Below are 72,089 nucleotides of genomic sequence, written 5' to 3' on the forward strand. Positions count from 1 at the left end.
GAGAGGAGGGGTGGAGGTGGGTTGGGGAGAGGGAGGAGATGAGGGGGAAGAGGAGGGAGGAGGGGGGAGAGGTGAGGGGGGAGGGGAGTGGGGAGGGGGAGAGAGGAGAGGGCAGGGGAGAGGAGGGGGTGAGGGGATGCGAGGTGGGGAGAGGCGTGGGGGGAGAGGAGAGTAGAGGGAGAAGGGGGAGAGGAGAGGGGACGAGGAAGGGGGAGAGTAGACGGGAAGAGGAGGTGGAGAGAGGAGGGGGCGAGGAGAGGTGGGGGGAGAGGGGGGTAGAGGAGGAGGGGGGAGAGTAAGGGTGAGAAGAGGGGGAGAGGAGAGGGGAGAAGAGAGGGGGGGAGAAGAGAGGGGGAAGAGGAGGGCTGAAGATGAGGGGGGAGAGGAGCGGTCAGAGGAGGGGGAGAGGAGGGGGGAAGAAAGGGGGTAGAGTAGAGGGACGACGAGGGGAAGAGGAGCGGAGGGGGAAGACGAGGGGGAGAGGAGGGGGAGAAGAGAGGGGGAGAGGAGTGGGGGGAGAAGAGAGGGGGTACTTTTGCTACATACCAATTTTAACTCATTATTCAACTTGCATCCTATGTCTAGGCTACTGTTTGGGGGCCTTTAGATTAGTCCCATTAGGGTATTTTTACCCTTACAATTCCTTAATTCTATCCATGCTGACTCCACATCTCCTGTTTCAATGTCACCCCTTGCAAGGGACTGAATTTCATTCCTCACCAACAGAGCAACCCCACCCCCTCTGCCCACCTGTCTGTCTTCTGTCTTTTCGATATACCCTTGAATATTCAGTTCCCAGCCCTGGCCCTCTTGCAGCCATGTCTCAGTAATTCCCACAACATCATACTTGCCAGTTTGTAACTGAGCCTCAAGCTCGTCCACTTTATTCCTTAAACTTCGAGCATTCATATACAGTAAGTTGACCTCCGTATTCACGTCCCCCCTCGCACCGCTCGCAATTGGCCCTGACATTACTCTGTTGTCCATTCTCAAGCTTTCCTTCCCATTAATTTGAGAATCTTTTGTAATTTTTCCTGTAGTCACTTCCTCTTCAACTCCATCTTTATACTCCCAATTTGTCAATCCCTCCCCCCCACTATTTAGTTTAAACCCACACGTGTAGCCCTAGCAAACCTGCCTGCCAGAACGCCGGTCCCCCTCCAGTTAAGGTGTAACCCGTCCCTTTTGTACAGGTCACCCCTACCCCAGAAGAGATCTAAATCCTTGCTCCCTGCACCAGCCCCTCAGGCACACATTCAGATCCCCTATCTCCCTGTTCCTGTCTTCACTAGCATGAGGTACTGGAAGCAATCCAGAGATAACCACCCTAGAAGTCCGGCATTTCAGTCTACTTCCCAACTCTCTTCTCCCCTCTCCTCTCCCCCCTCTTCTCACCCTTCCTCTCCCCCCTTCTCCTCTACCCCCCTCTCCCCCCACCTCTCCTCGCCCCCTCCTCTCCCCACCTCCTTCCTCTTCTTCCTGATGTCGTTTGTGCCTACGTGCGCAACTACTGCCGGCTGTTCACCTTCTATCTCGGGGATAGCTCGTGAAATCCTGAACCCTGGCACCAGGGAGGCAACAGACCATCCTCGCATCTCATCTGCCGCCACAGAATCTCCTGTCCGCTCCTCAGACAATGGAGTCACCCACCCAAATGTAACATAAAGTCCCAAATTCTATTCTTAATGTCATGACTGATGAAGGCCAGCGTGCCAAAAGCCACCTTCACCACGAACAGCCCCTGATGCCACTTTTTTGGGCAAATTAAGTATTTGCACTCCTGTAATCCACGGCTCCACACAACTTCTCCGGTGCTTCTGTTGAATGTGAAGTTCCTGCCCTGGTTTGAATTCCAAAACTTACATGTTCAAACATACTAATAATACCTTGTACATTCTCATTCAATTTATTTAGATGGCACATGGACTTGGAAAGGGGAGGGGGAGCTGGTTGGAGTGGGGGAGGGGAGGAGCAGAGACCAAAGAAGCGGGGGAGGAGGAAGTGGAACTATATTGCACACTTTTGTAACTTTGTCGGAGTCTTTTACGTGTCGACTCTTACATACTTGTACTGTATACAAAACAAGACTTCACTGTACCAGGTACACGTGACAATAAAGTATCACTCAGATAACACTGGGCCCAACACGGACACCAAGTGGTGCACCACTCACACGCCTCCAGTTAGAAAAGCAATCTTCCACCATCACTCTGCTGCCAGCCATCTCGCCAATTCTGCATACAGTTAGCTATCTCCCCGCAGACCCCATATGATCTAACCTATCACAAACTTACCAAAGGTCTGGCTGAAATCTATATAGACTATGTGTCTAACCCTGCCCTTATCAACCATCTTAGTTACTTGTCAAATAGTAACGAATCGAATTTGTGAAAGACGATCTCCAATGTCAAAACCATGCCAACTGCCCCGAAACAACCTCTGTCTTTTTCAAATACGTAGATATGGAAACATAGGTGCAGGAGGAAGCCATTCGGCCCTTCGAGCCAGCACCGCCATTCATTGTGATCATGGCTGATTGTCCCCAATCAATAACACGTGCCTGCCTTCTCCCCATATCCCTTGACCCCACTAGCCCCAAGAGCTCTATCTAACTCTCTCTTAAATCCATCCTGTGATTTGACCTCCACTGCCCTCTGTGGCAGGGAATTCCACAAATTCACAACTCTCTGGGTGAAAAAGTTTTTTCTCGCCTCAGTCTTAAATGGCCTCTCCTTGTGGGATGTATCACTGAAGGGGATGAGTGCGAGTATAGAAGTGAGATCGACCGACTGACCAAATGGTGCCAGCACAATAACCTGACTCTCAACACCAGCAAAAACAAGGAACTGATTGTGGACTTTGGAAGGGGTAGGATGGGGACCCACAGTCCCGTTTATATCAACGGGTCGATGGTGGAAAGGGTCAAGAGCTTCAAATTCCTGGGCGTGCATATTTCTGAAGATCTCTCCTGGTCTGATTACACTGATGCAATTATTAAGAAAGCACATCAGCGCCTCTACTTCCTGAGAAGATTACGGAGAGTCGGTATGTCAAGGAGGACTCTCTCTTTACTTCTACAGGTGCACAGTAGAGAGCATGGTGACCGGTTGCATCGTGGCTTGGTTCGGCAACTTGAGCGCCCAGGAGCAGAAAAGACTACAAAAAGTAGTAAACATTGCCCAGTCCATCATCGGTTCTGACCTCCCTACCATCGAGGGGATCCTGTGACCCTGTGCGCTCCTTTATACCATTTTACATAACATTTTACACTACAACTTGATTATTAAAACAAGGACAGCTTCAATTCTTGATTTAAAAAAATGTATACAACAATGACCCCAATCATCCCATTCCAACCACTCATTACTCTTGACTCAACCAAAATTATTTCTGAAATATTGGTCATAAATTTGGTGCAAAAATGCTCAAAAATAAGCCTCATAATGCACCAGAGAGCATCTAAAATCCCAGAGCTTCCAGGGGCCTTAAGCGGGCCCTGGACCTCGGCCGCAAGGGTCTTTCAGTTTCGCGCTTGTGATATGCGCTGCATGCACTTATTTCACACAAAACTTTTGTAATCCTGCCACGCCAACCCCCTTTTTGAAAAGCTTTGTATGGGCCTGGTGTATAATATTTTTGACACAGTCATAGGCCTTTCTTACATATGCTGTCACAACGCACTGTAGCCTCTAAACAACACCAGTCTGAAGAAGGGTTTCGGCCCGAAACGTTGCCTATTTCCTTCGCTCCATAGATGCTGCTGCACCCGCTGAGTTTCTCCAGCTTTTTTCTGTACCTTCGATTTTCCAGCATCTGCAGTTCCTTCTTAAACACCAGTAATTTTCCTTGCCCTCTATTTCAGAATAATTGTGTTTTAAGCCGATAACTCGACACTAGCACGGGCAATAAATAAAAAGCGAAGCTTTCCAGCCCTTATCTCATTAGCCACGCTCAGCTGCACATCGGTGTCAATCTGGTGGACTCTTCCATCTTCCTCTCGTCGTGGGGGTGGGGGATTGGGAGGGGCCTCACATGTGGAATAGCCCAGGGCCTCTCTTGTTCTAAATCCAGCCCTGGACACATCATGTGCACCATTGTTGCCCTCCTGATTTTGTTCATTAACTATGCTCCTCAATCCTCTCACACATTTATTGTGAAAGCGTCGATCCTAGCGGCCAGTACCTGACCCATGTATCTTTTTTTCCTGACTAGAGCCTCAATTTCTCTCATCGTATTGGAAACATTACTCCTGCCTGAATTGTTCTTCACAAACAACATGCATATCAGAAATCTACTTATCACATTTTTTTTAATGTTCCATTACAGCCGTCCCTTTGCTCGTATACAACTTACAACAATGCAAGTTCCTATATCATACTGTCAATGTTGGCCTTGCCCAATTTAGAATTTTATCTTGCGAACCAGAACTGTCCTTTCACATACGATTTCAAAGCTAATGGAACTGTGGTCACTGGTCACTATTAGATATCCTCTCATCCTTCTAAATTCCAATGTATACAAGCCCAGTCGCTCCATTCTGTGCACACAGAACAGTCTCACCATCCCGGAAATTAACTTTGTGAATCTTGCATGCTATCCAAACTGATCAGATATACCACACACAGTTCAAACTCAAGAAAACACTAATAGTAAAGGTGGAGATATATAGTACAGAATGTAGTTCTCAGCATTGTAGCACATCAAATCATTCCGCAGACAAAGTCCAAAGCCCTCTATGGGGTAACTGCGAATCTAACAGTACGCTAGCTTAGGAAAGGACTGCTGAAACATCTGATTACACGGAGGGAGGACACTGTTCCTGGGTATGATGGAGAGCACTTTCACGTTTCTGTACTTTCTGACGGATGGGAGCGGGGAGAAGAAGGAATGGCCAGAGTTGGATAATACTTTCTGTCCAATACAACAACATGCTTCTTGTTATTGGCTGCAGCATAGAAGGTAAGTGCAGGCTGGTTTTATTCCGACATTACAGGAAGTTTAAAGCGCGTGTACAATTCTTGTATCTATACAATGGGAATGATGCCATAACAATGGAGAGGGTGCAGAGGAGGTTAACCAGGATATTGCTTGGGACTGAATATTTTTTTTTCAATTCAATTCAATTTATTGTCATTGCACAGATACAAGTATGGGTACAACAAAATGCAGTTTAGCGTCAGTCCGTAGTAATAGTGCAATATAGAAATAAAAATACAGAATAAGCAAACAATGTGGACGGAGAGACTGGAGAAATCTATCGGCGGGACTCCGAGTTCAGCAATGTGATAGTGTTGTTGTAGAAGCTGTTACCCATCCTACTAGTACGAGACCTGAGGCTCCTGTACCGCCTCCCTGATGGGAGGAGGGCAAACAGTCCATGGTTGGGGTGGGAGGGGTCTTTGATGATCTTCCCGGCCCGTCTCAGACACTGTTTTCGGTGGAGGGCATCCATGGCAGGAAGCGGGGCACCGATGATGTACTGAGCGGTTTTCACATCGTCATCCTTGAAGGAGGGGCAAGCAAGTGGATATCTGATAGAGATGCAGAAAACTGAGAAATGTTAGGTTCAATGGCAAAAATACTTCCTCCATAGTAGATATGGCTAAGACCAGCATCATCGATTTAAGGTCGGGACCACTATGCTAAGAAGATGATCTCTCAGGAAGAATCTTTCAGAGGTTGGCTGCAGTCTGTGACACACTGCCTGAGCTGGTGTTGGAGGCTGGTACTCTCACAGCATTTTAGCAGCACCTGGATGAGCATTGGGATTGTAAGTGGATAGTAGGCGGCAGGTAACGTGCTGACAAATGGGATTGGTGTGGAGAGATTGACAGGTGGCAGACGTATTATGATTTAATCTTTGTGGAAACAGAAAACATTTGCTTCCACAAAGAGTGGTCATTGATGAGATGGTTAGTATTTGCACCAAATCCAGACCCACTGTCAGGGCAGTAATAATATTTCACTATTGCCTCCACAAACCTTTCTTATTGCTTGATGCAGAGGTTCCTGGATTCGCTCCCCGGTCGCCACTGTCAGCCATGATGATGACATGCGTTCACAAACTCTGAAGCTCTGGAATAAAAAATATTAACAAAAGTGTCAGGCATTCAAAGGAAAACATTGCCTTGTGATTTAACACAACCTCACTGTCTGATCCAATGTACCGGGCTTCACAGATCACAGACTGTCCTATCAGTTGTGTTTAAGAAGGAACTGCAGATGCTGGAAAATCGAAGGTACACAAAAATGCTGGAGAAACTCAGCGGGTGCAGCAGCATCTGTGGAGCGAAGGAAATAGGCAACATTTCGGGCCGAAACACTTCTCCAGACTGATGGGGGGTGGCGGGGAGAAGAAAGGACAAAGGAGGGGGAGGAGCCCGAGGGTTGAGGGATGGGAGGAGACAGCCCGAGGGCTAAGTAAGGGGAGGAGACAGCAAGGACTAACAAAATTGGCAGAATTCAATGTTCATGCCCGCAGGATGCAGACTCCGCAAGCGGAATATGAGGTGCTGTTCCTCCAATTTCCGGTGTTGCTCGCTCTGGCCATGGAGGAGAGGTCTCACTGATGTAGTCTCACCGATGTAGATAAGCTGACATCTAGAGCAGTGGATGCAATAGATGAGGTTGGAGGAGATGCAGGTGAATCTCTGTCGCACCTGGAATGACTGCTTGGGTCCTTGGATGGAGTCGAGGGGGGAGGCAAGAGCGAGCAACACCGGAAATTGGAGGAACAGCACCTCATATTCCGCTTGCGGAGTCTGCATCCTGCGGGCATGAACATTGAATTCTCCCAATTTTGTTAGCCCTTGCTGTCTCCTCCCCTTCCTCAGCCCTCGGGCTGTCTCCTTCCATCCCTCAGCCCTCGGGCTCCTCCTCCTCCTTTGTCCTTCCTTCTCCCCGCCACCCCCCATCAGTCTGAAGAAGGGTTTTGGCCCGAAACGTTGCCTATTTCCTTCGGTCCATAGATGCTGCTGCACCCGCTGAGTTTCTCCAGCACTTTTGTGTACTGTCCAATCAGTTGTTGTACAGGGTCTTGGTGAGACCACACCTGGAGTATTGCGTACAGTTTTGGTCTCCTAATCTGAGGAAGGACATTCTTGCCATAGAGGGAGTACAGAGAAGGTTCACCAGACTGATTCCTGGGATGTCAGGACTTTCATATGAAGAAAGACTGGATAGACTTGGCTTGTACTCGCTAGAATTTAGAAGATTGAGGGGGGATCTTATAGAAACTTACAAAATTCTTAAGGGGTTGGACAGGCTAGATGCAGGAAGATTGTTCCCGATGTTAGGGACGTCCAGAACTAGCGGTCACAGTTTAAGGATACGAGGGAAGTCTCTTAGGACCGAGATGAGAAAAACATTTTTCACACAGAGAGTGGTGAATCTGTGGAATTCTCTGCCACAGAATGTGGTTGAGGCCAGTTCATTGGCTATATTTAAGAGGGAGTTAGATGTGGCCCTTGTGGCTAAAGGGATCAGGGGGTATGGAGAGAAGGCAGGTACAGGATACTGAGTTGGGTGATCAGCCATGATCATATTGAATTGCGGTGCAGGCTCGAAGAGCCAAATGGCCTATTCCTGCACCTATTTTCTATGTTTCTATGTTTCAATCACACCCTTGCAGGATCGAAGAAGCCTCACGCTCACTCCTTCTTGGAAAACAAAACCGACCATAACACTTGGGGTCAACACGACCCTTGTCCAGATGGCCTGAGGGAGATTGCAGTGGCTTCAACTGTTCAGCCGCTTCAAGTCAAGTCAAGTCAAGTTTATTCGTCACATACACATACGAGATGTGCAGTGAAATGAAAAGTGGCAATGCTCGCGGACTTTGTGCAAAAAGACAAACAAACAACCAAACAAACTATAAACACAATCATAAACACACACATATTCTTTTACATATTAAATATTGGAAGGAAAAAGGTTCAGTAAAGTTAGTCCCTGGTGAGATAGGCGTTTACAGTCCGAATGGCCTCTGGGAAGAAACTCCTTCTCAACCTCTCCGTTCTCACAGCATGGCAACGGAGGCGTTTGCCTGACCGTAGCAGCTGGAACAGTCCGTTGCAGGGGTGGAACGGGTCTCTCATGATTTTATTGGCTCTGGAGTTGCATCTCCTGATGTATAGTTCCTGCAGGGGGGCGAGTGAAGTTCCCATAGTGCGTTCGGCCGAACGCACTACTCTCTGCTGAGCCTTCTTGTCCTGGGCAGAGCAATTCCCAAACCAGATGGTAATGTTTCCGGACAAGATGCTTTCCACAGCCACTGCGTAGAAGCACTGGAGGATCCTCGGAGTCACTCTGAATTTCCTCAGTTGCCTGAGGTGGTAAAGGCGCTGCCTTGCCTTACTCACGAGTACTGAGGCGTGTGATGACCATGTCATATCCTCAGAGATGTGGACTCCCAGATATTTAAAACAGCTCACCCTATCCACAGGATCCCCATTTATCCTCAATGGTGTTTACGTCCTCAGATGATGTGCCTTCCTAAAGTCCATGATCAGCTCCTTCGTTTTTTTGATGTTCAAGAGGAGGCTGTTATCCTGATACCAGAGTGCTAGATCAGCCACCTCCTCCCGGTAGGCCTTCTCATCGTTGTCTGAGATCAGGCCCACCACCACAGTGTCATCAGCAAACTTAATTATTGAGTTGGAGCTGAACCTAGCCACACAGTCATGTGTGTACAGGGAGTACAATAGGGAGCTGAGGACGCAACCCTGGGGCGATCCTGTGCTCAGGGTGAGGGACTTCGATGTATTCCCTCCCATCTTGACTACCTGGGATCAATGGGACACACTAACCTCTTCCTAAACCCCATCTAACATACGCTTGAATTTTAATGGCTGTTAAACATTATTTCTCACAGCGACCAGCTGTCCCACTGATTCAACCACAACCGTAACGCCCATGTTCTAATTCTCAGAGCTATTAGTTTATTAATTTAACTGAATGAAAACCTTGCTTGCATTCATCATTTATTACTGTGCGGAAGATCTCCGATTTCATCCACAAATATCGAATTATGTGTTAAACAGTGGGACATCCCGACCGTAACCAATGCAACTATTCTCTCTCTCTCCACCTGTAAGCAGCATCTAGCCGTTAAATTGAGCACATTTGGCTGTCTTAAGGGCCTGTCCCACTTGGCAATTTTTTCGGCAACTGCCGGCATCATTGACTGACGTATCAGGTCACCGAAAAAGTCGCGGCGTAAAGCGGCGTGATGACGTATTGACACACGGCGTTTCCTCAAGTGTCGCAACATTTTTTTGGCGCCGCTGGAATTTGAAATGTGCAAAATCTTTTGCCGACCATGATATGACGCGGGCAGTCGCCGAAAAAAATGCCAAGCGGGACAGGCCTCTCTCTGTTATGTACGATTTTCCCAAGTTCAAATGACTTTTTTTTCTTTAATATAGACAAAGTGTATTCACGTTATTGGTAAAAATGAAAATAAGCTGAAAACAGTGGAAAGGGCAACTATGGAACATTCATTATCATAACTGGGACTGTATCAAATGCTGCCCATTCTGCTGAGTGTTTCAAACATTTTTGAATGTTCTTTTTTTCTACATTTTCTGTAACTGCAGTTTTAAAATTTTAAACAACAGTAATTGTTTGCAAACTTGTTACGAATTAAGTAATGGTCATATGGTTCAGATGACACAAAGCTGGGTGTGAACTGTGAGGAGGATGCAATGGGGATGCAGGGTGACTTGGACAGGTTGGGTGAGTGGGCAGATGCATGGCAGATGAAGTTTAATGTGGATACATGTGAGGTTATCCACTTTGGTGGCAAAAACAGGAAGGCAGATTACTATACAAACTGAAAATAGGCGTGCAGGTACAGCAGGCAGTGAAGAAAGCGAATGCCATGTTGGCCTTCATAACAAGAGGCGTTGAGTATGTGAGCAAAGAGGTCCTTCTGCAGTTGTACAGGACCCTAGTGAGACCACGCCTGGAGTATTGTGTGCAGTTTTGGACCCCTAATTTGGGGAAGGACATTCTTGCTATTGAGGGAGTGCAGCGTAGGTTTACAAGGTTAATTCCCGACATGGCGGGACTGTCATATGCTGATAGAATGGAGGGGCTGGCCTTGTATACTCTGGAATTTAGAAGGATGCGAGGCGATCTTATTGATACATATACGTTTTTAAGGGTTCGGACACGCTAGAGGCAGGAAACATGTTCCCGATGTCAGGGGAGTCCAGAACCAGGGGCCACAGTTTAAAAATAAGGGGTGAGCCATTTGGAACGGGAATGAGGAAATACTTTTTCACACAGAGTTGTGAGTGTCTGGAATGATCAGAGGGCGGTGGAAGCTGGTTCTCTGGGTGCTTTCAAGAGAGAGCTAGATAGGGCTCTTTAAGATGGCGGAGTCAGGGGATATGGGGAGAAGGCAGGAACGGGGTACTGATTGGGGATGATCAGCCATGAACACATTGAATGGCGGTGCTGGCTCGAGGGGCCGAATGGCCTACTCCTGAACCTATTGTCTATTATCTATTGGTACCAAGAGCTGCTTTATCCCACAAAGTTTCCCCCTGATGAGTCGAACTGTTTTTTTTTACGTTATTCTGTATCGTTCACTCACTTCATAAACTGATCTGGCTGATGGAACATTTTGTCCACTATTTTCGGGCTAAGTGCATTGACTAGAAAAGTCATCTCCACATTATATCCGATGTACGTTCTTATTACGAATAATAAAGGTGGACTATAACAGCTGTGAAGAATGGCAGATCGACTGGAATTATATGGATTAATGGAATGGATTATAACACTAATTGTTTATAGATGTTGTTATCATTCACGGGCTCTGTCCACATTAACCCACAGTTATTGATCACCGAAGGTAGACACAAATGCTGGAGAAACTCAGCGGGTGCAGCAGCATCTATGGAGCGAAGGAAATAGGCAACGTTTCGGGCCTAAACCCTTCTTCAGACTGATAGGGGGTGGCGGGGAGAAGAAAGGAAAAAGGAGGAGGAGGAGCCCGAGGGCAAATAAATTGGATAGTTATATGGACGGGAAAGGAATGGAGGGTTATGGTCTGAGCGCAGGTATATGGGACTAGGGGAGAATACGTGTTCGGCACGGACTAGAAGGGTCGAGATGGCCTGTTTCCGTGCTGTAATTGTTATATGGTTATATGGTTATATGGATGGGAGGAGACATCAGGAGGGCTGAGGAAGGGGAGGAGACAGCAAGGGCTAACAAAATTGGGAGAATTCAATGTTCATGCCCGCAGGATGCAGACTGCCCAAGCGGAATATGAGGTGCTGTTCCTCCAATTTCCGGTGTTGCTCACTCTGGCCATGGAGGAGACCCAGGACAGAGAGGTCGGATACGGAGTGGGAGGGGGAGTTGAAGTGCTGAGCCACCGGGAGGTCAGGTAGGTTCTTGCGGACCGAGCGGAGGTGTTTGGCGAAACGATCGCCAAGCCTCCGCTTAGTCTCACCGATATAGATCAGCTGACATCTAGAGCAGTGGATGCAGTAGATGAGATTGGAGGAGATACAGGTGAACCTCTGTCGCACCTGGAACGACTGCTTGGGTCCTTGAATGGAGTCGAGGGGGGAGGTAAAGGGACAGGTGTTGCATCTCTTGCGGTTGCAACGGAAAGTGCCCGGGGAGGGGGCGGTATGAGAGGGAAAGGAAGAATTGACAAGGCAGTTACGAGGGAGCGGTCTTTGAGGAAGGCACACATGGGGGGAGATGGGAAGATGTGGCGAGTGGTGGGGTCACGTTGGAGGTGGCGGAAATGGCGGAGGGTTACTTGTTGTATGTGACGGCTAGTGGGGTGAAAGGTGAGGACTAGGATTGATCACCGATATTGTCGACACCGACCCGTTGCCACAGTCACCAGGAAATGTTTAATACTTTAAAACTTGCTCATAACTGTAGATCAGTGCATGCTCCTTTAACATAGTGACCTCACCACTACTAACCACGCCCCATTGTCTCCTGTATAATTGTAGCTTCCCCGCCTCTAGCTCTCTCTCTAGTCCCAGTGATGACCACGGACAGCTAGGGCACAACGTATGTAATGAACAAATAAAGATACTTGGTAAGAGACTTTGAGTGTTGGATCAAGTCCTTTTTACATGGTGTCAGCGCGGTAGACTTGCGTCTCCTGTTTATCGGTTTTTATTTCATTATTCGTTTCTCCCAGTTGTTTCCCCACCTTTACATTTAATATGGCTAGCTCGTTCCGTCGTCCTGACAAGCTCATTTTTGACGCGGACATCGTGCACCGCTGGACTGTCTTCCAGCGCGACTATGAACATTATATCGCTATTGCTCATCCTGGTGTATCTCCTGCGGTACAGGCTCACATGCTCCTCAACCTGGCTGGTCCGGAGGCTATGGAACATTATGCAGCGTTCGACTTCGACCCTCCGGAAGACCGCAATGACCCGGTATGTCTCATGGCCAAATTCAATGCCCTATGTGACATTCCCACAAATAACATAATTGAGCGCTTTAAGTTTTTCTCAAGACGTCAGGTTCCCGGTGAGCACATTGACGCTTACATTGGCTCTTTGCGTCATTTGGCTCGGAGGTGCCGCCTCGAAGCTATTACAACTGACGAATTGATCAGGGACGTCCTGGTATACGGTCTCCTGAACTCAAAGCTGCGCGAGGATTTACTAATGAAACCCGACCTCACGCTAAAGGATGCCATGCATTCTGCTCGTATGGCCTCTGCTGTCGGCTCCGTTTCCCACCCACAGTCCCAGGACATCAACTTCACCGGTACCGTGGGCCGCCGGCGGATCAATAGCCCGCCTCGCCCGTTCTCGCCCGCTTCTCCCGCTAAGGTCACCCCTCGTCGTTGCCCGAATTGTAATTTCTCCTCGCACCAGTACAACGTTTGCCCGGCGCTGGGTAAAACTTGCAACTCTTGCGGGAAACTTAACCACTTTTCGTCAGCCTGCCGTTCTCGTGGGAAACCGGTCCCAGCTCCTAGAAGGAGTCTAAACATTCTAGCGGACACTGATAGCGCGCCTGGTTCCCAGTACCAACCAGAACTCCCTGATTCAGATACGATTTCCTCCCATGGTGATCCGACTGTGTTTTCGCTCCTGGGTGCACCTGGCCCGATAACGGATCCCTCAATACATGTTATTGTGAATGGACACTCCTTCTCGGCCAAGGTCGATACTGGTGCGTTTGCAAACATTATGTCTGTTCGCCTCTTCAAAAAGATACGTTTGGGTGAGATAGTGCTTCCCGATAGCTCCCGCCTTCATGCCTATGGGGGAGGTGTTCTGGTCGCAGTGGGGAGGGCCACTGTTATCTGCACTGTTCTCAAGACCTCTCGGCCCCTCACTTTTTTCCTGCTGGACTCTGATAACGTCACCCTGCTGGGCGCCCGTGCATGCCAGGACTTGGGTTTGGTCTCTTTTCACCGCGATGTCCACCTGGTGCAGGCCCCCATGGACCCCCTGATGGAGTATCCTGACCGTTTCGATGATGTTCTGGGCAAGCTGCCCTGTTCCTATAAAATCGTTGTTGACCCGGGGGTCAACCCGGTGGTTAGACCGGCCCACCGCGTGTCTTTTGCCATGAAGGGCCGCGTGGAGTCCACACTTCGTGATATGGTTTCCACTGGCATTCTCAAGGAGGTGAGCGCACCCACCCTGTGGGTCTCCACCATGGTCGTTGCTGCCAAGAAAGACGCCAGCGAGATCAGGATCTGCATCAACCCGAAGGACCTGAACCTTGCTATCCAGCGCCCGCACTACCCCATGCGGACGGTGGAGGACGTCGCTGCACAGGTCGGTCCTGCCACTGTCTTCTCGGTCTTAGATGCCAAGAGCTCCTTTTGGCAGATCCCTCTGGATGAACGTTCGTCTTATTTAACCACCTTCAGCACACCTTTCGGCAGGTTTCGTTTTCTTCGCATGCCCTTCGGGATCAACTCAGCGAGTGAGGTTTTCCAGCGGACCATGGAACAGCTGTTTGCCGGGTTGCCATGTGCTATTATTGTCGATGACATTCTGGTATACGGGAAGGACGTCGCTGAGCACGACCTGCACCTTCGCCAAGTCCTGGACCGGGCCCGTGAGATTAATCTCAAGCTCAACCCGAAGAAGTGTCGGTTCCGCGTTCAGGAGGTCACGTACGTGGGCCACGTTTTCACAGCAAGTGGACTAAAGCCAGACCCCCAGAAGACTGCTGCGGTCACCGAAATGCCCGCTCCCACCGACGTGCCCGGCCTGCAGCGATTTCTGGGCATGGTCAACTACCTGGGTAAGTTCATACCCGAGCTAAGCGAACTGAGTGCCCCTCTGAGGGAGCTAATCAAAAAGGACAATGCCTGGGTCTGGCTACCGCATCACCAGTCGGCATTCGTAGCCCTGAAGTCCAGGCTCGCTCGCACCCCGACTTTAACGTATTTTGACCTGAACAGACCAATCGTCCTCACCTGCGATGCTTCTCGGTTCGGACTCGGTGCTGCCTGCCTGCAGCTCGAGGACAATCGGCAGCTGCCTGTTTCCTATGCCTCTCGCACCATGACCCCTGCTGAGCAGCGCTACGCTCAGATCGAGAAGGAGCTCCTTGCAGTGGTTTTCGCATGCTCCAAATTCAAAGACTACATTATGGGCAACACTTTCACCATTGAAACGGACCACCAGCCGCTGGTTTCTATTTTGAACAAGCCTATCCATGCGGCTTCCTCGCGGTTGCAGCGAATGATGCTGCAGCTCCAACGATTCACATTCAACATTGTGTACCGCAAGGGCAAGGAAATGTTCGTGGCCGACACATTGTCCCGTGCTCCTCTCCCTTCGGTTGTCCGTCATCCGTACGAATCGTCTGACCTGATGGTACTGAACGTTAACATTGTTCCCTCTTGGCAGATGCAGTCCCTGGTCGAACACACTGCCGCTGATCCTGCCCTACAACAGCTTGCGGGCGTCATCCGCCGTGGCTGGCCTGACCGACGCTCCTCTCTACCGGCCGGTGCCGTGCCCTACTTCCTGGTTCGGGACGAATTGGTGCTGCACAGCGGCGTGGTGGTGAAGGGCCACAAGGTCGTGGTGCCGGACGCTCTGCGTGACCACTACTACCAAACCGCACACAGCGGTCACCCCGGCGTGGAGGCCACTTTGTCCCGGGCCCAGGCTCAGTTTTTCTGGCCTGGCATGATTCCGGAGATTCGTGACAGGGTCTCCGCCTGTGCTGCCTGCAACAGCCTACTGCCTCATCAACAACGCCAACCTCTCATGCAGCAGCCGGCTCCTGAGCTGCCGTGGATGGCTGTCGCCACTGACATATTCGAATGGCGTGGCAAACACTTCCTGGTCCTGGTGGACTCCTACTCCAGCTGGTTCGAGGTGGACCTGCTGCCCTCCCTCACGTCTGTTGCCGTCATCGGGAAGCTTCGCCGCCACTTTTCTACCTTTGGCTCCCCGGTGACTCTCCAATCCGACAATGGCGGGCAGTTTTCCAGCGCCGAGTTCGCCGCTTTCGCCGCCCTATGGAACTTTCGCCACATCACCAGCAGCCCCGAGTACCCGCAGAGCAACGGCCTTGCGGAGCGCGCTGTCCGCAGCGCCAAGGAACTGCTGGAACATTGCCGTCTGTCCCATTCTGACTTCCATCTTGCCCTCCTCAACCTCCGCAACATTTCACGGGACCCCGCACTTGGTTCGCCTGCCCAGCGCCTCATGTCCCGCACCACTAGACCCCCTCTCCCGGTTTCTCAGCAATCTCTAACGCCCGCTGTCCAAAGCCCTGCCGCTGTTAAGGATCGCATCGTTGAGAAACAGGACATCCAAAAGCGCTCCTTTGATAAATCTTCCCGATTACTTCCCCGTCTGTTCCCAGGCCAGGTTGTTCGGATGATGTCCACCTCCGGTCATCACCGTCTGGCCGTTGTCGTTGGCAATGCCGGCTCTCCACGGTCCTACCTGGTTAATTACGAGGGCACCGTGTACCGTCGGACACGTCAGCACCTGCTGCTAGTCAACGAGCCTGCTCCACCTCCCGCCGACCCGTTTTCGCCGTCTGTTCATTCCCCGCCGCCTTCACCGCCCCCTCCGACGGTCCGTTCACCGCCGCCTGCGGCTGCTCCCGCCCCTGCCACTCCTCGTATGCCACGTACCCTTCCCTCTCAGCTCATGGTTCCCATCCCGCTCGGTCCCCCTTCTCCTCCACCTGCTGTGGATCCCATTCCGTCGCCTTGCTCTCCTCCTCCACCAGGGCTTCCATCTCCCGGTTCCCCCATCTCTGTCCCTGCACCCGTTCCGGTTGCTCCTGCGGTGGAGGGGGAAGGCGGGTTGCGCACCCGCTCTGGGCGTTTGGTCAAGCCGCCTGTCCGGTACGGAGTGGGCGAGTAGTCTGCTTCATTATGTTTTCCAACTGTTTCTGGTTTGCCTCTAGCGTATGAGCCGTGGTCGCTTTGTTTCCAAGAGAAAGGATGTAGATCAGTGCATGCTCCTTTAACATAGTGACCTCACCACTACTAACCACGCCCCATTGTCTCCTGTATAATTGTAGCTTCCCCGCCTCTAGCTCTCTCTCTAGTCCCAGTGATGACCACGGACAGCTAGGGCACAACGTATGTAATGAACAAATAAAGATACTTGGTAAGAGACTTTGAGTGTTGGATCAAGTCCTTTTTACAATAACTGGGACCAAGGGATTGAACATTATTATCAGCAGCTGCTGAGATTACTCCAGGAAGTTTGGTTTTGAATTTTGAGATCTATTTCCTTGCAGACCCATTATTGAAACATTAGTCTAGGGACACGATTGAGCACCAGCAGAAAATACGACCACGGAAGGTTCTCCTATGGTGTTGCCCCATAGAGTTTGTATTCCGACCTGGCGCTGACCCCCTGATTCTGCTTCAAGCGAATCCGAGTGATTGAGTTTTATAGATTCTAACAATGAGTAAACACACCCTTACTAAAGTCGGCTGAATACACAGTGATAAAGTGATCGACAAACACGTCCACGGCCTCATCCCTGATGCTGCTACAGAATTACACAAACCAAGAGTTCCAACACATTGTTCGATCAAAACTTACAGCATCAGCGCATGGTGGCAGTAACCACGTCTCCACAGCAACTGTAACTGCTTCAGGTCATCACCCTCCACCCCAGTTCCTCACCAGTCTTATTTTACTAAGCACCTGATATCTGAAGTTATTCGGAGATCATTACCCTCACAGTTCTGCATCATAATATTTTACATCCCCCCCCCCACCCCATAGCCCATCCGAGCTTTGCCTCTCATTATATTATATGTGTTCATTATTGCTGTAAATCTCTACATTGTTACGTTTGCCCGCGCAAAACACAATTGACCACAATAATTCCTACATGTGACAAAAAATTGCTCAATATGAACCCCATTGAATAGTTCCATAAAAATGTGAAGTGGCTGTTTTATCCGTAAACCACAGGTTAACGTTTTTCTACTGCCCGACCTTGTAAGGTTCCTGATTCCGGTCGCAGCCACTCAGGAACAAGGTTGACACAGAGGTGCCCGCGGGTCCACGCTCCGGTGAACGACGAATACTCTTTCCGCTTGCCCACTGTCTGTTACTTTCAGCAGATCCTGGCAGTACCCGTTAGGATTGTAGCTGCACTAATCCTAGCGTCAAGGCATTTCGAAATTAAATCGGATTCCAGTGTCCACCCTGGGTTATTGCAGTTAAGGACATTGTACAGCAGGACCGTGACTATAACCTCCTGGAGATAAGACAACGGTTAACGGTTAGAGTTCTCAGATGAGACTAATATGTCTACGATTTAGTTGTTGTCATGTTGACGTTTAGAATCAGAGTGTCATTCATTGTTCTTTATCTCTCCACATCACAGTGTATATCTCTCATGTCCCTTATTCCTAACGTCAGAAGGGTCTTGACACCAAACGTCACCCATCCCTTCTCTCCAGAGATGCCGCCTGTCCCGCTGAGTTATTAAGGGTCTGTCCCACTTTCACGACCTAAGCCAAAACCTCTGCCGAGTTTAAAGGACCTAAAAAAAAATCAAGATTTTGGTAATCTAGGAACTCCTACGACCTTCCATGAATATGCTCACGAACTGGAGCGACAGAGGTCACTGCTGATGTTGACTAAAGCTTTTTTTTCACTCACCTTTTTTCTCTGTCCAGCTGCCGAGCTACGAGTACCCACGAATATCTACGACTAACCACGACTACCCACGACTACCCTCACGGCCTACTACGTTCTGCCCACCAACTAACTACGAGTAAAAAGTTGTCATTTTTTTCATCCCTACTATTTTTTTACTCCTGGACATTTTTCATCGGGCTGGAAAAAACGTCCCGACTTAGGCCCCGAGTACCTACGACTAGCATAACAAGCCGCTACAATATATCTACGAACTCCTATGGCCTCGTTACGTATATTCTGTGAGTTTGAATCAGGGGAAAACTCGGGAGAATTCGTGAATTACCTCGTGGAAGTGGGACAGGTCCTTTCAACCCCTGTCTCGCGGTGCGAGTCGACCCACGAGTGACACGGAGTTTAAAACAAATTAAACTCGTGGTAATCGCGTATAATTAACGTAGCGGGAACGTCGGAACTCATGGATGCAACTTAGCAACTCGTGGCGCTAACGGCAGGTACCCGTGAAACTTGTTAACTCTTGAAAATGTTCAAATATGTTTAAAGTTTTTCAAGAGTCAAATTTACTCTTGAAGTTAAAATTTGAAACATTTAAACTTGTTGTAAGAACGTAGTGGCCCGTGAGTTTACCTTAATGACTCGTGAGTCTACCGTGGGCATTCTTTAACTCAGCGGGCAGGCAGCATCTCTGGAGAGAAGGAATGGGTGACGGGATGACATTTCCAAAATTCTGCTGCATCTTTGTGTTACTCCAGCACCGTATATGTCACTTTTTGTCAACCAGCATCTGCCCTTTCTTGTGTATGACATTATTTGTATCCATGGCAGTTGATTGTCGCTCCCTTCAGTTTCTCAGGGGGTCGGGACGGGACTAGAGTTGGGAGGGAAAGGTGGGGTAGAGGGAGGGGGGGGGGGGGAGGGATGGGAGTCGGGGGGAATGGGGGGGGAATGTCAATAGACAATAGACAATTGGTGCAGGATTAGGCCATTTGGCCCTTCGAGCCAGCACCGCCATTCAATGTGATCATGGCTGATCATCCCCAATCAGTACCTCGTTCCTGCCTTCTCCCCATATCCTCTGACTCCGCTATTTTTAAGAGCCCTATCTAGCTCTCTCCAGAAAGCATCCAGAGAACCTGCCTCCACCGGCCTCCGAGGCAGAGAATTCCACAGACTCACCACTCTCTGTGAGAAAAAGTGTTTCCTCGTCTCTGTTCTAAATGGCTTACTCCTTATTCTTAAACTGTGGCCCCTCGTTCTGGACTCCCCCAACATCGGGAACATGTTTCCTGCCTCTAACATGTCCAAACCCTTAACAATCTTATATGTTTCAATGAGATACCCTCTCATCCTTTTAAACTCCAGAGTGTACAAGCCCAGCTGCTCCATTCCCTCAGCATATGACAGTCCCGCCATCCCGGGAATTAACCTTGTAAACCTACGCTGCACTCCCTCAATAGCAAGAATGTCCTTCCTCAAATTAGGGGACCAAAACTGCACACAATACTCCAGGTGTGGTCTCATTAGGGCTCTGTACAACTGCAAACTGACCTCTTTGCTCCTATATTCGATTCCTCTTGTTATAAAGGCCAACATGCCATTCGCTTTCTTCACTGCCTGCTGTACCTGCATGCTTACTTTCAGGGTCTGAAGAAGGGTTTCGGCCCGAAACGTCGCCTATTTCCTTCGCTCCATAGATGCTGCTGCACCCGCTGAGTTTCCCCAGCAATTTTGTGTACCTTGCTTACTTTCATAGACTGATGTACAAGGACCCCCAGATCCCGTTGTACTTCCCCTTTTCCCAACGTGACGCCATTTAGATAGTAATCTGCCTTCCTGTTTTTGCTACCAAAGCGGATAACCCACATTTATCCGCATTAAACTTAATCTGCCATGCATCTGCCCACTCCCCCAACCTGTCCAAGTCACCCTGCATTCTCATAGCATCCTCCTCACAGTTCACACTGCTACCCAGCTTTGTGTCATCTGCAAACTTGCTAATGTTATTTTGAATCCCTTCATCCAAATCATTGATGTATATTGCACCGAGTCTTACGGTACCCCACTCGTCACCGCCTGCCATTCTGAAAGGGACCCGTTAATCCCTACTCTGTTTCCTGTCTGCCAACCACTTCTCTATCCATGTCAGCACTCTATCCCCAATACCATGTGCCCTAACTTTGCCCAATAATCTCCTATGTGGGACCTTATCAAATGCTTTCTGAAAGTCCAGTTACACTACATCCACTGGCTCTCCCTTGTCCATTTTCCTAGTTACATCTTCAAAAAATTCCAGAAGATTAGTCAAGCATGATTTCCCCTTCATAAACCATGCTGACTCGGACCGATCTTGTTACTGCTATCCAAATATGCGGCTATCTCATCTTTTATAATTGACTCCAGCATCTTCCCCACCACCGATGTCAGGATAACTGGTCTATAATTCCCTGTTTTCTCTCTCCCGTCATTCTTAAAAAGTGGGATAACATTAGCTACCCTCCAACCCTCAGGAACTGATCCTGAGTCTATAGAACATTGGAAAATTATCACCAATGCATCCACGATTTCTAGAGCCATTTCCTTAAGTACTCTGGGATGCAGACCATCAGGCCCTGGGGATTTATCTGCCTTCAGTCCCATCAGTCTACCCAACACCATTTCCTGCATAATGTGGATTTCCTTCAGTTCCTCTGTCACCCCAGATCCTCTGGCCACTACTATATCAGGAAGGTACACAAAATTGCTGGGGAAACTCAGCGGGGGCAGCAGCATCTATGGAGCGAAGGAAATAGGCGACGTTTCGGGCCGAAACCCTTCTTCAGACTGATGGGGGGTGGGGGAAAGAAAGAAGGAAAAGGGGAGGAGGAGGAGGAGCCCGAGGGCGGGCGGATGGGAGGGTGGGAGGAGACAGCTAGAGGGTTAAGGAAGGGGAGGAGACAGCAAGGGCTAGCCAAATTGGGAGAATTCTATGTTAATACCATAAGGACGCAAGGTCCCCAGACGGAATATAAGGTGCTGTTCCTCCAATTTCCGCTGTTGCTCACTCTGGCAATGGAGGAGACCCAGGACAGAGAGGTCGGATTGGGAATGGGAGGGGGAGTTGAAGTGCTGAGCCACCGGGAGGTCAGGTAGGTTATTGCGGACTGAGCGGAGGTGTTCGGCGAAACGATCGCCCAACCTACGCTTGGTCTCACCGATGTAAATCAGCTGACATCTAGAGCAGCGGATGCAGTAGATGAGGTTGGAGGAGATACAGGTGAACCTGTGGAGGAGATACAGGTGCTCTCTCTCCCCATCCCCGCACGCGCAACAAGGGCAGAGTCCCTCTGGTCCTCACCTTTCACCCCACCAGCCGGCAAATACAACACATAATCCTCCGCCATTTCCGCCACCTCCAACGTGACCCCACCACTTGCCACATCTTCCCATCTCCCCCCATGTCTGCCTTCCGCAAAGACCGCTCCCTCCGCAACTCCCTCGTTAATTCTTCCCTTCCCTCCCGCACCACCCCCTCCCCGGGCACTTTCCGTTGCAACCGCAAGAAATGCAACACCTGTCCCTTCACCTCCCCCCTCAACTCCATCCAAGGTCCCAAGCAGTCGTTCCAGGTGCGACAAAGGTTCACCTGTATCTCCTCCAACCTCATCTACTGCATCCGCTGCTCTAGATGTCAGCTGATTTACATCGGTGAGACCAAGCGTAGGTTGGGCGATCGTTTCGCCGAACACCTCCGCTCAGTCCGCAATAACCTACCTGACCTCCCGGTGGCTCAGCACTTCAACTCCCCCTCCCATTCCCAATCCGACCTCTCTGTCCTGGGTCTCCTCCATTGCCAGAGTGAGCAACAGCGGAAATTGGAGGAACAGCACCTCATATTCCGTCTGGGGACCTTGCGTCCTTATGGTATTAACATAGAATTCTCCCAATTTGGCTAGCCCTTGCTGTCTCCTCCCCTTCCTTAACCCTCTAGCTGTCTCCTCCCACCCTCCCATCCGCCCGCCCTCGGGCTCCTCCTCCTCCTCCCCTTTTCCTTCTTTCTTTCCCCCACCCCCCATCAGTCTGAAGAAGGGTTTCGGCCCGAAACGTCGCCTATTTCCTTCACTCCATAGATGCTGCTGCACCCGCTGAGTTTCCCCAGCAATTTTGTGTACCTTCGATATTCCAGCATCTGCAGTTCCCTTTTGAACACTATATCAGGAAGATTGTTTGTGTCCTCCTTAGTGAAGACAGATCCAAAGTACCTGTTCAATTCATCTGCCATTTCCTTGTTCCCCATAATAAATTCACCTTTTTCAGTCTTCAAGGGTCCAACTTTGGTCTTAACTAATTTTTTCCTCTTCACATACCTAAAGAAGCTTTTACTGTCCTGCTTTATATTCTTGGCTAGCTTACCTTCGTACCTCATCTTTTCTCCCTGTATTGTCTTTTTGCAATTCAATAATGGGTGATTTAAATGGTCTGTTGTGTACGTTGAGGCGTATTTGCATAATTGTAACGATTTCATTGGCCTGCGGCTGCAGATGCAACAGATCTCCATATTCAGTTCAACTCTAACTGACTGTGGATTTACAGAATGCACTGAGGTCCAGTTCGGGAAAAAAATTAGAATTGTTGCTTCGTGTTTAGAAAATATATCTCAATGTTCAAGATTGATTTTTGTTGTTATGAAGCTCAGAGCAGGAAGTGTTGAAATACCTGTGGTGAGTAACTTCCTCCATTGACAGGGCAACGGTGCTGCAGGAAACGTTACACATTGCGTAGGAATGAACTGCAGATGCTGGTTTAAATCGAAGGTAGACACAAAATACTGGAATAGCTCAGCGGGACAGGCAACATCTTTGGAGATGCAGGAAAAATGTTCCCAATGTTGGGCGAGTCCAGAACCAGTCTTAGAATAAAGGGGAGACCATTTAAGACTGAGGTGAGAAAAAATTCACCCAGAGAGTTGTGAATTTGTGGAATTCTCTGCCACAGAGGGCAGTGGAGGCCAAGTCGCTGGATGGATTTAAGAGAGAGTTAGATAGAGCTCTAGGGGCTAGTGGAGTCAAGGGATATGGGGAGAAGGTAGGCACGGGTTATTGATAGGGGACGATCAGCCATGATCACAATGAATGGCGGTGCTGGCTCGAAGGGCCGAATGGCCTCCTCCTGCACCTATTTTCTATGTTTCTATGTTTCTATGAGAGTTCAGCTTTTGGAGCTGAACCTTTAGCAGTGTTCAGCTTCTGGAGCTGATGAAATAGGTGAACCTTTGTCGCACCTGGAACGACTGCTTGGGTCCTTGAATGGAGTCGAGGGGGGAGGTGAAGGGACAGGTGTTGCATTTCTTGCAGTTGCAACGGAAAGTGCCCGGGGAGGGGGTGGTGCGGGAGGGAAGGTAATTGTAATTGTAATTGTATTGTATATGGTGCCAGTGCAATAACCTGGCCCTCAACACCAGCAAAACCAAGGAACTGATTGTGGACTTTGGAAGGAGTAGGAGGGGGACCCACAGCCCCATTTATATCAACGGGTCGATGGTTGAAAGGGTCAAGAACTTCAAATTCCTGGGCGTGCACATCTCTGAAGATCTTTCCTGGTCCGAGAACACTAACGCAATTATCAAAAAAGCTCATCAACGCCTCTACTTCCTGAGAAGATTAAGGAGAGTCGGATTGTCAAGGAAGACTCTCTCTAACTTCTACAGGTGCACAATCGAGAGCATGCTGACCGGTTGCATCGTGGCTTGGTTCGGCAACTTGAGCGCCCTGGAGAGGAAAAGATGACAAAAAGTAGTAAACACTGCCCAGTCCATCATCGGCACTGACCTTCCTTCCATCGAGGGGATTTATCGCAGTCGCTGCCTCAAAAAGGCTGGCAGTATCATCAAAGACCCACACCATCCTGGCCACACGCTCATCTCCCTGCTACCTTCAGGTAGAAGGTACAGGAGCCTGAAGACTGCAACAACCAGGTTCAGGAATAGCTACATCCCCTCAGTCATCAGGCTATTAAACCTGGCTCGGACAAAACTCTGATTATTAACAACCACTTTCTGTTATTTGCACTTTACCAGTTTATTTATTCATGTGTGTATATATTTATATCATGGTATATGGACACATTTATCTGTTTTGTAGTAAATGCCTACTATTTTCTGTGTGCTTAAGCAAAGCAAGAATTTTATTGTCCTATACAGGGACACATGACAATAAACTCACTTGAACTTGAACTTGAACTTGAACTTGATAGCGGGAGATGAAACCCCATTGCCTTCCTCTCCTATGGAATAGGGCTGTATACAGCTCAATGCAAAATGTGCGAATAAATTGGTGGAGTGAATGTGAATGTTCCCTTTAAAAAAAGGCCGTTTGAGTCGGGAAGTTGAAATCATTCTACAACTAGTAAGTACGTATTGATTAAAATCAAAAGCAGTGCAGAAGTTTTAAATTTGCAATGGAAAAACAGAAGACGCTGGAAGCACTCTTGGATCAGGAAGTTTCTGTGGGCGGGACCAGTTCTGATGAAAGGTCTGTTTTCCACCTGGAAGGTTAACTGTTTCTATCCTCAGATGCTGCCCGACGGCCCATTGTTCTTTCATATAAATGTCTTGGCCACTGCTGCTGCTGTGGAAGGAAATGGCAGATTGCTGTACCTGGCAATGTCCCACATACCAATGGAATAATGAATATGTTATGTGCTTAGTTTAGGAAAGAGGTTTGGTTAAAAGACGTTATAGGGAAATAGCAGGAGACCTTAACGAGGTGATTTCAGGATAAGAGGTTTACACATTTAATTCTGACCTAGATTTTCAGGCAAGATGTTGTAGGATTAATACATATCCCAAGATGGACTAATCACTGCAATTCGCCTGCCATTGCAACAGGTTCAGGACAAATGCCTTGTTGCTGAAAATGCACTCGCCCATGAAATATATTGATATCAAACATAGAAAATAGGTTCGGTCCTTTGAGGCAACACCACCATTCAATCTGATCATTGCTGATCATCCCCAATCAGGAACCCATTCCTGTCTTCCCCCCATATCCCTTGATCCTGTTATACCAAAGAGCTAAATCTAATGTTCCCTTGAAAACATCCAGTGAATTGGCCTCCACTGCCCTCTGTGGCAGAGAATTCCACAGATTCACAACTCTCTGGGTGAAAACGTTTTTCCTCATCTCAGTCCTAAATGGCATATCCCTTATTCTTAAACTGTTACCCTAGGTTCTGGACTACCCCAACATCGGGAACATTTTCCACCATCTAGCCTGTTCAATCCCTTAAGAATTTTATATGTTTCTATAACATCTCATCCTTCTATATTCCAGTCAATGTAAGGCCAGTCGATCCATTATTTCATCATACGTCAGTCCCACCATCCCGGGAATTAACCTCGTGCACCAGCCTGCCTGCTGTACCTGCATGCCTACTTTCAGTGACTGCTGTACAAGGACACCCAGGCCTCGTTGCATCTCCCCTTTTCCTAATCTGACACCATTCAGATAATAATCTGCCTTCTTTGTTGTTGCCACCAAAGTGGATAACCTCACATTTATCCACATGATACTGCATCTGCCATGCATCTGCCCACTCACCCAACCTATCCAAGTCACCCTACAGCCCCATAGCATCCTCCTCGCAGCTCACACTGCCACCCAGCTTTGTGTCATCTGCAAACCTGGAGTTGTTACATTTAATTCCTTCGTCTAAATCGTTAATATTGAATTAATTCGTCTAAATCATTAATATAAGGTGAATTTATCAAGGTGATTGCATCAGACTCCTGTTTATTGACAATAGCTTCACCTTCAACACCGGTATTCCAAGCAAACTCTTGAAGCAAGACTTCGTATCCCTCTTTGAAACTAGATCATTGACTTCTTGAACCATAGACTGCATTCAGTAAGAATCGATAACAAAATCCTCCATGATAATTCTCAATAAGTGCAGCATAAGGCTGCATCCTCAGCCCTTCCTATACTATCTATACACTCGCAAACGTGCGATCAAATTCTGTTTGCACTCGGGGATATCCCAGCCTCAATTTACAAGTTTGCAAATGGCACTACTGTAGAGGGCCTCATCTCAACAATAAGGAGACAGAGTACAAGAATGTGATAGAAAGTCGTGTCATGGTCTCAAGCTAACAACCTCTTCCATGATGCCAGCAAAATGTAGGAGAAGGTTGTTGACTGAAGGAAGTGAGTTGGTGTACACACCAATGTCAGCATCAATGGTTGTGAATAATAAAATGTATGAGAACTTCAAACTCTAAGGTATAAATACCACCAACAATTTGTCCCATTACAACTAGATTGAAGTGGTTGGCAAGAACGCACGCCAATGCTTTTACTTCCTCGGAAGACAATGTAAATTCAGCATGTCCTCAACGACTCTTCGGAATGTATACAGATGCTCAAAAGAAAGCATCCTATCATGTTACATGGTACACAAAAATGTTGGAGAAACTCAGTGGGTGCAGCAGCATCTATGGAGCAAAGGAAATAGGCAACGTTTCAGGCCGAAACCCTTCATCAGACTGATAGGGGGTGGCGCGTGGCGGGGAGAAGGAAGGAAAAAGGAGAAGGAGGAGCCAGAGGGCTGAGGGATGGGAGGAGGCAGCCCGAGGGCTGAGGGAGGGGAGGAGACAGCAAGGACTAACAAAATTGGCAGAATTCAATGTTCATGCCCGCAGGATGCAGACTCCCCAAGCGGAATATGAGGTGCTGTTCGTCCAATTTCCGGTGTTGCTCACTCTGGCCATGGAGGAGACCCAGGACAGAGAGGTCGGACAGGGAATGGGAGGGGGAGTTGAAGTGCTGAGCCACCAGGAGGTCAGGTAGGTTCTTGCGGACCGAGCGGTGGTGTTCGGCGAAACGATCGCCCAACCTCCGCTTAGTCTCACCGATGTAGATCAGCTGACATCTAGAGCAGCGGATGCAGTAGATGAGGTTGGAGGAGATACATGTGAACCTCTGTCGCACCTGGAATGACTGCTTGGGTCCTTGAATGGAGTCGAGGGGGGAGGTAAAGGGACAGGTGTTGCATTTCTTGCGGTTGCAACGGAAAGTGCCTGGGGAGTACGGGAGGGAAGGGAAGAATTGACAAGGGAGTTGCGGAGTGAGTGGTCTTTGCAGAAGGCAGACATAGGGGGAGATGGAATGTAGCGAGTGGTGGGGTCACGTTGGAGGTGACGAAACTGACGGAGGATTATTTGTTGTATGTGATGGCTGGTGGGGTGAAAGGTGAGGACTAGGGGGACTCTGCCCTTGTTGTGAGAGCGGGGATGGGGAGAGAGAGCAGTGTTGCGGGGTAGGGAAGAGATCCTGGTGCGAGCCTCATCTATGGTGGAGGAGGGGAACCCCCGTTTCCTGAAGAATGAGGACATGTCAGATGCCCTGGTGTGGAATGCCTCATCCTGGAAGCAGATGCGGCGTAGACGGAGGAATTGGGAGTAGGGGATGGAGTCCTTACAGGAAGCAAGGTGGGTAGAAGTGTAGTCCAGATAGCCATGGGAGTCAGTGGGTTTATAGTGAATGTCGGTCAGAAGTCTATCACCTGCGATGGAGATAGTGAGGTCAAGGAATGGTAGGGAAGTGTCGTAAATAGTCCAGGTGTATTTGAGTGCTGGATGGAAGTTGGTGGTGAAGTGGATGAAGTCAGTCAGTTGTGTGTGGGTGCAGGAGGTGGCCCCAAAGCAGTCGTCGATGTAGCAGAGGTAGAGGTTGGGGATGGGGCCCTGGTACGCATTGAACAAGGATTGTTCGACGTACCCGACAAAGAGGCAGGTGTAGCTGGGGCCCATGCATGTGCCCATAGCTACGCCTTGTATTTGGAGGAAATGGGAGGAGTCAAACGTGAAGTTATTAAGGATAAGGACTAGCTCCGCTAGACGGAGGAGAGTGTCAGTGGCTGGGTATAGGTTGCTTCTCTGGTCGAGGAAGAACCGGAGGGCTTTGAGACCATCCTGGTGGGGGATGGAGGTGTAGAGTGACTGGACGTCCATGGTGAAGATGAGGGGTTGAGGGCCTAGAGAATGGAATGTGCGGAGACGACGGAGAGTGTCTGAGGTGTCTTGAACATAGGTAGGGAGGGATTTAACCAAGGGGGATAGGATGGAGTCAAGGTATGTGGAGATGCGTTTGGTGGGGCATGAACAGGCAGAGACAATGGGTCTACCGGGACAGTCAGGTTTATGGATTTTGGGGAGAAGGTAAAATCGGGCCGTGCGGGGCTGGGGAACGATGAGGTTGGAGGCTCGGTCAGGTAGGGCGTGGGAGTTGATGAAGTCGGTGATGGTGCTAGAGATGGTGGCCTGGTGCTCGTCAGTGGGGTCATGGTCCAGGGGTCTCGGTCGGGCAGGGTGTGGGAGTTGATGAAGTCGGTATCATGTTACATCTTCACTTGTCATCAGCTCTGTCCAAGTCCGCAGGAAATTGAAGAAAGTTGTTGATGTACGACTTCCAACGCCCCAACCAGCCTCCGCTTCATGGCCCCTACCCCTCATTGGTTGATGTTGATGTTGATTCAACTTTATTGTCATTGCACAAATACGAGTACAGGTACAACGAAATGCAGTTTAGCGTCTGGTCATAGTGCAAGATAGTAGAAATAAAAATACTGGTTAAACAATATGTGCACTGTGGGTGAATTAAACTAGTACATAGGCAAATAAATGTATATAGATGGGAGAGTATAAAAGATAGCTAGCGTCGGGACTGTGAGTTCAGCAGTGTAATGGTTTTATTGAAAAAGCTGTTCCTCAGCCTGCTTGTGCGAGACCTGAGGCTCCTGTACCATGGAGGGCAAATAGTCCATGGTTAGGGTGAGAAACATAGAAACATAGAAACATAGAAATTAGGTGCAGGAGTAGGCCATTCGGCCCTTCGAGCCTGCACCGCCATTCAATATGATCATGGCTGATCATCCAACTCAGTATCCCGTACCTGCCTTCTCTCCATACCCTCTGATCCCCTTAGCCACAAGGGCCACATCTAACTCCCTCTTAAATATAGCCAATGAACTGGCCTCGACTACCCTCTGTGGCAGGGAGTTCCAGAGATTCACCACTCTCTGTGTGAAAAAAGTTCTTCTCATCTCGGTTTTAAAGGATTTCCCCCTTATCCTTAAGCTGTGACCCCTTGTCCTGGACTTCCCCAACATCGGGAGCAATCTTCCTGCATCTAGCCTGTCCAACCCCTTAAGAATTTTGTAAGTTTCTATAAGATCCCCTCTCAATCTCCTAAATTCTAGAGAGTATAAACCAAGTCTATCCAGTCTTTCTTCATAAGACAGTCCTGACATCCCAGGAATGTGAACCTTCTCTGCACTCCCTCTATGGCAATAATGTCCTTCCTCAGATTTGGAGACCAAAACTGTACGCAATACTCCAGGTGTGGTCTCACCAAGACCCTGTACAACTGCAGTAGAACCTCCCTGCTCCTATACTCAAATCCTTTTGCTATGAAAGCTAACACACCATTCGAGAGGGGTCCTTGATGATTTTCCCGGCCCGTCTCAGACACCGTTTGCGGTGGAGGGCATCCATGGCAGGGAGCGGGGCACCGATGATGTGCTGAGCGGTTTTCACCACCCGTTGTAGTGCCTTCCTGTCAGCTGTGGTGCAGCTGCTGTACCATACCGTGAAGCAGGTGGTCAGGATGCTTTCGATGGTACAGCGTTAGAAGTTGGACAGGATCTGGGGGGACAGGTGAGCTTTCTTGAGTCTCCTCAGAAAGTAGAGGCACTGCTGCGTCTTTTTAATCAGTTTGGTGGTATTGAGGGGCAGGACAGATCCTCTGAGATGTGTACCCCGAGGAATTTGTAGTAGGAGACGCGCTCCACCTCAGTCCCATTTATGTGGATGGGGGTATGTCTGTCACCTCTGGTCTTCCTGAAGTCAACGATGATTTCCTTCGTCTTCTTTGAGTTGAGGACGAGGTTATTATTGGTACACCAGGCTGCCAGGTTCTGGACCTCCTCCCTATAGGCTGATTTGTTGTTGTCCCTGATCAGTCCTACCACCGTGGTGTCATCAGCAAATTTTATGATGGCGTTGGAGCTTAGGGATGCAGTCATGGGTGAAAAGGGAGTAGAGGAGAGGGCTGAGCACACAGCCATGTGGCACGCCAGTGTTCAGTGTTATAGTGGAGGAGGTGAGGTTGTTGATCCTAACAGACTGTGGTCTGTTGGTGAGGAAATCCAGTGTCCAATTGCAGAGGGAGGTGGTGATGCCAAGTCCGCTGAGTTTGGTGATCAAGCTGGCGGGGATGACAGTGTTGAAGGCAGAGCTGAAGTCGATGAACGACAACCTGATGTAGGAGTTGTTGCTGTCCAGGTGGGTCAGGGCAGAGTGTAGGGCCGCAGATATGGCGTCCTCTGTAGACCTGTTGGGCCGGTAGGCAAACTGATGGGGGTCCAGTGTGGGGGGGAGGCTGGCTTTGAGGTGAGCCAAGATCAGTCGCTCAAAGCACTTCGCGATGACGGGGGTGAGTGCCACTGGGCGGAAGTCGTTGAGACTCCCTGAAGCTGACTGTTTGGGCACTGGCACAATGGTTGAGGTCTTGAGGCAAGTAGGGACGACACCCTGGGCCAGTGAGAGATTGAAAATGTCAGCGAAGACCAGGGATAGTTGTCCAGCACATGCCCTGAGCACTCGCCCGGGGAATGCCATCGGGGCCAGCAGCTTTGTGCTCATTCACTTTGCTCAGTGCATCTTGTACAGCAGAGTTGGAGAGACTGAGGGGTTGTTCATTCGGGGGTGGGGCAGCTTTGATGTCTGGTGTTTTGTTGTCCAGATCAAAACGAGCATAGAAGTAGTTTAGCTCGTCAGGAAGGGAGGCGTTGTCTGGGGGGGGGGAGTTAACTTTATTGTAGTCGGTAATGGACTAGGTGCCTTGCCACATGCGTCTGGGGCCGGAGTTGTTTTGAAAATGCTCCTCGATCTGCCATTTGTATTTGAGTTTTGCGCTCCTGATTCCCTTTTTCAGGTTGGCCCTGGATGAGCTGTATCCCTCAGCGTCGCCAGATCTAAAAGCGGCATCGCGAGCCTTCAGCAAGAGTCTGACCTCTGCTCATCCACGGCTTCTGATTAGGGAAGGTCTTTATTTGTTTGTGGGTTGGGACGTTGTCGATGCAGAATTTTATGTAGTCCAAAACGGATGAGGTGTATGTATTAATATGTATGTATTAATGTATTAACTTGAGAGTCAATGGTGGCCTGAGTGGCAAACAAACTCCAGTCTGTTTGCTGAAACTGCTCCTGTAGAACAGAGACAGCCCCCTCAGGCCAAACCTTCACTGTCCTCACGGTTGGTTTCACACGTCTGATGAGAGGTGTGTATTTGGGGAGCAGGAACAGAGAGAGGTGGTCAGACTGTCCCATGTGGGGGAGGGGGAGGGCTTTGTAGGCTTCAGTAATATTAGTGTACACTAAATCCAGAATATTGTCTTCTCAAGTTGCACAGGAGACATGTTGATGGAACCTGGGGAGTACAGTTTTAAGGTTGGAGTGGTTAAAGTCACCCGCAATAATAAAAGCCCCCTCTGGGTGTGCAGTTAGTTGTTTGCTGATAGCAGCTTGCAGCTCTTTCATTGCTAGCCTGGCATTAACGTCCGGAGGTACATAGACTGCAGTGATAACAGTCGATGTAAATTCTCTGGGCAGCAGAGCTCCATCCATATTCTCAGCTCCATCCATATTGATGCTGCCATGGCAAAGCAGCCAGCATCATGAAGTACCAGACACAACCCGGTCATCTCCTCTTCTCCTCCTCTCTCCCTTCAGGCACGAGCTACAAAGGGTAGAAAGCAGTTTTCACTGTCGCGAATCTGCCGTATGCTGCGTATTTATTCCCAATCATCTAATCTACTTCGTGGTAGACGGCGCACTTCATTGTTATCTGAACTTACATAATGCATTGTCATGTCATATTTAATTCTGTATTCTGTGTATTTCCTCTTTTGCACAACCTGTTGTACTAATACAAGAGCCACAAAACGCTGGAGTAAATGAGCAGGCCCGGGCTTACCCCTTACCCACTGTGTTCTGTCTCACCCTTCCTGTCTTCCAGCTTTTTGCCAACCTCCACCCCCAACCACTGCAAACAGTCTGAAGAAGGGTTCCGACCTCAAATGTGTAGAAGGAACTGCAGACGCTGGTTTAAACCGAAGATAGGCACAAACGACCAGCTCAGCGGGACAGGCAGCATCTCTGCAGAGAAGGAATGGGGGAAGTTACGCGTTCAGACGCTTCTACAAACTGGTCAGGGATAAGGGAAACGAGAGATATAGACGGTGATGTGATGTGATATAAGATCCCCTCTCAATCTCCTAAATTCTAGAGAGTATAAACCAAGTCTATCCAGTCTTTCTTCATAAGACAGTCCTGACATCCCAGGAATCAGTCTGGTGAACCTTCTCTGCACTCCCTCTATGGCAATAATGTCCTTCCTCAGATTTGGAGACCAAAACTGTACGCAATACTCCAGGTGTGGTCTCACCAAGACCCTGTACAACTGCAGTAGAACCTCCCTGCTCCTATACTCAAATCCTTTTGCTATGAAAGCTAACATACCATTCGCTTTCTTCACTGCCTGCTGCACCTGCATGCCTACTTTCAATGACTGGTGTACCATGACACCCAGGTCTCGCTGCATCTCCCCTTTTCCTAGTCGGCCACCATTTAGATAATAGTCTGCTTTCCTGTTTTTGCCACCAAAATGGATAACCTCACATTTATCCACATTATACTGCATCTGCCAAACATTTGCCCACTCACCCAGCCTATCCAAGTCACCTTGCAGTCTCCTAGCATCCTCCTCGCAGCTAACACTGCCCCCCAGCTTAGTGTCATCCGCAAACTTGGAGATATTGCCTTCAATTCCCTCATCCAGATCATTAATATATATTGTAAATAGCTGGGGTCCCAGCACTGAGCCTTGCGGTACCCCACTAGTCACTGCCTGCCACTGTGAAAAGGACCCGTTTACTCCTACTCTTTGCTTCCTGTTTGCCAGCCAGTTCTCTATCCACATCAATACTGAACCCCCAATGCCGTGTGCTTTAAGTTTGTATACTAATCTCTTATGTGGGACCTTGTCGAAAGCCTTCTGGAAGTCGAGATACACCACATCCACTGGTTCTCCCCTATCCACGCTACTAGTTACATCCTCGAAAAATTCTATAAGATTCGTCAGACATGATTTACCTTTTGTAAATCCATGCTGACTTTGTCCAATGATTTCACCACTTTCCAAATGTGCTGCTATCCCATCTTTAATAACTGACTCTAGCAGTTTCCCCACTACCGATGTTAGACTAACTGGTCTGTAATTCCCCGTTTTCTCTCTCCCTCCCTTCTTAAAAAGTGGGGTTACGTTTGCTACCCGCCAATCCTCAGGAACTACTCCAGAACCTAAAGAGTTTTGAAAGATTATTACTAATGCATCCACTATTTCTGGAGCTACTTCCTTAAGTACTCTGGGATGCAGCCTATCTGGCCCTGGGGATTTATCGGCCTTTAATCCATTCAATTTACCCAACACCACTTCCCGGCTAACCTGGATTTCACTCAATTCCTCCAACTCCTTTGACCCGCGGTCCCCTGCTATTTCCGGCAGATTATTTATGTCTTCCTTAGTGAAGACGGAACCAAAGTAGTTATTCAATTGGTCCGCCATATCCTTGTTCCCCATGATCAACTCACCTGTTTCTGACTGCAAGGGACCTACATTTGTTTTAACTAATCTCTTTCTTTTCACATATCTATAAAAACTTTTGCAGTCAGTTTTTATGTTCCCTGCCAGTTTTCTTTCATAATCTATTTTTCCTTTCCTAATTAAGCCCTTTGTCCTCCTCTGCTGGTCTCTGAATTTCTCCCAGTCCTCCGGTATGCTGCTTTTTCTGGCTAATTTGTACGCATCATCCTTTGCTTTGATACTATCCCTGATTTCCCTTGTTATCCACGGATGTACTACCTTCCCTGATTTATTCTTTTGCCAAACTGGGATGAACAATTTTTGTAGTTCATCCATGCAGTCTTTAAATGTCTTCCATTGCATATCCACCGTCAACCCTTTTAGAATTAATTGCCAGTCAATCTTGGCCAATTCACGTCTCATACCCTCAAAGTTACCTTTCTTTAAGTTCAGAACCATCGTTTCTGAATTAACAATGTCACTCTCCATCCTAATGAAGAACTCAACCATATTATGGTCACTCTTGCCCAAGGGACAGAAGTTTAGGGGTAACATGAGGGGGAACTTCTTTACTCAGAGAGTGGTAGCGGTGTGGAATGAGCTTCCAGTGGAAGTGGTGGCGGCAGGTTCGTTGGTATCATTTAAGAATAAATTGGATAGGCATATGGATGAGAAGGGAATGGAGGGTTATGGTATGAGTGCAGGCAGGTGGGACTAAGGGAAACAAATTGTTCGGCGCGGACTTGTAGGGCCGAGATGGCCTGTTTCCGTGCTGTAATTGTTATATGGTTATATGGTTATATGTTATAAGGGGGCACGTACAACAAGACTGCTAACTAACCCTTCCTCATTACTCAATACCCAGTCTAAAATAGCCTGCTCTCTCGTTGGTTCCTCTACATGTTGATTTAGATAACTATACCGCATACATTCCAAGAAATCCTCTTCCTCAGCACCCCTGCCAATTTGATTCACCCAATCTATATGTAGATTGAAGTCACCCATTAAACGGTTTTGCCTTTGTCGCACGCATTTCTAATTTCCTGTTTGATACCATCTCCAACTTCACTACTACTGTTAGGTGGCCTGTACACAACACCCACCAGCGTTTTCTGCCCCTTAGTGTTTCGCAGCTCTACCCATACCGATTCCACATCCTCCAAACTAATGTCCTTCCTTTCCATTGCGTTAATCTCCTCTCTAATCAGCAACGCTACCCCACCTCCTTTTCCTTTCTGTCTATCCCTCCTGAATATTGAATATCCCTGGATGTTCAGCTCCCAGCCTTGGTCACCCTGGAGCCATGTCTCCGTGATCCCAACTATATCATAGTCATTAATAGCTATCTGCACATTCAACTCATCCACCTTATTACGAATGCTCCTTGCATTGAGACACAAAGCCTTCAGACTTGTTTTTACAACACTCTTACCCCTTATACTATTATGCTGAAAAGTGGCCCTTCTTGATTTTTGCCCTGGTTTTGTCTGCCTGCCACTTTTACTTTTCACCTTGCTACCTATTGCTTCTACCCTCATTTTACACCCCTCTGTCTCTACGCTCACACATTTATGAAACCCTTTCCCTTTAACTCCATCCTCCACTATCCCATTCGACACCCCACCCCCCTTATTCAGTTTAAAACCACCCGTGTAGCAGTGGCAAACCTGCCTGCCAGAATGCTGGTCCCACACCTGTTAAGATGCAATCCGTCCCTTTTGTACAGTTCCCCCTTACCCCAAAACAGATCCCAGTGATCTAAGAATCTAAATCCTGCCCCGTGCACCAGTTCCTCAGCCACACGTTCAGGTCCCGTATCTCCCTGTTCCTGCTCTCGCCAGCATGAGGAACTGGAAGCAAACTGGAGATAACAACCCTGGAGGTCCTGCTTTTCCGCATTTTTCCGAGCTCTCTAAAGTCACGCTGCAGAATATTCATCCCCTTCTTTCCGACATCGTTTGAGCCGACATGCACTACCACTTCCGGATGTTCACCTTCGCCCTTGAGGATTTTCTGCACTCTGTCCGTGACATCCTGGATCCTGGCACCAGGAAGGCAGCACACCATCCTCGCATCCCGTCTGTTGCCGCAGAAACCCCTGTCCGTATCTCTCACAATGGAGTCTCCCACTACAATGGCGTTGCCTGCCTTAGGCCTTTTTGGTTTTGGCTCAACAGCCCTATTCGCATCACAAGCCAGTCCGCCGCCCAGTGTAAACACCTCTTCTGTCCCAACAGCTTCTAAGTGGGTGAACCTGTTCACAAGAGGTACAACACCCGGGGAAGTTGGCATTCCATGCTTCCCTCCCGTTCTCACTGTCTCCCACCTTCTCTCTTTCAGTACTTTAGGTGTAACAATCGTACTGTAGGACTTGTCGAGGAACGACTCCGTTTCTCGAACGAACCGGAGGTCATCCACTTGCTTCTCCAGTTCCCCAACACGGCCCTTCAGGAGCTCTACCTGGATGCACTTCTCGCATTTGTAGCAGCCAGAGGCACCAGCGGTGTCCTTGACCTCCCACATACTGCAAGCATCACACTGAATCAGCTTGCCTGACATCTCCTTCTTTCGTCTCTACCTCTCAAACGTATTGCGTGGTCTCCTCTCCTCAGCCTCCTCGCCGAAGACTCTCGAGCCAAAGACTCACACTTTTCTCACAGGGCACTTCACTCACTGCCGCTCGCTAAGAGACGTCTTGCTTAAATTGACTGATAAATTGCCTGATTTACCAATTTACAAACCAAATTCCTCAGTTTTCAACTGTTTTCCCGGCACTGACTCACTTCTCTCCTCCCACTTGGGCTAGAGCCAATCAGTCGTATCTCTTGCTAAACTCCTGCTGCTTTTGCTCCCAAAGCTACAGCAGTTCTGAGTAAAGTCTGCCTGTCCTTGGCCACTACTTTAACTGTTTTCACTTCTCTCCTCCCACTTGGGCTAGAGCCAATCAGTCGTATCTCTTGCTAAGCTCCTGCTGCTGTTGCTCCCAAACTACAGCAGTTCTGAGTGAAGTTACGCGTTCAGACGCTTCTACAAACTGGTCAGGGATAAGGGAAACGAGAGATATAGACGGTGACGTGGTGAGATAAAAGGCCCTCACTAGTGTCTCCTCGGTACCCCGCAGCTCAGCCCTTGCTTCCCTTCCCCCTTAGTTTCTACCCCATCAGCCGTCGCATTCAACAAATAATACTCCAAATTTTCCGCCACCTCCAACGGGATCCCACCACTAGCCACATTTTCCCATCTCACCCCCACCCCCCCTCCCCTTTTCCACCTTCCGCAGAGACCGTACCCTCCACATCTCCCTGGTTAACTCATCCCTTCCCACCCAAACCACTCCCCTCCCCTGGTACCTTCCCACCCCCTCCATAGGTACCTTGCCCAGCAACCGCAGAAGATGCAACATCTGTCTCTCTACGTCCTGTCTCTCTACCTCCTTCCTCGACTGTCCAGGAACCAGGATAGCCCTCTTCCAGCTGTCTTCCAGCTTTTTGCCAACCTCCACCCCCAACCACTGCAAACAGTCTGAAGAAGGGTTCCGACCTCAAATGTGTAGAAATAACTGCAGACGCTGGTTTAAACCGAAGATAGGCACAAACGGCCGGCTCAGCGGGACAGGCAGCATCTCTGCAGAAAAGGAATGGGTGAAGTTACGCGTTCAGACGCTTCTACAAACTGGTCAGGGATAAGGGAAACGAGAGATATAGACGGTGATGTGGTGAGGTAACCCTTTCAGGTTAGACAAAGCCTCACTTGCACCTCCTCCAACCTCATCTACTGTCTCCGTTGTTCAAGATGTGGACTCTTATACATCGGCGGGCGAGACCAAACGCAGACTGGGCGATCGTTTCGCGGAGCACCTTCGTTCAGCCCGCTTGGACCAACCTGATCTCCCGGTTGCTGGACACTTTAATTCTCCTTACCATTTCCACACAGACCTCTCTATCCTCGGTCTCCACCATTGTCAGAGTGAGGCTAAACGCAAATTGGAGGAAAAGCATCTCATATCAAAAGCATCACATCCGTGGATAACAAGGGAAATCAGGGATAGTATCAAAGCGAAGGATGATGCGTACAAATTAGCCAGAAAAAGCAGCATACCGGAGGACTGGGAGAAATTCAGAGACCAGCAGAGGAGGACAAAGGGCTTAATTAGGAAAGGAAAAATAGATTATGAAAGAAAACTGGCAGGGAACATAAAAACTGACTGCAAATGTTTTTATAGATATGTGAAAAGAAAGAGATTAGTTAAAACAAATGTAGGTCCCTTGCAGTCAGAAACGGGTGAGTTGATCATGGGGAACAAGGATATGGCGGACCAATTGAATAACTACTTTGGTTCCGTCTTCACTAAGGAAGACATAAATAATCTGCCGGAAATAGCAGGGAACCGCGGGTCAAAGGAGTTGGAGGAATTGAGTGAAATCCAGGTTAGCCGGGAAGTGGTGTTTGGTAAATTAAATGGATTAAAGGCCGATAAATCCCCAGGGCCAGATAGGCTGCATCCCAGAGTACTTAAGGAAGTAGCTCCAGAAATAGTGGATGCATTAGTAATAATCTTTCAAAACTCTTTAGATTCTGGAGTAGTTCCTGAGGATTGGCGGGTAGCAAACGTAACCCCACTTTTTAAGAAGGGAGGGAGAGAGAAAACGGGGAATTACAGACCAGTTAGTCTAACATCGGTAGTGGGGAAACTGCTAGAGTCAGTTATTAAAGATGGGATAGCAGCACATTTGGAAAGTGGTGAAATCATTGGACAAAGTCAGCATGGATTTACAAAAGGTAAATCATGTCTGACGGATCTTATAGAATTTTTCGAGGATGTAACTAGTAGCGTGGATAGGTGAGAACCAGTGGATGTGGTGTATCTGGACTTCCAGAAGGCTTTCGACAAGGTCCCACATAAGAGATTAGTTTACAAACTTAAAGCACACGGCATTGGGGGTTCAGTATTGATGTGGATAGAGAACTGGCTGGCAAACAGGAAGCAAAGAGTAGGAGTAAACGGGTCCTTTTCACAATGGCAGGCAGTGACTAGTGGGGTACCGCAAGGCTCAGTGCTGGGACCCCAGCTATTTACAATATATATTAATGATCTGGATGAGGGAATTGAAGGCAATATCTCCAAGTTTGCGGATGACACTAAGCTGGGGGGCAGTGTTAGCTGTGAGGAGGATGCTAGGAGACTGCAAGGTGACTTGGATAGGCTGGGTGAGTGGGCAAATGTTTGGCAGATGCAGTATAATGTGGATAAATGTGAGGTTATCCATTTTGGTGGCAAAAACAGGAAAGCAGACTATTATCTAAATGGTGGCCGACTAGGAAAAGGGGAGATGCAGCGAGACATGGGTGTCATGGTACACCAGTCATTGAAAGTGGGCATGCAGGTGCAGCAGGCAGTGAAGAAAGCGAATGGTATGTTAGCTTTCATAGCAAAAGGATTTGAGTATAGGAGCAGGGAGGTTCTACTGCAGTTGTACAGGGTCTTGGTGAGACCACACCTGGAGTATTGCGTACAGTTTTGGTCTCCAAATCTGAGGAAGGACATTATTGCCATAGAGGGAGTGCAGAGAAGGTTCACCAGACTGATTCCTGGGATGTCAGGACTGTCTTATGAAGAAAGACTGGATAGACTTGGTTTATACTCTCTAGAATTTAGGAGATTGAGAGGGGATCTTATAGAAACTTACAAAATTCTTAAGGGGTTGGACAGGCTAGATGCAGGAAGATTGCTCCCGATGTTGGGGAAGTCCAGGACAAGGGGTCACAGCTTAAGGATAAGGGGGAAATCCTTTAAAACCGAGATGAGAAGAACTTTTTTCACACAGAGAGTGGTGAATCTCTGGAACTCCCTGCCACAGAGGGTAGTCGAGGCCAGTTCATTGGCTATATTTAAGAGGGAGTTAGATGTGGCCCTTGTGGCTAAGGGGATCAGAGGGTATGGAGAGAAGGCAGGTACGGGATACTGAGTTGGATGATCAGCCATGATCATATTGAATGGCGGTGCAGGCTCGAAGGGCCGAATGGCCTACTCCTGCACCTAATTTCTATGTTTCTATGTTTCTATATTTCGCTCGGGCAGCTTACAACCCAGTGGTATGAATATTGATTTCTCTCACTCCAGGTAGCCCCGGCATTCCCTCTCTCGCTATGCCTCCCCCACCCAAGTCACACCAGCTTCACATTCTCACCCAATAAACAGCTAACAATGGCCTGTTTCCTTTATCACTTTTTGAATATATATTTAATTCATTGTTCTTTATCTCTCCACATCACCGTCTATATCAAAGATCCTATTCTGCTATAAGATCTTTGGTCTATATCTCTCATTTCCCTTATTGCTAACGTCAGAAGGAGGGTTTTGACACGAAACGTCGCCCATTCCTTCTCTCCAGAGATGCCGCCTGTCCCACTGAGTTACTCCAGCACTTTGTGTCTATCTACCCGACCTCGTGCGTCACGTATCCATGTTGTCCACAGATGCTGCCTGACCGGCTATGTTACTCCATTATTTTGTGCCTGTCTTGTGTTTAGTCCAGTACATGTAGTCCTTTGTTGTTATAGTTTTATTCCTGTATCTGGTACCATCTGTGTGAACAACACGCAAACCGAAATGTTTCACTCGTATGATATACGTGCAAGAATAAAGCAGTACTGAGTGTGGGAGGCGTGTATGGAGAAAGGAGCAAAGTCACCGGTTCAGGTGGGACACCCTTCCACCCGACGGTCACACATGTTTCTGTCTCCAGTTTTATTTCAGATTTGCATCATCTGGGTTTTGTTTAATTTCTCCCCGGCCGCATGACACCGCCCACAGGCTGATGATGCACAGACCACAATGAGCAGCCTATGGACAATCTCCGGATGGGCGGTAGATTTCTTCCGACCTGTTGAAGTGCGGCAGCGGGTTGTGTCTGGGGGTTGGGCAGCAGGGAGACGGACATCGCCCTCCGGGGCGAGAGTGACGGGAGAGGGCGGCTCGGAGTGGAGGGAGGGTGTGGGGAGAGTGTCTGCAACCTGCAAAGCGACAACAGCAGATTCCAATCGGTGAGTATTTTTCCACTGATTCCAAGTGGACGGGGTCTGATCTTGGGGAGTGACGGCGGTGCCGGTGATATCTTCCCCACAGGCCGTCGCTCAAAGTGACCCATCGGCTCATTTCACACGGTTACATCGCACAAACTATCTCGTCCATTCTAACAAGGCATTGAACTACAGAGCTGACCCACATTCTTGGGAGCGGGAATCTTGACCTCACCCATTCTACCGATGGCAGAATTATAAACTGTGCTTTCTGCAGTTTCACCCTTCTACAAGAAATATGGCGTTACTGTTCACAAAGTGAGAAACCAATGAACACTTACTGCTCAAGCTACCCCTTCTGCAGGCACTTGCACCTGCAACCGCGGGCGTTGCAGCCCCTGCCCCTATACGCCCTCCCTCACTTCCATCCAGGGACCCCAGCAGTTCTTTCAAGTAAAATAAATATTCATGTGCACCTCCTCAACCCTAATCAACAGCATCCGGTGTTCCCGATGTGACATCCTGTACATTGTCGAGACTAAGTGTAGACCCGGCGAGAGTTTAATGAACACTTGCGCTCGTTCCGCCAAGGCATGTGCTGGGCTTTGTAACTATTTGTCGCCAGACTCCTCCATTGCCACTTCCGCATGCAAATTGAAGGAACAGCTCCTCATTCAACCTTTACATGTAACCTAAACAAATTAGCTTTGAATTCTCCAATTTTGGGTAATTCCCACTTTCTTCCAACTCACTCCTGTGTCCCATCCGTGCTCTCATTTCCTATTTCCATCCAGCTCTTCCCGACTCCCGCTACTCTCCTCCCTCCGAGTTCACAATCCGCAAATCTTCAAACCTACCTCACACCTACTGTTCTTATTTCTTGCCTTTGCGACAAATCCCATTTCCCCAGTGTCCATCCACCCGTTGCGCTTTGTCCATCCTCTCCCTTTCACCAGCTTTCATCTTCCACCCCACAGTCAGCCTGAAGAAGGGTCTCCACACCAAACGTCACCTCTCCATGTTCTCCAGATATGTTGCCTGACCTGCCGTGTTTCTCCAGCATTTTGTGCCGTGAACACTTTTCTAACAATGCCCGTTTATTTCCGCATGCTATATTCAACCATCCAGGACATGTGGCAACCATGTTCTTTGGGAATGAGTTCAAAGTTTTCCCAAACGGCGGTATATTTGCAAGCCTGGATGGTCTGTGATCTGAAATGAAACCTACAGGAGTTCGCGTCCCTTTTATCTGCAGCCTTGTCATCCATGTGAATGTGTATCAGCCCCTTCCTACCTCTCTTCTCAACATCTTTCCAATGCTAGCCAATGTTATATTAACCTTTATAATTAACTGCTGTATATGCATGTCAGCTTTGGCTGTCAAATCAATATACTTGTCTGCTATTTCATACCCCTGATAATTTACCCATGACCCCTTTCAGCACCTTGTATCCTCACAATTTGCTGACCCTATTATCTTTGCGTCATCAACAATTTTGGCTTCAGCACTTCAGATCCCTTCATCCGTGTCATTAATGTAATTGTAAGTGTTGGAGTTCCATTCCCGATCCATATGACATTGAACTGGTTACTAAATCCTAATCCTGAAATGAGCATCACCCCGAAGATGAGTCGGCTGCCTTGTAATGGCCGTATTGAACGGCTTGTGAGTTGTTGCAGCTGCAGTCATCCAGGCAAGTGTCTACAGTTTTGGTCTCCTAATTTGAGGAAGGACATCCTTGTGATTGAGGCAGTGCAGCGTAGGCTCACGAGATTGATCCCTGGGATGGTGGGACTGTCATATGAGGAAAGATTGAAAAGACTAGGCTTGTATTCACTGGAGTTTAGAAGGATGAGGGGGAATCTTAAAGAAACATATAAAATTATAAAAGGACTGGACAAGCTAGATGCAGGAAAATGTTCCCAATATTGGGCAAGTCCAGAACCAGGGGCCACAGTCTTAGAATAAAGGAGAGGTCATTTAAGACTGAGGTGAGAAAAAACTTGTTCACCCAGAGAGTTGTAAATTTATGGAATTCCCTGCCACAGAGGGCAGTGGAGGCCAAATCACTGGATGGATTTAAGAGAGAGTTAGATCGAGCTCTATGGGACTAATGGAGTCAAGGGATATGGGGAGAAGACAGGCACAGGTTATTGATAGGGGACGATCAGCCATGATCACAATGAATGGTGGTGCTGACTCAAAGGGCCGAATGGCCTCCTCCTGCACCTATTTTCTATGTTTCTATGTTTCTATGTAAGTAGAGTGTTTGTCATCAGATTCCCGACATGTGTCTTTGCAGATGATGGAAACGTCTTGGATGTGAGGCGGAGAGAACCTCATTACAGGACACCCTGCTTTTGATCTCATGTTGCAGTTTCTATTCAAGGTTAACATTCATGATGTTGATGGTGGGCTGCTTCATGACGGCAGTGTCAATGAATGTCACGTGTTTTAATTGGCTCCACTACTATATAACATCTACACCAATGACCAGCCAATGGACCAGAACACTAAGCGGTTCATCTACGCCGACGACCTCTGTGTAACATCCCAAGAGAGTACGTTTGAAGCTGTAGAAGCGAATCTCACCTCAGCCCTAGATGAGCTACACCTCTACTACGAGCGCAACCACCTACACGCAAACCCTGCGAAGACCCAAGCCTGCTCGTTCCATCTCAGGAACCGGGAAGCAAACAGACCCCTTAACATCACATGGTCTGGAACACCTCTTGGGCACTGCACCAACCCTGCCTACCTCGGTGTAACACTGGATCGCACTCTCTCCTATAAGGAACACGTCAAAAACACCAAACTGAAAGTTAACTCCCGAAATAACATCCTCCGGAAGCTGACCAACTCCAAATGGGGAGCCACAGCACACACATTAAGATCTACTGCTCTGGCCCTGTGCTACTCCTCTGCGGAGTATGCGTGTCCAGTTTGGGAGAGATCATCCCATGCCAAGAAACTAGACCCAGCGTTGAATAACACCTGCCGCTCAATCACTGGCTGCTTGAAGCCCACCAACATAAACAACCTGCACCTCCTCACTGGCATTGCCCCTGCTGATGTGAGACGGGAAGTCGCCAGCCGAGTAGAGATGACCAAGGCCACCAGTGATGAACGCCACCTCCTCTACGGACGTGTACCCCCGGCCCAACGGCTGAAGTCCAGGAGAAGCTTTCTCAGCCATGTCCAGCCCCTAATAACATCACGGGAAGAAACCAGAATCCAACTATGGACAAAAAGGCTTGAGGACGACCCCCCTCCTACTGACATGGGTATCCCTCCTTCTGAAGCCCTCCCTCCTGGCTCAGAAGCACCATGGGTCCAGTGGAAGACGCTCAACCGCATGAGAACAGGAACAGGGCGATCAAAAGCTGCCATGGCCAGATGGGGCTATGAAACTGGCCAAACCACCTGTGAATGTGGAGAAGAGGACCATACAATGCAGCACTGCCTTGTCTGCCCCCTACTACCCAACCAGTGCAGCTCAAAGGATCTTGCAGTGTTCAACAAAAACGCAAAGGACTGTGTAAAGGAATGGGAAACTGTCATATAGTCAACCAGCTTCAAAGACACGAAAAGAAGAAGATTGGCCTCTAGTGTACGAGTTTGTCATTAAGGAGTGAATAACACTCACTGAAACCTGTGTCTAAATATTGTCGTGCGCTGGATTCATTACTGAGGACACACGGGGTTGTTCCATCCCACATTTCCCGCACGCTATTACTGGTGGGTCTGTGGTACGAGCTACTAGAGGACACCACAGGGCAAAACATGGAGGAGTGGGGAGGGCATCACAGGGACTAAAATGAAGGAGACTCTAGTTGGTGGAATTTGGAACAAAAATCAGGAATAAATTCACGTTGAACAGCATATGTGGCGACAAAGGGTTAACATTTCCATTTCCGGGTGTTCCTCTGTCTAAGGATTGGGAGAAGAGTAAACATGGCCAGTGTACAGCTGTGTGAGGGATGGAGGGAGGGAGAGGGGAACCGGTTGGTGACATGTGCAACCTGACAGAGAGGGGATGATGGACGGTTTGAACTCGGTTGAGCTTAATGTTATTACCGTTCTCAGTTATATCTGGTGAACCACATCCTCTGTTGCCAGAACAACAACCTTACTGACCTGTACGGAGTGTTGCACATTTATATCGCTCTCTGGTCACCGCTCCTCTGCTGAGAATGAGCAGATGCTGCAGAATGAGAGTAGGAGGAAATTATACTTTGAGGATTTGGTGCACGGAATGCACTTTGTACCACATTTGAATAAAGAAACGTGAACTAGTGAGTTACATAGAAACATAGAAAATAGGTGCAGGAGGAGGCCATTCGGCCCTTCGAGCCAGCACCGCCATTCATTGTGATCATGGCTGATCGTCCCCTATCTATAACCCATGCCTGCCTTCTCCCCATATCCCTTGACTCCACTAACCCCCAGAGCTCTATCTAACTCTCTCTTAAATCCATCCAGTGATTTGGCCTCCACTGCCCTCTGTGGCAGGGAATTCCATAAATTCACAATTCTCTGGGTGAAAAAGTTTAAATCAGTCTTAAATGACCTCCCCTTTATTCTAAGACTGTGGCCCCTGGTTCTGGACTTGCCCAACATTGGGAACATTTTTCCTGCATCTAGTTTGTCCACACCTTTTATAATTTTATATGTTTCTATAAGAACCCCCTCATCCTTCTAAACTCCAGTGAATACAAGCCTAGTCTTTTCAATCTTTCCTCATATGACAGTCCCGCCAGCCCAGGGATCAATCTCGTGAACCTACGCTTCCCTGCCTCAATCACAAAGATGTCTTTTTTCAAATTAGGAGACCAAAACTGTCCACAATACTCCAGATGTGGTCTCACCAGAGCCCTATACAACTGCAGAAGAACCTCTTTACTCCTATACTGAAATCCTCTTGTTATGAAGGCCAACATTCCATTAGCTTTCTTCACTGCCTGCTGTACCTGTAAGCCAACTTTCAGTGACCGGTGTACAAGGACACCCAGGTCTCGCTGAACCTACCCCTTACCTAACCTAACCCCATTGAGATAATAATCTGCCCCCTTGTTTTTTGCTGCCAAAGTGGATAACCTCACATTTATTAATATTATACTGCATCTGCCACACATCTGCCCACTCACTCAACCTGTCCAGGTCACCCTGCAACCTCCTAACACCCTCTTCACAGTTCACACTGCCACCCAGCTTTGTGTCATCCGCAAACTTGCTAGTGTTGCTCCTAATTCCCTCTTCCAAATCATTAAGATATATGGTAAACAGTTGCGGCCCCAACACTGAGCCTTGCGGCACTCCACTCGCCACTGCCTGCCATTCTGAAAAGGACCCGTTCACTCCTACTCTTTGCTTCCGGTCTGCCAACCAATTTTCTATCCATGTCAACACCCTACCCTCAATACCATGTGCTCTAATTTTAGTCACCAGTCTCCTGTGCAGGATCTTATCAAAGGCTTTCTGAAGTCTAGATTTACTACATGCACTGGCTCCCCTTCATCCATTTTACTTGTCACATCCTCAAAAAATTCCAGAAGATTAGTCTAGCATGATATCCCTTTCATACATCCATGTTGACTTGGACTAATCCTTTTACTGCTATCCAAATGCCCCATTTTTACCTCTTTAATAATTGACTCCAGCATCTTTCCTACCACCGAAGTCAGGCTAACTAGTCTGTAATTCCCCGTTTTCTCTCTCGCTCCTTTCTTGAAAAGTGAGATAACATTAGCTATCCTCCAATCCACAGGAACTGATCCTGAATCGATTGAACATTGATCACCACTTGGCCATACTCTCCTACCCCTTTGTGAGCTTTCTTTCCCGTTAATTCTGGGGTCATTAACCATCCCTTTACTCCCTTTCCCTTTAACTCCATCCTCGATTATCCCATTTGACACCCCACCCCCCTTATTCAGTTAAAAACCACCCGTGCAGCAGTGGCAAACCTGCCTGTCAGAATGCTGGTCCCCCACCTGTTAAGATGCAATCCGTCCCTTTTTATACAAGGGGGAGATATTGAACAGTTTCTTTTCTTCGGTATTCACCAAGGAGAAGGATATTGAATTATGTGAGGTAAGGGAAACAAGTAGAGTAGCTATGGAAACTATGAGGATCAAAGAAGAGGAAGTACTGACACTTTTGAGAAATATAAAAGTGGATAAGTCTCCAGGTCCGGACAGGATATTCCCTAGGACATTGAGGGAAGTTAGTGTAGAAATAGCAGGGGCTATGGCAGAAATATTTCAAATGTAATTAGAAACGGGAATAGTGCCGGAGGATTGGCGTACTGCGCATGTTGTTCCATTGTTTAAAAAGGGGTCTAAGAGTAAACCTAGCAATTATAGACCTGTTAGTTTGACGTCAGTGGTGGGCAAATTAATGGAAAGAATACTTAGAGATAATATATATAAGCATCTGGATAAACAGGGTCTGATTAGGAACAGTCAACATGGATTTGTGCCTGGAAGGTCATGTTTAACTAATCTTCTTGAATTTTTTGAAGATGTTACTCGGGAAATTGATGAGGGTAAAGCAGTGGATGTTGTGTATGGACTTCAGTAAGGCCTTTGACAAGGTTCCTCATGGAAGGTTGGTTAAGAAGGTTCAATGGTTGGGTATTAATGGTGGAGTAGCAAGATGGATTCAACAGTGGCTGAATGGGAGATGCCAGAGAGTAATGGTGGATGGTTGTTTGTCAGGTTGGAGGCCAGTGACGAGTGGGGTGCCACAGGGATCTGTGTTGGGTCCACTGTTGTTTGTCATGTACATCAATGATCTGGACGATGGTGTGGTAAATTGGATTAGTAAGTATGCAGATGATACTAAGATAGGTGGGGTTGCGGGTAATGAAGTAGAGTTTCAAAGTCTACAGAGAGATTTATGCCAGTTGGAAGAGTGGGCTGAAAGATGGCAGATGGAGTTTAATGCTGATAAGTGTGAGGTGCTACATCTTGGCAGGACAAATCAAAATAGGACGTACATGGTAAATGGTAGGGAATTGAAGAATGTAGGTGAACAGAGGGATCTGGGAATAACTGTGCACAGTTCCATGAAAGTGGAATCTCATGTAGATAGGGTGGTAAAGAAAGCTTTTGGTGTGCTGGCCTTTATAAATCAGAGCATTGAGTATAGAAGTTGGGATGTAATGTTAAAATTGTACAAGGCATTGGTGAGGCCAATTCTGGAGTATGGTGTACAATTTTGGTCGCCTAATTATAGGAAGGATGTCAACAAAATAGAGAGAGTACAGAGGAGATTTACTAGAATGTTGCCTGGGTTTCAGCAACTAAGTTACAGAGAAAGGTTGAACAAGTTAGGGCTTTATTCTTTGGAGCGCAGAAGGTTAAGGGGGGACTTGATAGAGGTCTTTAACATGATGAGAGGGATAGACAGAGTTGACGTGGAAAAGCTTTTCCCACTGAGAGTAGGGAAGATTCAAACAAGGGGACATGACTTGAGAATTAAGGGACTGAAGTTTAGGGGTAACATGAGGGGGAACTTCTTTACTCAGAGAGTGGTAGCTGTGTGGAATGAGCTTCCAGTGAAGGTGGTGGAGGCAGGTTCGTTTTTATCATTTAAAAATAAATTGGATAGTTATATGGATGGGAAAGGAATGGAGGGTTATGGTCTGAGCGCAGGTATATGGGACTAGGGGAGTTTATGTGTTCGGCACGGACTAGAGGGGTCGAGATGGCCTGTTTCCGTGCTGTAATTGTTATATGGTTATATGGTTATATGGTTTTGTACAGTTCCCCCTTACTCCAAAACAGATCCCAGTGATCTAAGAATCTAAATCCCTGCTCCCTGCACCAGTTCCTCAGCCACACATTCAGGTCCCGTATCTCTCTGTTCCTGCTCTCGCCAGCACGAGGAACTGGAAGCAAACCGGAGATAACAACCCTGGAGGTCCTGATTTTCAGCACTTTTCCGAGCTCTCTAAAGTTACGCTGCAGAATATTCATCCCCTTCTTTCCGACATCGTTTGTGCCGACATGCACTACCACTTCCGGCTGTTCACCTTCGCCCTTGAGGATTTTCTGCACTCGTGTTGGGACGGTCGGGTACGTGAGTGGAAGTACATTATTTGTACACATCCATTGACCTCTGTAAGATGACGTGTGAATTTTGCAACTAGTAATTTTTTTGTGGGCGGGGCATGAACATTAAAAAAAACTTGTGGCAGAATATCAGAAAACAGAAAAGAGAAAATTCTAAAATTACCAAAACATGCACCAAGTTGGGCAGCATCTGTGACAGTTCCAATTCTGACAATGGACCTTCCACCATTGCACTTTCTACTGTATAAGTTTCTTCTATTTTGTTAACAATAAAGTTAATATGCAATTAATATATCTCTGTATAAAAAAAAATAGCATTCAATTGTATATGTCCAGATCCCACACAACGATAACTAAATGTTCTCCATTAAGTCTGTGGAATTCTCTGCATCAGAGGGCAGTGAGGCCGGTTCTCTGGATGCTTTCAAGAGAGAGCTAGATAGGGCTTGTAAAGAAGTCAAGTCTGACACACTTGTAACTTTACTGAGTATTTAATAAAGGCACATGTAAGGCACGTCCCAGTACTGACTGCATCTATTCAGGCGTACTGGAACCAGGGGAGGAGCAAGGGGAAGATATCACAATTATACTGAGATAACTTCTTCTTTTCGAGTCTTTGAAGCTGGTTGACTATATGACAGTTTCCCATTCCTTTACACTACCTGGTGTTGGTTGATTCATACTCCAACTGGTTCGAGGTAACTAAGGCGTGGTTAGTGGTATTGAGGTAGCTACATTATAGGTTGCATGCACAAACCATCTACATCCTTTCCCTTAGAAATCAAAAAATGAAATTAGAACAGTGGCAGTGTGATTATACAGCACATGCAAATTTAGGCGAAATCACCGTAGCGGACAGGAGGCTTGACAACCCGACCCGAGCGTGTGCCTATAGCACCATCACCCTCCCCACCAGATAGAAGAGGAGGCGGAGCGGTAGCAGCCGGGAAGGAGAAATCAGGCGGAGACCCGACCGGGAATGCGGGAGGGGACCCAACCGGCACGGGGGATCCAGGAGGAGGAGAAGGAGAACGAGCAGGGGAGGAAATCATCCGCCCGAAACCAGGAGGCACAGAAGGAGGAGAACGCGGCAAGCGAATGGACTGGGGCATGCAGGGAGCAGCAGGGTAATTAGTAATAGCAGGCTGGAAGCGCAACGGAGGAGCGTAAGGAGCCGCAGGAGGAGGCTGCGGCTCGTTAACGGCCAACAGGTGCTGGCGGCTCCGGCGGTAGACAGCTCCATCAAAGTCCACCAGGTAAGATCTCGGGGAATTGCCCACACCAACAACGGTCGCGAGTCGGGAGTATCCGGTGGCTGTCTGCATGGACAGCTCGCTTGGCCAGTCCGTTGCTCTGCGGGTATTCAGGACTGCTGGTATAGTGGTGGAAGTTCCACTTGACAGCGAAATCCTGGAATTCTGCACTGGTGAACTGACGGCCGTTGTCGGTCTGCAAGCGGACGGGGACCCAAAGGTCGCAAAGTGTCTGCGCAGCTTACTGATAACCATTTCAGAGGTGATAGCAGGGAGAAGATCCACTTCGAACCAGTTGGAGTATGAATCAACCAACACCAGTCTGAAGAAGGGTTTCGGCCCGAAACGTCGCCTATTTCCTTCGCTCCATAGATGCTGCTGCACCCGCTGAGTTTCCCCAGCAATTTTGTGTACCACCAGGTAGTGCTTGCCTCGCCATTCGAATATGTCAGCAGCCAGGGCATAGCAGGCGCAGGCTGCTGTAGAAGGGACTGGCGCTGCTGGTGTGGGGCCAGGGTGTTGCAGTCAGGACAGGAGGCTACTCGGGATTTAATGTACTTGGCCATGCCGGGCCAATAGTATTGTTCTTGGGCATGTGAGATGGTGGCATCGGCTCCGGGATGCCCCATGTGGGCAGCGTTGTAGTACAAGTTATATAGGGAGGCAGGGACGACCACCTTGTGACCCTTGATGATGATACCATCCCGGAGCACCAGCTTGTCGCGGACCAGAAAGAAAGGGTGGGCACCCGCAGGCAGCGAGGTGCGTCTGCTGGGCCACCCCCGCTGGATGACAGCTGCGAGCTTTTGCAGGTCGGGGTCGTTGGCGGTGTGCTCAAACAGGCACTGCAGCTGCTTAGAGGGAACAAAGTTGACATTGAGTACCTGCAGATCCTCCTGCTCGTAGGGGTGCCTGTCACAGGAGGAGCGGAGGGGCCCGGGATAGTGCGACGGCCACATGCATCTTGGTGCCCTTCTTGTACACAATCAGAAAGTCGAATCGTTGGAGCTGTAGCATCATGCGCTGGAGTCTGGCAGGTGCGATGTGAATGGGCTTATTGAGGATGGTCACCAAGGGTTGATGATCGGTCTCGACCGTGAACCTGGTACCGAAAAGGAAGTCTTTAAATTTGGAGCAGGCGAATACAACCGCAAGAAGCTCCTTCTCGATTTGTGCATAGCGCTGCTCAGTGTCTGTCAAGTCAAGTCAAGTTTATTTGTCACATACACATACGAGATGTGCAGTGAAATGAAAGTGGCAATGCTCGCAGTCTTTTGTGCAAAAGACAAACAACCAAACAACCAAACAAACTATAAACACAATCATAACACACATATTCTTTTACATAATAAATAATGGAAGGAAAAATGTTCAGTAGAGTTAGTCCCTGGTGAGATAGGCGTTTACAGTCCGAATGGCTTCTGGTAAGAAACTCCTTCTCAACCTCTCCGTTCTCACCGCATGGCAACTGAGGCGTTTGCCTGACCGTAGCAGCTGGAACAGTCCGTTGCAGGGGTGGAAGGGGTCTCTCATGATATTGTTGGCTCTGGAGTTGCACCTCCTGATGTATAGTTCCTGCAGGGGGGCAAGTGAAGTTCCCATAGTGCGTTCGGCCGAATGCACTACTCTCTGCAGAGCCTTCTTGTCCTTGGCAGAGCCACAGAGGGTAGTCGACTGCCACAGAGGGTAGTCGAGGCCAGTTCATTGGCTATATTTAAGAGGGAGTTAGATGTGGCCCTTGTGGCTAAGGGGATCAGAGGGTATGGAGAGAAGGCAGGTACAGGATACTGAGTTGGATGATCAATCATGATCATATTGAATGGCGGTGCAGGCTCGAAGGGCCGAATGGCCTACTCCTGCACCTAATTTCTATGTTTAATTCCCAAACCAGATGGTAATGTTCCCGGACAAGATGCTTTCCACCGCCGCTGCGTAGAAGCACTGGAGGATCCTCGGAGACACTCTGAATTTCCTCAATTGCCTGAGGTGGTAAAGGCGCTGCCTTGCCTTACTCATGAGTGCTGAGGCGTGTGATGCCCATGTCATATCCTCGGAGATGTGGACTCCCAGATATTTAAAACAGTTCACCTTATCCACAGGATCCCCATTTATCCTCAATGGAGTGTACGTCCTCGGATGATGTGCCCTCCTAAAGTCCACGATCAGCTCCTTCGTTTTTTTGATGTTCAAGAGGAGGCTGTTATCCTGGCACCAGAGTGCTAGATCAGCCACCTCCTCCCGGTAGGCCTTCTCGTCATTGTCTGAGATCAGGCCCACCACCACAGTGGTACGCGAGGCATAAGAAATGGGCTGTAGTGAGCCGTCATCGTGGAGCTGCAGGCAGGCAGCACCGAGTCCGAAACGGGATGCATCACACGTAACTACGATCGGACGGTGCAGATCGAAAAACTGGAGAGTCGGTGTGCTGATCAGCTTTGTTTTGAGATAGTCAAAAGCCTGCTGGTGTTGGGGAAACCAGGACCAGGCAACGTCTTTTTTTGTCAGTTGCCTCAGGGGTGCGCTCAACTCGCTGAGGTTGGGGATAAACTTCCCCAAATAGTTGACCATGCCCAGGAATCGCTGCAGGCTGGTTACCTCGGTCGGGGCAGGCAGCTCGGAGATAGCGTTGGTCTTCTGCGGGTCAGGTTTCAGCCCGTGGGCTGTGAAGATGTAGCCAACATAGGGTACTTCAGCTACACGGAACTTGCACTTTGACAGGTTGAGTTTTAAGTTGATCTGGCGAGCGCGGTCTAGAATTCGTCGGAGGTTGTGGTCGTGCTCAGCAGCATCTTTTCCGTATACCAGGATGTCATCCACGATAATGGCACACGGCAGGCCAGCAAACAGTTGCTCCATGGAGCGTTGAAACACCTCGCTAGCGGAGTTGATGCCGAACGGCATCCGCAAAAATTTGAATCTTCCGAAGGGGGTGCCAAACGTGGTTAAGTCTGAGGAGTGTTTGTCTAGAGGTATTTGCCAGAATGAGCTCCTGGCGTCAAGGACTGAGAACACCGTGGCCTGGCCGACCTGGGCAGCAACATCTTCTACGGTCCTCATGGGATAATGAGGACGTCTTATTGCTAGATTTAAGTCTTTGGGATTGATGCACACCCGTATCTCGCTCTTACTCTTCTTCATGGTGGCAACCATGGTGGAGACCCACTCGGTGGGTTCGCTAAAAGCTTCCAGCACTCCCATGGCAACCATGTTCTTCAGCATAGCTTCGACCTTGTCCTTCATGGCAAACGATACCTTGTGCGGAGCACGGACCACTGGCACAACCGACGGGCCAGTTGCAATCTTGTATACAAGGGGTAGCTTGCCCAATTCATCATCGAATAGGTCGGGGTATTCAGAAAGTGGATTCAACATCACCCGCACTTCGTGGACAGAGCGGTCAAAGGACACCAGTCCGAGGTCCTGACACGCCTGATTGCTCAACAGAGTCACACAATCACAGTCAAGAATGAAAAACGATAGGGCTCGCGAAGATTTCTTCAGCACATAGTTGAAAGTGGCCCTCCCCACAGGTTTCAGCACCTCTCCCCCATAAGCATGCAATGTGGAATGATCTGCAGTTAGCAGCTCATTATTTCTAATCTTCCTGAACAGGAATGTTGACATAACATTCACCTTCGCCCCCATGTCTAGCTTAGCAGAGAAAGATTTATTGTTGACAGTGACTAGCACAGATGGGTCGGAAAGGCGAGTTTGACTATGAAGGAGAGAATAAACACTGGCATCTCCCATGGAAGTACTGGGCTCGAAGTCGTGGGCAGTGTCGATGGAAGACTGAGAACCAAAATCGTTATCAACTTGTTGTAGGTTGTTTAAAATTTGTCTGGAAGCTGGTAGAAAGTTCCCACGGGAGCGGCAGGCAGCCGAGAAGTGGTTCATCTTCTTACAGAAATTACAAGCTTTACCAAATGCTGGACACTGCGACTGCATAGAGTGGATGTAATTACAGTTGGGGCACTTCTTAGCAAGCGGGACCCAAGCGGCATGTGTCAGCCGCGGTGCAGGTCGAACGTTGTCTTGCTTGCGACGGGGCATGGTAACACTAGTCAGATTGATAGACCGACTGTCAGATCCCCTCTGCCCGTGTAGCAGGGTAACCACCTCAGCCAGTCTGCATGCGTGTATAGCTTCAGTCAGGGTGAGATCTGGTCTTCGCAGCAGCTCGGATCATAACTTCTGATCCAGCATACCGGTGACTAAAATGTCTCTAGTGAGCTGATCACACATGTTCTCGAAACGGCACCGCTGAGCAAGGTAGCGCAGGTCAGCGATCAAACATTCAACAGGTTCATCAGGCTGCTGTTTTCTTGTAAAGAATCTGGCCCGCTCCAATATACGGTTGGAGGGCAAGTCACAAATTTCCGCAAACTTTCGTAAGAGACATACCGGGTCGTTGGTGGACTCCGCCGGCTCGATGATCTGGTCGTTGTCATCCAGGACCGCTGGATTGTAAGTGCAAGTCTGAGCTCGCTTCATAGCATCAGGACCAGCAAGGTTCAGCAGGAGTGAGGCTTTGACCGCATCAGGGTCATTTCGGTGCACGATATTGATGAAGTGGTTGTAGTCCAGCACGAAAGTAGCCCATCGCTCCGCAATGTCAGCGTCAAAGACAAGGGGAGAGGGCTTGCGGCACGAGAATGTCATGGCGTGGAGGGGATTTAAACACTAGTAAAACTAGGAGCAAATAAAACCCGATGAACAGGATGCGCGCGTTTAACTTGCCGACCATGTAAAGAAGTCAAGTCTGACACACTTGTAACTTTACTGAGTATTTAATAAAGGCACATGTAAGGCACATCCCAGTACTGACTGCATCTAGTCTTCAGGCGTACTGGAACCAGGGGAGGAGCAAGGGGAAGATATCACAATTATACTGAGATAACTAAGGCGTGGTTAGTGGTATTGAGGTAGTTACATTATAGGTTGCGTGCATAAACCATCTACAGGGCTCTTAAAAATAGTGGAGTCAGGGGATATGGGGAGAAGGCAGGAACGGGATATTGATTGGGGATGATCAGCCATAATAACATTGAATGGTGGTAACTGGCTCTAAGGGCCGTATGGCCCACTCCTGCACCTATTGTCTATTGTTTATTGTCTATTGTCCATTTAGATGCGAGGGATTGTTGAAAGGTGGAGGGAGATCACCTGTCCAGAGGTGAGTGGGCTCGGGAGAAGAAATATGTAATACAGAATTGATCATTGAGAATGTCTTCAAGTTAGTAAAGGATAATCCCCGTTACTTGAGGACAGCTGAGTGCTGAGAGGAACATATGTTTGGCCAACAGTTCAATAGTTCAAGATGCAACTGCACAGTGACATTATTGTTGCATGCAGGCATCGCCATTTCCCAAGTCCAAAGCGGGTCCGCCCGCGAGCTCGATACACTGTAGCAGTTCCTGTGAACCAACGTCCCACTCCTCTCCTCGCACGACCATCTTTGTGGCCCTGGAGGTGCATCCTGCACCTACCTGGAAGGCACTGGAGTGGAGACATTACCCCAGTTCACTCTCCGACCCTGCCCACTCCTCATGCCTGACGTCTCCTGCTCCCTCCCGGTAACGCCGTCCTATCAACCTTTGGGCAGGTTTGGGCAGCGTCCTGTAGAGATGAGACGGATGATTCTCCTGTGGTGGGACTGGTGGTGGTACTGCAGACAGTATCTGACATCATGGAGACCCAGCAGAGTCCAGGCATAGATACATAGAAAATAGGGAACAATCTTCCTGCATCTACCCTGTCCAACCCCTTAAGAATTTTGTAAGTTTCTATAAGATTCCCCCTCAATCTCCTAAATTCTAGCGAGTATAAGCCGAGTCTATCCAGTCTTTATTCATATGAAAGTTTTGACATCCCAGGAATCAGTCTGGTGAACCTTCTCTGCACTCCCTCTATGGCAATAATGTCCTTCCTCAGATTTGGAGACCAAAACTGTACGCAATACTCTAGGTGTGGTCTCACCAAGACCCTGTACAACTGCAGTAGAACCTCCCTGCTCCTATACTCAAATCCTTTTGCTATGAATGCTAACATACCATTTGCTTTCTTCACTGCCTGCTGCACCTGCATGCCTACTTTCAATGACTGGTGTACCACGACACCCAGGTCTCGTTGCATCTCCCCTTTTCCTAATCGGCCACCATTTAGATAATAGTCTGCTTTCCCGCTTTTGCCACCAAAGTGGATAACCTCACATTTATCAACATTATGCTGCATCTGCCATACATTTGCCCACTCACCCAGCCTATCCAAGTCACCTTGCAGCCTCCTAGCATCCTCCTCACAGGTAACACTGCCCCCCAGCTTAGTGTCATCCACAAACTTGGAGATGTTGCATTCAATTCCCTTGTCCAAATCATTAATATATATTGGAAATAGCTGGGGTCCCAGCACTGAGCCTTGCGGTACCCCACTAGTCACTGTCTGCCATTGTGAAAAGGACCCGTTTACTCCTACTTTGCTTCCTGTTTGCCAGCCAGTTCTCTATCCACATCAATACTGAACCCCCAATACCGTGTGCTTTAAGTTTGTATACTAATCTCTTATGTGGGACATTGTCGAAAGCCTTCTGAAAGTCCCGATACAACACATCCACTGGTTCTCCCCTATCCACTCTACTAGTTACATCCTCGAAAAATTATATAAGATTCGTCAGACATGATTTACCTTTTGTAAATCCATGCTGACTTTATCCAATGATTTCACCACTTTCCAAATGTGCTGCTATCCCATCTTTAATAACTGACTCTAGCAGTTTCCCCACTACCAATGTTAGACTAACTGGTCTATAATTCCCCATTTTCTCTCTCCCTCCCTTTTTAAAAAGTGGGGTTACATTAGCTACCCTCCAATCCTCAGGAACTACTCCAGAATCTAAAGAGTTTTGAAAAATTATCACTAATGAGGGAATTGAATGCAACATCTCCAAGTTTGCGGATGACACGAAGCTGGGGGGCAGTGTTAGCTGTGAGGAGGATGCTAGGAGGCTGCAAGGTGATTTGATAGGTTGGGTGAGTGGGCAAATGCATGGCAGATGCAGTATAATGTGGATAAATGTGAGGTTATCCATTTTGGTGGCAAAAACAGGAAAGTAGACTATTATCTGAATGGTGGCCGATTAGGAAAGGGGTAGATGCAACGAGACCTGGGTGTCATGGTACACCAGTCATTAAAAGTAGGCATGCAGGTGCAGCAGGCAGTGAAGAAGACGAATGGTATGTTAGCATTCATAGCAAAAGGATTTGAGTATAGGAGCAGGGAGGTTCTACTGCAGTTGTACAGGGTCTTGGTGAGACTACACCTGGAGTATTGTGGGTACACAAAATTGCTGGAGGAACTCAGCGGGTGCAGTAGCATCTATGGAGCGAAGGAAATAGGCGACGTTTCGGGCCGAAACCCTTCTTCAGACTATTGTGTACAGTTTTGGTCTCCTCATCTGAGGAAAGACATTCTTGCCATAGAGGGAGTACAGAGAAGGTTCACCAGACTGATTCCTGGGATGTCAGGACTTTCATATGAAGAAAGACTGGATAGACTCGGTTTGTACTTGCTAGAATTTAGAAGATTGAGGGGGAATCTTATAGAAACTTACAAAATTCTTAAGGGGTTGGACAGGCTGGATGCAGGAAGATTGTTTCCGATGTTGGGGAAGTCCAGAACAAGGGGACACAGTTTAAGGATAAGGGGGAAATCTTTTAGGACCGAGATGAGGAAAACATTTTTCACACAGAGAGTGGTGAATGTCTGGAATTCTCTGCCACAGAAGGTAGTTGAGGCCAGTTCGTTGGCTACATTTAAGAGGGCGTTAGATGTGGCCCTTGTGGCTAAAGGGATCAGGGGGTATGGAGAGAAGGCAGGTACAGGATACTGAGTTGGATGATCAGCCATGATCACATTGAATGGCGGTGCAGGCTCGAAGGGCCGAATGGCCTACTCCTGCACCTATTTTCTATGTTTCTATGTTTCTATGTTATGCACCCACTATTTCTGGAGCTACTTCCTTAAGTACTCTGTGATGCAGCCTATCTGGCCCTGGGGCTTTATCGGCCTTTAATCCATTCAATTTACCCAACACCACTTCCCGACTAACCTGGATTTCACTCAATTCCTCCATCTCCTTTGACCCGCGGTCCCCTGCTATTTCCAGCAGATTATTTATGTCTTCCTTAGTGAAGACGGGACCAAAGTAGTTATTCAATTGATCAGCCATATCCTTGTTCCCCATGATCAATTCACCTGTTTCTGACTGCAAGGGACCTACATTTGTTTTAACTAATCTCTTTCTCTTCACATATCTATAAAAACTTTTGCAGTCAGTTTTTATGTTCCCTGCCAGTTTTATTTCATAATCTATTTTCCCTTTCCTAATTAAGCCATTTGTCCTCCTCTGCTGGTCTCTGAATTTCTCCCAGGCCTCTGGTAGGCTGCTTTTACTGGCTAATTTGTACGGTTCATCTTTTGCTTTGATACTATCCCTGATTTCCCTTGTTATCCACGGATGCACTACCTTCCCTGATTTATTCATTTGCCAAACTGGGATGAACAATTTTTGTAGTTCATCCATGCAGCCTTTAAATGCCTTCCATTGCATATCCACCGTCAACCCTTTTAGAATTAATTGCCAGTCAATCTTGGCCAATTCACGTCTCATACCCTCAAAGTTACCTTTCTTTAAGTTCAGAACCATTGGTTCTGAATTAACAATGTCACTCTCCATCCTAATGAAGAACTCAACCATATTATGGTCACTATTGCCCAAGGGGGCACGCACAACAAGACTGCTAACTAACCCTTCCTCATTACTCAATACCCAGTCTAGAATAGCCTGCTCTCTCGTTGGTTCCACTACATGTTGGTTTAGAAAACTATCCCGCATACATTCCAAGAAATCCTCTTCCTCGGCACCCCTGCCAATTTGATTCACCCAATCTATATGTAGATTGAAGTCACCCATTATAACTGTTTTACCTTTGTTGCACGCATTTCTAATTTCCTGTTTGATGCCATCCCCAACTTCACTACTACTGTTAGGTGGCCTGTACACAACACCCACTAGCGTTTTCTGCCCCTTAGTGTTTTGCAGCTCTACCCATATCGATTTCACATCATCCAAGCTAATGTCCTTCCTTACTATTGCGTTAATCTCCTCTCTAACCATCAACGCTACCCCACCTCCTTTTCCTTTCTGTCTATCCCTCCTGAATACTGAATATCACTGGATGTTCAGCTCCCAGCCTTGGTCACCCTGGAGCCATGTCTCCGTGATCCCAACTATATCATAATCATTAATAGCTATCTACACATTCAACTCATCCACCGTATTACGAATGCTCCTTGCATTGAGACGCAATGGCTTCAGGATTGTTTTTTCAACGCTCTTACCCCTTATACAATTATGTTGAAAAGTGGTCCTTTTTGATTTTTGCCCTGGATTTGTCTGCCTGCCACTTTTACTTTTCACCTTGCTACCTATTGCTTCTACCCCCATTTTACACCCCTCTGTCTCTCTGCTCACCCATTTAAGAACCCCACCACCTCTTATTCTCTGTTTATTATTGTTTTCTTCTTTCCCCCCTACATGTTAGGTCTGAGTACTTTCCTTCTCTGCCTCCTGCCTCACACACTGTCTACTAACTTTCTCTATTTGAGTCCCTCCCCCCAACCGTTCTAGTTTAAAGTCTCCTCAGTAGCCTTTGCAAATCTCCCCGCCAGGATATTGGTCCCCCTCGAGTTCAAGTGCAACCTGTCCTTTTGTACAGGTCACACCTTCCCCAAAAGAGGTTCCAATGATCCAGAAACTTGAATCCCTGCCCATTTCACCAGTCCTTCAGCCACGCAATTATCCTCCACCTCGCTCCATTCCTACTCTCACTGTCGCGTGGCACAGGCAGTAATCCCGAGATTGTTACCTTTGCGGTCCTTCTCTTTAACTCACCTCCTAACTCCCTAAATTCTCCTTTCAGGACCTCTTCTCTTTTTCTACCTATGTCATTGGTACCTATATGTACCACGACCTTGGGCTCCTCTCCCTCCCATTTCAGGATATCTTGGACACGTTCAGACACATCCAAGATCCTGGCACCATGGAGGCAAACTACCATCCGGGTCTCCCGACTGCGTCCACAGAATCGCCTATCTGACCCCCTAACTATAGAGTCCCCTATTACTATTGCCCTCCTCTTCTTTTCCCTACCCTTTTGAGCAACGGGGACGGTCTCTGTACCGGAGGCCCGGCCGCTGTCACTACCGCCAGGTAGGCTGTCCCCCCCAACAGTACTCAAACAGGAGTACTTATTGTCAAGGTGTACAGCCACCGGGGGACTCTCTAGTCCCTGCCTGTTCCCCTTGCCTCTCCCAACCATGACCCACTTGTCTGCACCACCTGACCACCTCTCTGTAATTCCTCTCAATCACTTCCTCGCTCTCCCTGACCAGACGGAGGTCATCGAGCTGCTGCTCCAGGTTCCTAATACGGTCCCTTAGGAGCCCCATCTCGACGCACCTGGCGCAGATGTGGACGTGTGGAGGGCTATCAGATTCCTTGATCTCCCACATCTGACATCCAGATCAGTAAATGGCCCTGGCCCTCATACTCCCCCCCTTACCTAGGATACAATACAAAGTACAATATTGTGGCGGTCCCTGGTGTCCGGTCTTTTCCTGACCTTGACCAGGCCACTACAATATAATACAAACTGCCACAATACAATCAGCAGGGATCTGACTCCCAATCAGCTGCTCCCTCTTGTCAGCTTCCACCAATCTGCGGCTTCCTCAAGCCCACTTGTTTTTGAAGTGCGAATGGAACTTGGAAAGTTACAGATTTGGGTTCCTCCTCCTTCCGTGACCTCTCCAACGGCTCTCGGGCTTCTGTAAGAAGCAAGCCCCGCGCTCGACTTTAACTCCTACCGCTCAGGCCTGTGATATAATACTTCTATTCTGGAATGGAAACTCCAGGGATGTGGTGGAATGTGCCATGGGAGCAGTGGGGACTACAGTTACCAGCAGAGTTGGGACGTTTGCAGTTTGCCCATGAAATGGTTTATTTCCCGTTCCAGCTAGTGGGGAATTTGACAATGGGTAACATGGAGGTGTGGAAGCTTTTGTCCTGGATGTTAGGGTTGAGGGAAGAGTGTGCCAGTAATTCCCCACCAGTGGGTATTTTCCTCTTTCTCTGTGAGTTGAAGCCTCCAAACGGGTGAGGTGTGGATGTTGGGGATTGACCATGTTTGGTCTGGAATAGTGATACGGTGTTCAAGGGGTTTGAAAGCTTCAGGGATCTGGCACAAATGATGAGTTGCTCCATTGGATAGATCAGACAAAGTCTAATGGATGACAGGCGTGGCTTAAATGGCCACAGGACTTACCATCGCCCACCGGGGGCTTTAACATCGTGAGCCCCAGTTCACCTCGACGCTGCAGTTGGACTGCTGGAACGGGAGAGGAACAAAGGGAAGAGATAAGACTTTGCCTTCCATCACAGTGAGGAGGTGTTGGAGACTCACTGTGATGGATGTTTATGTAAACTGTGTTAAGTGTGGGTCTTAAGTTTTTTTGTAATGTAAGACTGTAGAAAATCCAATTTCGTTCAAACCAAGCTGTTTGAATGACAATAAGAGGCATTCTATTCAAGACATGAAGATCTAGGTACACAGAAATGCTGGAGAAACTCAGCGGGTGCAACAGCATCTATGGAGCGAAGGAAATGGGCAACGTTTTGGGCCAAAACCCTTCTTTAGACTGATGGGGAGTCCCTGTAGATCTCTGCGTTCAGCCCCTTCCCCCCCCCCCCCATCAGTCTGAAGAAGGGTTTTGGCCCAAAACGTTGCCTATTTCCTTTGCTCCATAGATGCTGCTGCACCCGCTGAGTTTCCCCAGCATTTTTGTGTACCTTCGATTTTCCAGCATCTGCAGTTCCTTCTTAAACATGAAGATCTAGGTGGTCTACTCCTGCTTTTATTGTTTGTTCATTTGTTGGGGTGTACCATCTGGTTTGGATGGGATGTTATCCACATCTCTGCTGCACTGTGATGCTGTTTGTTGGTTCACAAGGCAATGTCTTCCTTCACATTCAAATTGTCACCTGATGGTTCTGTTAATATTGTTTATTCCAGAGCTGCAGAATTTGTGAAGGCCTGTCGTCATCATGTAGCAATGTTACAAAATTTTGAGATTTTAAAAATCAAGTCTGCAATTTATCCCATCAGATAAAGCATAAAAAGAAGGTTAATTTGACACCTAATTCACTTTCATATCTGAAGTATTTAAAAAGTTATGGCAATTTTCATACTCGGAAATTAGCATCTTGTTCCCTATTAATTTTCTATGGGCATAACAAAAAAACTGTGATCGTGGACAGTCAAAAGCCCATAACTTTCTTAAAAATTCAGAGAACTGAATGAAATTTTCAGTTATCATAAATTGAAGCATTCTGAAACAAATATAAAATAATCTTACTTGGATGACCTGAAATTAAAGCATATAATTAGTTAGTTACCCAATTGTAGATAATTTCAAACTTCAATTACTAGATCTAAACATCTATCCATTTCTTAATAAATGATTAACATTTTTAAATAGCCTAAGTGTCCAAATAATATTCACAAATAATTCACAATAAAACATGATTTTTAAATCTCATTTACATTAATTTATAGGCCAAATGGAAGGAATTTAGTGTTCAATTGCTGTAAATTAAAGTCCATTTAAATCAGCTTTCTAGTGGGATCCTGTGAATGCGCTGGTTTAGAACGTTCACATTGCGGTAGATTTGTGCCCTCAAATGCCCAGAAAAATACTGCGGGATATAATGGGGCCCAAATTAGCTACTCGCAACATTAAACTTTGTATAAAGGGATCTTAAGAAGCCCTTTTTAACGTAAAAATAAACAGCCTACCTTCCGTTTTCCCCTGTATGAGATCCGACCCGTTGTCGGCGGTCGTGGGTTTAGAGGTTAATTTTTAACCTACTATAACAAGTAAAGAAAGCCTTTAAAACTAATAATAGCTCCAGCTACGGAATCTTCCAGCGATTTTTCGTTAATAATTAACTAGGCTGAATATCCTCGATTTGAACAGCCTAGGGGAAATTGCGTTTTAAACCCGCCCCCCTTTAAACGGCGCCAAAATCGCGCACACGGGCTGGGACAGATTTTCAGCGATCTTCAGGTAGGCTTTGCAACATACCTACATCATGGCTGAAGGTAGTAACAGGAGAGGTGATTCAGTGGCCTCTACATCAAAGAAGCAAAAAGGTTTGTGAGCCTTCTGTGACATATATGATGGCCTGTCAGTGGTTGTAGAGCTGATGCAAGAAATTATGTTCACACAGGTGTGATAGGGAAGGGGCTGCGCGCAGAGATCTACAGGGACAGCACTCAGATTCTGTGCAGAAATTAGCCTTTGACCCATTTGCCACCTGTCATTTTCTCCACACTAATCCCATTTCTGAGCACGGTCTGTTGCCTACTATCGATTTACGGTTTGAATGGACATCCCAGTGCCCCTACAATGTTGTGACAGAGCCTCTAACACCATCTCAGACAGTGTGTCCCAGACTGCAGCCATCACTGCTGAAAGATTCTTCCTGAAAGATCATCTTTTAAACCTCTTGGTCCTCACATCAAATCAATGCCCCCCTGCTGTTAACCACCTCTGCTATGGCGAAAACTATTTTTGCCATTGACCCTATTTTTCTCATAGTATTCTGTACTTCTGGATCACTGTCTGTCCGCCCCAGCTTCAAGGAAGACGACTTAAATCACTCCAGTCTCTGCTGAAAATTGAAATATTCATTTCCGAGCAATATCCTGATGAATCTCCTCCACATCTTCTCCAGTGTAAAGGCATCCTTCCCACAGTATGGAGATTAGAATTGCACACATTCCTCCAATTTAAGACTTAATCAACTCCCTATAAAATTGTATCAAGGCCTCCCTGCACTGTATTCAATGCTGCAGCAAATAAGAAGAATGCTAAATGTTGGCTTTGTGTGTGCTGCTGAAGTGTGTGCTGCTGAATTTAGGGATCTATGGATTGTGTGGGTGTTTCTCAATGGTCTCTGGGCCCTTGCAATTCATGGTAAATATCCTGGTTTTATTTATCCCTCCAACATGCATCAACGTGCCGTTATCAGGATTAAACTTGAAATGTCATTTATATGTCTAACATGTTGACTAATCGTCCACAAATATTGGTTCAAATCCTATTGAGGCAGTAGAAATGTATAGTCAAGTGATTAGAATGTTGGCAGATAACTGAAAGACCAAAATTGGGAATACTAAGAACAAAATTATCAGATGATCTCAAAGTAACAAGCATCCAAATTTTATATTAGATATATGGAGATAACATAGCACCAGATTCAAGGACAGCTTCTTCCACGCTCTTATCAAATTTGTAAATGAACCTCTCAGCAGCTAGGGATGTATTCCTGTTCTCCCAATTTACTGTTTTACCTATTTACGTCTACCCCATCAAGGACATTGCACATTGTATTAGGAACTGATGCACTACAATGCTACGAACTACACTCCGTATCTCCACCTTTGTTTCATCTGTTCCTGAGTTTAAATTGATTGGGTCTGTGTGTTGTTTATCCGATCTGTTAGGATTACATGTAAAACTAAGCTTTTCACAGTACTTCCGTACATATGACATTACTGCACATACAGTTAAAATGAATGCACGACTGAGGAGTTGGTGCAAGGGTCGGAGATTCAGATATTTGGACAATTTGGATCTTTTCAGGGATATATGTGACCTGTAAACGACGAGCCTGAACTGGAAGGAGATTTACATCCTGGTGGCCAGTTTGGAAAGGGCTGCAAAGAAGGGTTTAAACTGATTTAAACTGGGGACAGAATCCAAACCTTCAGACAGTTCAAACTGAGGTGTAAGTGGACGAGCACTTTGTGACCAATGACGACAATTCAATTAGCTTTGAAACCCTTTGTAAAAGAACAGTTCTGGCCTTCAATGTAAAACTCTAAATTAGGCGGTGGAAGCCCACCTTTGACAATGTGAGATCGGAATAGTCATTGGAGTAAGTTGCATGTGGGGAAAGGGACGTCTGGAAGGGGAAGTTTTTAAATTGTGAGAGTGAGATTTCAAGATATGCATGTTGTTAGTGAAGTAAAAGTAGGGGATTCAGGATGATGAAAGAAATTGAGGCTCTGGTTAGAGAAAAGGGAACATGGGTTAGCTATAGGCTGCCTGGATTAATGCTTTCCTGGGAGAAGTGTGAGAGGTTGAGGAGCATACTTAAGAACAAAATCAGGAGGGAAAATAGTGCGCTCATGGTGGCACTTGTAATTACGGGGAAGCCAAATAGATTTTACATATATTAAAAGAAAAAGGGTAACTGGAGAGTGTCATCTATGTGTCGCGCTGCAGGAGACGGGCAAGGTCTTCAATTATAATTTCTTCTCTGTATTTACCATGGAGAAAAACAATGTATTGAGTGCAGTTGTATTACAGTGGAGGTGGTGCTGGATGTCCTTAACCGTATGAAGATAAGTAAATCTCTGCGGCCTGTGATTAGATGTATCTAAGTCTCTAACTCTATGAAAGTTAGAGAATAAACTGCAGGAGCAGATATGTGAATATGTGAATCATCGTTAACTGTGGGTGAAGTGCTGAACGTTAGAGGGTAGATAATGCTGTGCTTCTGTTTAAGAAGTGTTGCAAATATAAAACCTGATAACTCTAGACCAGGAACCACGAGAAGAATGAAAACTACAGAATAGTTAGCCTAATGTTTGTGGTAAAACAGTTACTGGAGAGGAGATAAAGTGGTAAGATGTACGTGTGTTTGAAAATACAGACATTGGTTTTGGCTTTGGAGGTCGTCTTTCACAAATTTGATTGGCTTTTTTGAAGAATAACTCAGAAGGTTGATGAGGGCAGGGCCAGATACATAGTCTGTACATATTTCAGCCTATAAGATTCCCTGTGCTAGGTTAGATCATGTGGTGTTCACGGGGAGATGGCTAACTGGATACAGAATTGGTTTGATGGCTGGAAGCAGAGTGATGGTGGAAGATTGCTTTTCAGACTGGAGGCCTGTGAATGGTGCATCAGAAATTAATTCAGTGGGGATGTTAAGGTATGATTAGTAAGTTTGGACATGTACGTTTGTGACGTCGAACCAGAATAGGGTCTTCACAATGAATGGAAATGCCATGGAGAGTTTCCGGGAGTACAAGTACTTAATTCCCCAAAAATGGCATCACAGGTAGATAGTGGTGAAGGTGGCTTTTGGCGGCTGGCCTTAACCATTTTGGAAACTCAATATAGAAGTTGGAACATAAGTTACAGTTGAACAAGGCATTGGCTGCACTTGCAATCTGTTCAATTTAGTCATCATATTTCAGAAAAGATAGCATTAAGATGGAAGGTTGTGCAAAGAAGAATTATGCAGATGTTCCCAGTACCTGAGGGCATGAGCTATAGAAATAGTTTGGGCAGGCTAAAATTTCATTCTTTGGTGTGTTCATCTGGAGTGTAGTACTATTGTGTCTGTCCAAACCTTGGTGGCCTCCCGGCTTAGTTGAAATGTTCAAGAGGGAATGTTGGCCCATTCCAGATTGCAGGACTACAGGAAAGGAGGGACTCGGCGGGCAGGTACGGAGAACAAAGATGGGACGGGGCAGAGATCCACAGAGAACAAAGGGAAACCCAGGGGAGGTCGCCATGGACAAAGGTTGGACCTGGCAGAGGGCCAGCAAGAACAGGGGGACCCTGGGGATTTCACCGATAACGAAGGGGGGTCTATCGGGATGGTGAGAACAAAGTCAGCCCAGCGGGGGAGGGGGGTTGAGGTGGGGGGGTGGCGTTTGTTCCAGGCCTGGTTCGCCACTGCAAGCAGTAGTTAGAACTGTTTCATTAACGCGGCGTCTCTTGTGAACTGCCTGTATGATTTTACCCGGTTGTGTGAAAAATAAAGCATTTCACTGAACCTCGGCACATGTGACAATATAGTATTATGGAATATTGAGATTGAAAGGTGATCTTACAGAGATGGATAACATCATGGAGCGGGAAATACATAGGGTGTAGGTAAAGGTATTTTTCCCTCGGAGTAGAAGAATCTTAAGGGCAGAGACTTAAGGTGAAAGGGGAACCATCAAATAGGAACCTGAGGGTTAACCTCTTCACACAGAGTGGTGGGTATATGGAACAAGCTGTCCGAGGTGGGAATTGAAGCGGGTACAATAATAACATTGAATAGATTTATACAGTGATACAGTGTGGAAACAGGCCCTTCAGCCCAACTTGCCCACACCGGCCAACAATGTCCCAGCTACACTAGTCACAGAGTGATACAGTGTGGAAACAGGCCCTTCAGCCCAACTTGCCCACACCGGCCAACATGCCCCAGCTACACTAGTCACAGAGTGATACAGTGTGGAAACAGGCCCTTCAGCCCAACTTGCCCACACCGGCCAACATGCCCCAGCTACACTAGTCATACAGTGTGGAAACAGGCCCTTCAGCCCAACTTGCCCACACCGGCCAACATGCCCCAGCTACACTAGTCACAGAGTGATACAGTGTGGAAACAGGCCCTTCAGCCCAACTTGCCCACACCAGCCAACAATGTCCCAGCTACACTAGTCACAGAGTGATACATTGTGGAAACAGGCCCTTCAGCCCAACTTGCCCACACTGGCCAACAATGTCCCAGCTACACTAGTCATACAGTGTGGAAACAGGCCCTTCAGCCCAACATGCCCACACCGACCAACAATGTCCCAGCTACACTAGTCATACAGTGTGGAAACAGGCCCTTCAGCCCAACTTGCCCACACCGGCCAACAATGTCCCAGCTACACTAGTCACAGAGTGATACAGTGTGGAAACAGACCCTTCAGCCCAACTTGCCCACACCGGCTAACATGCCCCAGCTACACTAGTCACAGAGTGATGATACAGTGTGGAAACAGGCCCTTCAGCCCAACTTGCCCACACCGGCCAACAATGTCCCAGCTACACTAGTCATACAGTGTGGAAACAGGCCCTTCAGCCCAACTTGCCCACACTGGCCAACATGCCCCAGCTACACTAGTCACAGAGTGATGATACAGTGTGGAAACAGGCCCTTCAGCCCAACTTGCCCACACCAGCCAACAATGTCCCAGCTACACTAGTCACAGAGTGATACAGTGTGGAAACAGGCCCTTCAGCCCAACTTGCCCACACCGGCCAACATGTCCCAGCTACACTAGTCACAGAGTGATACATTGTGGAAACAGGCCCTTCAGCCCAACTCACCCACACCGGCCAACAATGTCCCAGCTACACTAGTCATAGAGTGATACAGTGTGGAAACAGGCCCTTCAGCCCAACTTGCCCACACCGGCCAACATGTCCCAGCTACACTAGTCACAGAGTGATACAGTGTGGAAACAGGCCCTTCAGCCCAACATGCCCACACCGGCCAACAATGTCCCAGCTACACTAGTCATACAGTGTGGAAACAGGCCCTTCAGCCCAACTCGCCCACACCGGCCAACAATGTCCCAGCTACACTAGTCATACAGTGTGGAAACAGGCCCTTCAGCCCAACTTGCCCACACCGGCCAACAATGTCCCAGCTACACTAGTCACAGAGTGATGATACAGTGTGGAAACAGGCCCTTCAGCCCAACTTGCCCACACTGGCCAACAATGTCCCAGCTACACTAGTCACAGAGTGATACAGTGTGGAAACAGGCCCTTCAGCCCAACTTGCCCACACCGGCCAACATGTCCCAGCTACACTAGTCACAGAGTGATACAGTGTGGAAACAGGCCCTTCAGCCCAACTCACCCACACCGGCCAACAATGTCCCAGCTACACTAGTCATAGAGTGATACAGTGTGGAAACAGGCCCTTCAGCCCAACTTGCCCACACCGGCCAACATGCCCCAGCTACACTAGTCACAGAGTGATACAGTGTGGAAACAGGCCCTTCAGCCCAACATGCCCACACCGGCCAACAATGTCCCAGCTACACTAGTCATACAGTGTGGAAACAGGCCCTTCAGCCCAACTCACCCACACCGGCCAACAATGTCCCAGCTACACTAGTCACAGAGTGATACAGTGTGGAAACAGGCCCTTCAGCCCAACTTGCCCACACCAGCCAACAATGTCCCAGCTACACTAGTCACAGAGTGATACAGTGTGGAAACAGGCCCTTCAGCCCAACTCACCCACACAGGCCAATAATGTCCCAGCTACACTAGTCATACAGTGTGGAAACAGGCCCTTCAGCCCAACTTGCCCACACTGGCCAACATGTCCCAGCTACACTAGTTATACAGTGTGGAAACAGGCCCTTCTGCCCAACTTGCCCACACCGGCCAACAATGTCCCAGCTACACTAGTCACAGAGTGATACAGTGTGGAAACAGGCCCTTCAGCCCAACTTGCCCACACCGGCCAACATGTCCCAGCTACACTAGTCACAGAGTGATACAGTGTGGAAACAGGCCCTTCAGCCCAACTTGCCCACACCGGCCAACAATGTCCCAGCTACACTAGTCATACAGTGTGGAAACAGGCCCTTCAGCCCAACTTGCCCACACCGGCCAACATGTCCCAGCTACACTAGTCACAGAGTGATACAGTGTGGAAACAGGCCCTTCAGCCCAACTTGCCCACACCGGCCAACATGCCCCAGCTACACTAGTCACAGAGTGATACAGTGTGGAAACAGGCCCTTCAGCCCAACTTGCCCACACCGGCCAACATGCCCCAGTTACACTAGTCAAACAGTGTGGAAACAGGCCCTTCAGCCCAACTTGCCCACACCGGCCAACATGTCCCAGCTACACTAGTCACAGAGTGATACAGTGTGGAAACAGGCCCTTCAGCCCAACTTGCCCACACCGGCCAACATGTCCCAGCTACACTAGTCCCACTTGCCTGCGCTTGGTCCATATCCCTCCAAACCTGTCCTATCCATCGACCTGTTTAACTGTTTCTTAAATGTTGGGATAGTTCCTGCCTCAACTACCTCCTCTGGCAGCTTGTTCCATACACCCACCACCCTTTGTGTGAAAAGGTTACCCCTCAGATTCCTATTAAATCTTTTCCCCAAAAGACATTTGGACAGACGGAGTGATTTAGAGCGATTATGGTCAAACCGCAGACTGCAAGGGACTGATTTAGATGTGGCCCTTGTGGCTAAGGGGATCAGAGGGTATGGAGAGAAGGCAGGTACGGGATACTGAGTTGGATGATCAGCCATGATCATATTGAATGGCGGTGCAGGCTCGAAGGGCCGAATGGCCTACTCCTGCACCTAATTTCTATGTTTCTATGTTTCTATGATGGGACTAGGTTACATGAAGCATTTTGGTTAGGTTGGGACAAAGGGCCTGTTTTCTTGCTGAGTTTCGAATATGACCATTAACTTCCACTTGCCCCAGAATGCCAGCTCAGATTGCTGCCGGCTATTCCGACCCTTTGGTTTTTTCAATTTGAAATTGCTCTGCAGCCTGCAATTAATGTTTTTTCAGGTGGGAAATTAACTCAAGTGGGCATGTTCCTCAAAAGACTTTGGCCAGGCACGTCATCAAAGAAAGATGGTCAGAACACAGGAACAGCGACAGAAAAGCAAAGTGGGATTGAGAGCGGAACCTTAATGGAATGCGAACCCGCCGAAGAGGAAAGGGAACAATGTCAGTGCCGAGGGAGAGGAATAGGAGACGTGGATCACGGCCCTGGAACTGACCCAAGTGGTGACATCCATCATGACCGAGATACATCAAACATGTAATCATCGAGTCTCGTCCAAGGAGCAGGTGAGTGAAATGGGAGGGGAGTGGATGTTGCAGAATGGTGAAGACTGTAGGGACAGGGAAGATTAAAAAAAACAAAGGGGTTAGAGCGAGGGGAAACATGAGAGAGGTGGTGGTGGAGTGTTATTCTGACTAGGTTCTTGACCAATAGTATTCTGCAAGGATCAGTTCTGGAACCTCCACAATTTCGGATCATGTCGATAATTGGACAAAAAGACCGGTGGTCGAGTTCGTAAGTTCAAAAACAATAGAACTATTTGCAGAATTGTGGATCATGAGGAAAGCTGTCTAAAGATCCGCTAGAATACACACCAGTAATGAAGGCTGCGTGGAGGCCTAATAGAAGTATAAAATATAAGGGACATAGATATGGCCAGTCTTGTTCCCAAGGTGGGGATGTTTCTTACTGGAGAGAGGAATGTTCAAAGGGGACAGGCTGGACTAGTTTTTTACGCTGACTTTGGTTGGTTCCTGGAAGGTCCTGCCTGGGGAGGTGGTGGAAACGCTGTTTCGACTGACACATGTCTGACACAGTCAGGGAACAATCCATGCGAAGGTCGATGAGATTAGTTCAAATTGGCATGATATTGTTGGTGCAGATATGGGGATCGAAGGGCCAATTCCTGTGCTGCACTATTCTATGTTCTATGTATCAGCTCCAGGTTTGGCTTCATTAATCCAAATCATAAAGTCATAGACTCGTACATCAAAGAAACAGGCTCTTCGGCCCAAGATGCCCCATCTGCACTGGTCCCACCTTCCTGCATTTTGTCCACATCATTCTAAATCTTTCTGATCCAAGCACCTATGCAAATATATTTTCAATGTTGTGGTATCACCTGCCTCAACTACCTCCTCCTGTAACTCGTTCCATATGTCCAACACGCTCTGTGTGAAAATGTTCTCCCCCAGACTTCCTGCTTTGACTTCCCAAATGCAACAGCTTGAGCTTATCTGTATTAAACTCCATTCAACATTCCTCAGCCCAACGGATGAAGAGCCCTTTGCAACATTTGATAACCATTGTGCTAATCATGCCTTGTGTTCTCATCCAAATCTTTGATATAAACCACAAACAGTAATGGGCCAGCAAAAATCTCTGGAGAACACCACTAGTCACAGACGTGCAG

General features: G+C 47.9%; 2 long non-coding RNA genes across 2 annotated transcripts; one reads left to right on the top strand and one right to left on the bottom strand.

Moving 5' to 3' along the window:
- Positions 1-10,681: 10,681 nt before the first annotated feature.
- Positions 10,682-28,992, bottom strand: LOC116977598. Its single transcript, XR_004413261.1, has 3 exons — positions 28,952-28,992; positions 24,148-24,149; positions 10,682-10,789 (listed from the first exon to the last, which is right to left on the bottom strand). It is a non-coding gene; the product is annotated as an uncharacterized LOC116977598 (long non-coding RNA).
- Positions 28,993-63,375: 34,383 nt separating this feature from the next.
- Positions 63,376-70,791, top strand: LOC116982883. The gene is made up of 2 exons (XR_004414550.1): positions 63,376-63,422; positions 70,678-70,791. It is a non-coding gene; the product is annotated as an uncharacterized LOC116982883 (long non-coding RNA).
- The last annotated feature ends 1,298 nt before the right edge of the window (positions 70,792-72,089 follow it).

The sequence above is a fragment of the Amblyraja radiata genome, chromosome 1, assembly GCF_010909765.2.
Source record: "Amblyraja radiata isolate CabotCenter1 chromosome 1, sAmbRad1.1.pri, whole genome shotgun sequence".
Lineage (NCBI taxonomy): Eukaryota > Metazoa > Chordata > Chondrichthyes > Rajiformes > Rajidae > Amblyraja > Amblyraja radiata.